Source organism: Caloenas nicobarica, chromosome 3 (assembly GCF_036013445.1).
Source record: "Caloenas nicobarica isolate bCalNic1 chromosome 3, bCalNic1.hap1, whole genome shotgun sequence".
Taxonomy (NCBI): domain Eukaryota; kingdom Metazoa; phylum Chordata; class Aves; order Columbiformes; family Columbidae; genus Caloenas; species Caloenas nicobarica.
This window is the reverse complement of record NC_088247.1, coordinates 46,251,126-46,323,214: the sequence shown is the minus strand read 5'-3', so window position 1 is coordinate 46,323,214 and position 72,089 is coordinate 46,251,126. Positions and strand designations below refer to the sequence as shown.

Here is a 72,089-nt window from a genome sequence, read left to right as displayed (position 1 = left end):
AGGAATCAAGATCAGGGGATTGCAGAAGGGAAGAGAGGATTTCCTCTGATTTGACATCAGGAACAATCAGGATTAGATACAGACATTGGAGCACACAAGTTCTGCAGTTTTAGCATATTCAGAAGTCAGATTTTGCTAAAAAACACATTAAAGAATTTTTAACATATAGACCCATGTGCAAATCTGGCCTTGCATGGGAATAGATGTCTCCTTAATGATCTATTTAAATATTTACATAAGAGCATAATTTGTATGTAAATAGAGAGATATTATTATGCCTGGATTCTGATTCCCTTACTCACAAGGAAGAATATTCTGTTCATTATTCAATGTCCTTGCTATATATAGAAAACTGACAAAAAATATTATTCAACCTGTTCCAGTTTTATTGAGGGTTTTTTTTAAGGACAGAGACAAAAAATAACATCTTTCTTTTGTATATTTATGGCTGCACGTACCTTTGTAGATAAATATGTTTAGATGATAATTTTTGTCACATGATTAATTATTTAGGTATGGTAAGAAAATCAAATTTCAAATTAAAATAGTGATTGTCTGCTTTTATGAACAGTCAGAAACTAGGTCATTGCAAGAACTGAAAACACCCCAGTGGTCTGTCATATTCTATATTTTTATGTGTAGGTAATACAGTATATATGTGAGATCTGGCATATCTTCTTCCAGCACAGCCTAAATTAGGTTGTGTCAGCTGTGAAACTTGCCAAGGGAAGGAGAAGCCAAGCACAGTCTGGGGGTGCTAGGCTGCCTTAGCAATTTTTATGTGACAGCTCAGAAGGCTCTTGACCTCATGCTCTGAACCTCCTTGCATTTGTACATGAAGGTTTCAAAACTCAAGGTTTCTGCTCCGTCCCTCCGGGCGAGCTCCGCAGCACAGGATCCTGGTGCTCCATGCAGCCCTGCAATGCAGCCAGGACAAGTGGCCTGAACATGGGGCTCTGCTGGAAGTGTTTTGTTCATGGGAAACTCATTCCAGTCCCTGGAAGACAGCAGCAGGAAAGAAATTAAACTCCTCTGTAGTACTTATCTCCCTGTAGCCTTCTGCTGCTGCTGTTTCCTGTGCATTCCTGTCTTCTTGTCCCACACAGTCACTAACATCACGGGCAAACCATGCCCTTGCTCTTTGCTGTCAGGTGCCCTCTCTAGCATGCCATGCATATTACAGGCAACAGCTTGCTGGAGAGTGTCATTTTTCCTCGCTTCTGTAACTCAAGTTACAAATAACCAACATATGAGAAAACTTTGCCAACTGGTCTGTGGCTCTGTGCCACTCCTTGGCTATGGCTACATCTTCTAGCACTTTACCATAGCTCCTTTTATCATAGCTTCATTTCCATGGGTTGATCTTTTTTATATATACATTGTCTTTAGAAGAACTGATCTATAAATAGGGAAGGATTTTCCCAAAGTCTACAAAGTAGACCATTCATCTTATTGATTTCTCTTAGGTGGCCCCAAAGAGCCCAAAGAAGGAAATGAGTAACAGCCTAAAATAATAGCTCAGACTGATGCAAAACATTCTGCTTCTTGTCCTGCACAACCCTTCCTCTTTTCCCAGGATCCACACCCCCTCCTTGCTCTGAGGAAGTTAAAGAGATGATGACATAAATAAGTGTGACAAGACTGGGTATTCTATACAGCTATTTTTCCCAACCATATGTATGTTTTAGATGATTAACTCTTCATTTACAAAGTTGTTTTCACTCATGAAGTTGAATCCTTTGGCATAGACACAACCCAACAACAAACCTTTCTGAATAACAATAGGTATTATAAGAAAGAAAAAATACTATAATAAGAAATAATAAAATTACCATTTATTAGCAATATTACTTGTGCTGTAGTGGTCAGGGTTTGTCAGGTGTTTAGATACTAACAGAGAATGAATGACCTTTCTTCTGAAATCTAGATCCTTTGAAATTGGTGCTCGCTCAGCCTCCCTCTGTTCTGTGTTCCCTAGCCATGACACCAAACAATGAGCTACCTCCAGGACATACCCCCAAGCTAACCTGCATCTGTTTTCTGGCTCCAGAGTCCCATAGGCCAGGTGCAGCTCAAAGAGCCACCAGCCAGCTGCATATGGCAAGGAAGACAAGGGAGGTCACAAGGCTCAGGAGCAACCAGTAGCATGTGCTCAAAAACAAACTCCCCAGCTACAGGTTTGCCCTTCAGCGAGTCCCTTGTTGTATGATCCAGAGCTTCAAGGAGGGAGCAAGATAGAGGAGCCTTGTCATGTGTCCAAATTCAGGGAGAAAAAAGTGGATGACGAAGATGTCAGGAGGTCCGAAGAGGTCAAAATCCAATTATGGGTTTCGTGTAGTACAGGAGAACAGAAAAAAAGAAGTCTGGAAAACAGCTTTTTATGTTTTTTGGAAGCTGAAACTAGGATAACACCAAGAATCCTATCCTTCCATGGCCCTGCTGTTAAAAAAAACGCATCACCCCCATTCATCTGGCTAGCTCTTTAGACACACTACAAAACCATATCCTGCCCTCTGGGAAACATTTTAGTGCAAGGAGGAAAACAAGACTGCAACAGAAAATGCAACAGTGCATGTCTCATTGGGCTGGCTTGGTTTGTTTTCTGCCTCTAAGTGCATGTTCTGAAGGCCTGAAGTGACTCTGGAAGCTGATGCAGAGAAGGATAAGGGTAGTGGTTGTGGGTGGGCAAGTTTTTAAGATCAAAATAAAGCGGCAGAATAGGAAGATAAGGAATGTGATTGGTAAGCTTAGGAATGCAGGGCAGGAAATGGATTGTGAATTAGTGTCTTGCCATGGGGGGAATGTATACATCGTCTGTCATCATCATTGTCAGTGGTTAAAACTGAAGTTGAAGGAAACATTGATCTACATGTTAAAACCAGAAAATCACATACTGAGAGCAGGTGAACAAGTGAATAACATTTAGGAAGCTGAGTAAGCATCAGGCAAGGAAAGAAAACTCTCTTTAATGGAAGACAGTAACTCTACTAGCTGTCTTCAACGAAACTTGAGCTCAAGTTGTACTGACTAATGTAAAGTTACCCATGAAAACCAAGTGCTCTAAGAGCTTCTAGTGTAAGAACTGGGGAACTACACTAATCAATTTTGTTACATGAACGCACCCTTTAAATGGCAAATTCTAATAGATTGTGTTTGGAAATGTTGAAAAAATACAAATACAATTAACTGGTCTGAAAATTTGATCTTTTTAGGCTGGAAGCATTGGACTTTCTGTAGAAATTATCTATGTCAGATATATTTTTAGATATGTTCTGGTATTTCATTGTCTTACTGACATTTTGTAGTTCTCCAGTGGTACTCATTACAAAATAATTGATGAGTACTAAATCAATGTATGTTAACTCCTGAGTCTATGATTCTATATCCCTTGTGACTGCAGTAGTGGTCAATATGTCTAGTTCCATTTCAGAGAAGAAAGTACACAGGAAGGAAAAGATTTTGTACCAAAACCCAGACAGATTCCAGACAAAGTACAAGGTAGAACTTGAGAGAAACAACAGCTTTTCATCCTTTACCTTTTTATTTTTAATATTTGCAAAGGATTACTCTAAGGATACTGTCATAGTAAATGATGTATCAGGAAGAAGCTTTAACAGCCCCAAACATTTTCCCTCCTAAATTTTGAAACGTCCTACTATGACGCATTTGTTTTACAAAGCACAGAACAGATCTCGGAAGAACATGAGTCATCTTTCAACCAGACACACAAATAACCTATGTTTGCAGACACACTTGTCCCAGATGGCAGGTGACTTTCAGCCATGGGATGCAGATTCAGACTTCTGGAAGCTCGACACCGGTGCATCTCTCTCCTTGCCCTGTGTGAGTGCATTTTGGCTGTCCCTGCTTGGATGGTAGTATAAGGCAGTTGCAAGGTCATGTCTCTGCTCTCTGTCAGGTTTTCACCACTCAAACCCCTAGAGCTGAGCCTCATAGCATCTTTTATCTGCATATTAGGATGCCTGCTCTCTTCATGAAGCAGAAACAAATGTCCCAAGGGAGACTGGCAACCATCAAACAGTCTGTTATGAAACCTGAAGACACAGCAGGTGAATTAAATTTTAAGGCCAAAGTAACTTTAGTAAAAGTGCTTTCACTTAATACCTGAATGACAAGAGTAGGTCAGCTTCACTTGTAACCACTAGTTTGGTGGTTTATAAGGCTAGAGGATGACAGCTCATGTGAGAACCCTGTAAGATGGGAGCCGAGAGCCTGCCTGACAATATCGAGCTGAGGGCCAGAGAAGGAACTAAAGGTTCGGGGATTGATTTCCTGATAAGTGTTGCGGTGTCTCGGGGTATTTCAGCTACAAGTTGCTGTGTAAGGGTTCTATTTGTGTTCTGGGAAATCTCTCTGTGATTGCCGAGGGAGCAAATGCTGCAGCTTGTCATTGCATATCGAAAGGATGGCACCCAAGGCAAATCTGGGTCAAAGCACCCAGCATGTTTTTTAAAAGCATGGGTAAGATCCTGCTGGGAAATTTGCCCATCGTAGCAAGGTCTCTGTGCAGGTCTTGCGTATTACTTCAACTTTTTAAGCACAACTGGAAGACTGTATGGACTGCAGAAAGGGTTGAGTGGAGACACAGGACCAGTCAGCAGCTTTGCTGCAGAACAGAGCAGAGCAAAGCAGTGCAGCATGAACAACCAGCAGAAACAACAACAGAAGGCTGTGACTGATGGCAAGCTAATGGTAAACCTGGCTAGTGTGAGCAACTGGTATCAAACATGAGATCATTGCTAGTGGGAGTAGTTAGAGGCAAATAAAGCATCCCTCAAAACCAAACCAAACCAAACCAAAAACTCCAAACAACAAACCAAACCAACTGACAGGACAACCCCTTTGTAAGCTTTTGAATGGTGAACTATGGGGAAATGGATTGCGAAGTATTCCAGGAACAACAATCAATATCTGTCACTTCGATGTCTCCAAACCTGGGCTGGAGATGAAAATCGGACTCATTATCTTACAAGCATTCAGAAGTGTAGCATGAGAACATGGTCAAGGATATTAGGAAAATAAAAACAGCTGTACAAGAAGAAGCTGAAAGTCCATTTAGTCTGATACCCCAGCTCTGACAGCAAATGGTTAGAGAAAGAGTGTAAAAACGGGCAAGCAGGGAGTGGCAAATCCCTGCTACATCCTTCCTGTGAGTCTCAAGCAGACAGGTTAAATCTTCAGCTTTTTTCCTAGTGGAAACAAATGTGCACAGGGACGATATTTGGAGCTGATAATTCGTTTTTTCTGAATATGTTTACGACTAGAAATATTATTCTTAGATTACTTTCTCCACAGATTTTCAACATGATAAACAGTTTATCCCTATCTAGTTACTTATCAGGAAGAAGCCAATCGGAATGATATACTGTAATTCATTAAGGCTGACATCTTGTGGTTGCTTTTTGTATGCTGCCTTCTTCTCCAGTTTCTTAGAAAAGACTGAGTTTCTCCCTTGGCTTAAATAGCTATTGTATATCTTCTGTATGATACTGATTGTATATTAGCTATGCGATTCTGAAAATTATTCAGCAACCCCAACTGGGAGTTGAGAAAAGAAGTAATGCTGGTATCACAATTCGCTTCCATTTTTTTTCACAGCTTTATGGTTTTGAATTGCTAATGTACAAAACCGTTCTTAACACTGCAATCACAGCCCACTTTAACATGTCTCTCTTTACATGCTGATATTTATTAACTTAAATATTTTTAAAACTGTTAGTAATCCTACCCTAGAACACTAAACAAACTCAAAGGGAGTATACTTCAGTTTGAAAATCTAATGATGTTATGTCTTTTGTGAGTTAAAAGCTAACAGCATCCAGATGGAGCAGCAGAATGTGTGTAGTGAGGCCTGACACTTGCATATATTTAGTCAAGACGGTTACTGGGACCACTGCTGTGCTGCCCAAGATTTCATCATGTATTTTATTGTGGTGCAAGTGTAAAAGACACACCTCCCATGTCTGCAAAATAGGATCCATTTCAGAGCATGAAATACTGTTATTGCCAATCCGAACAGTAGAGCAATTGCTGCATTATTTTCTTAATCTCAGGGATGTTGTAACAGTATGAGGCTACATCTTCATATTCTTCTGAATTTAAAGGCAGAAGTTTCTTAGACAACAATTTGTAACTTGCCATGTGTTGATACAAAGCTGGAAAGTTAATCTGGATGTTTATCTGAAACTTTCTGCTCTTCTATTACTACTTTCTTACCTTGTTCACAGGCATCAACAACTTCTGCAGCAATACCTTACAGGAGGCTTGGGATAGTAAGGGGAGTCCACCTGTACAGCATCAGCAGCAAGTAGCAGAGAAACAACAGATCAATTGTCTTCAGTTATTATTGTGTTAGGTAAGGACAGATCAACTCAATATTTTCTTATATGTATGTAATTCATTAATTTACTTATCTGCTTGAGAAAGAAAGGAAATTTCCTTCCTTTGAACTTTTCTGAGTGACAGAATGCTCCCTTGTCTCCCAAAAACTAATATTAGCCCAGTTTTAATACACTTTCAAGAAGGAAATTAGTTGACCAGGAACAAATGTATAGATTTTTCTCGTCCTTCAAAATAGAATCTATTCTAGAATGACAGCAAATAGTGTCAGTCTGAATACATTTTTTACAGAGTTAATGAGGGCCTGAAACAGGGATAGATAATGAAAATCTCAGTACACTGTAAACTCTAAATTTGCAGCGAACGCAACAAAATAATCAGTTCCACTGTTCATTTAATAAGTTTGTGTTGTTGTTCCAGACGTGATGTAGTATTTCAGCATTGTTCACCTTGCTAGTTCCCTTGTTGTGACTTCTGCTTGAGTATAATGAATTATAGGACCTTAAGTTATGATTACTATTGCAGAACTGTAAATATGTGAGTTCTGGAAACATGAGAGAATATAAAGAAATTGCCATAATTATCTGGAGGAAAAACCTCTCCCATCTGTAGAGAACTGCAGTTGCACAGAATAAAGTTGAAAGCACAACTATCCAAAGAAGTGGTAGGGAAAACAGGACAGCCAGTAAGAATCTTACAAGAACGGCATCACCAAAGTTAGACAGGCAAGGACAGAATTATTATCGACTTCTTATTGCCCATGCAGATGTTTAAATAGTTGGCTCTTCTTTGATTCCACCTTGACTAATACTGAGATAAGCACAATGATTAGCAGAACAAAGGCTTTTGTCTATGTCTTACCCTTTGATATTTTCTGCTCAAAAATGCTTTATGCAGAAGATGAGGTTTACTAAAAGAAGAGTGATACTGTTCTTTAAATATAGGGCATAGTTGTAAGCTTTTCAAGCTTCAGTAAAGATTTTGCAAAGTTAAGGGCTATGACACTATGAAAATAGTTCAAAGTATCTTCACTCTAATCCTTGAGCACTGTGGATTTGTTTTGAGGCACAGTAAAGCTTACTTTTGAAAAATTAATATAACAGAGATATAGAAAAACCAGAACTGACAGAGTTGCTTCAGACCAGAAGCATGGACGTATCAGACAAAGAGAGAGTTAAAAAATATACCTTCGAGCCTGGATGCTTTCTTACTGAGAAATTTCAGCAACTCAGCTTTAAGAAAATGTGGATATGCGTCAAGTAGCAGTAACTGCTCCACAGAGAATAGAAATGGATGCTGCACAAACTGTAATTGATGGTCCTTTAGTTTAGAAATGTTGTTGAGAGTCAGTGTAAATCATGTGGGTCATAAAACCAGGCAATAACATTTTTAACCTTATGTTAGATTCTAATTAGAATGAAAGCAAATTAGAAAAAGACCTGTACCTCTTTTGCAGCACTGTCATAAGTATCAGAAAGAGAAACCAGGAGTTAGTACAGTTCATATAACAAAGCAGGAAAGAAACAGAAGGAAAGAATTCAATAGTTCAACAATGCGAATAAAATAAAACCAGGAGAAGAGATGGGGAGTTTCTCTGATGTCCTGACCCACAGCTACTTACCTTTCAGAATCAAAGCAACTGCAGTGAAACCTCTTGATTGTAAAACCAAAAGAAACCCAGTCAATTTGTACTTTTCTAGAACATGATTTTCAGCATTATTTAGGGAATTAAGTTTGTCCATTAAAGGAAGGTACTAAAGTGGTTTTAAGAAATCCCATTAAGTGATTATAAAACCAACATCTTTTTACATAGGATAATATTCCTCAAAAATAAGACAGGACACAGAAACAATAGGCCTTTATTATTATTATTATTATTACTACTACTACTACTACTACTATAGCTTCTGTTAGTATTACTTTGGTACCTATAGCACAAATAATGAGGCTCAGAACTCAAATCTGAATACAACCAAGTTAAAATTTCATTTGGCTGTAGAAATAAATGTGGACATAATCTGTATTATTATTATGGCCTTATAAATCCCATTGACAACAAAGTAAGGTTGCATTGATTGTATTTGAGATGGATATGTAAATGAAACAATTGATTTCCAGTCCAGATAATATAAAAAAGTGAAACAGCTTAATGCTACATTTTCTTGCCCTCAATACTATTGATAATAAGGCTAAAGATAGATTTTGGTATCCAAAAAGTGTCTTTAAAAACAGGGATTCACGTATATATGTATAAAGCCTATTCATCCAATGATACACAGCTAATATACCCTGAAAAGGTTACTGTAAGTCTCACTGCAGTAGAATTTTACGTGGTCAGATGTACTAAAATACAGCTGTAAGAATTACTGTATAGGACAGACACACAGCTGTGTTAGTACTGGAATTCACAGAGATACACATAGATCGTTCATCATTGTTTTCACTGGTATGATCCACAGTTCTCCATCTGGAGTGGCTTGATCTGATTTCCTCAGTCCTTAAGAGCATCTATCCAGCAATAAGAGCAGTCCAATGGACAGCACAGGGAAAGCAGCACGGGCTTGTTTGCTGCGTTTTACATTCTCTGATGGTAACACAGGACAGATGAAGGTAGCTGAAGCACGTCTCTGTGAATTAAGTTGACCTCTACTATAATTCTGCAAAGGTCCTCATCTTCAGCACAGGAAAGTTCCTGCACAGAAGATGCAGTTTCCAACCCCAGCCTGCTGGCATGTCCAGAAGAAGCCAGCTCAGCCCACAAGGAGCACGTGGCCGTTGGGATAAATGGCTCCAAGCCACACTCCGAAGATGTGCTGACTCCTAACACTGCAATGCAGTGGAGAAGAAAATCTCTGCTGGTAGACCAGCTTTCAGGAAACACTCAAATTGCATTTGTGAGTCCACTGCTAGGGAAGGGAATCACAGCTAATGGAATTGCAGGGGGAAGCACATTGGATCATGCCTGCCAATCTGGAGTGCCCCATAAAAATATCATACTCTATTAGATTTTTACTTCATTCCTTGATGAACCATGAGCTACCATGCTATCTGCTCCTTCGCTATGAGTGGCAGACAAAAAACCCAACCAACCAAACAACAAAAAAAACCCCAAAACTTTTTTACCTATTTGTAAATATTTAATGATATTTTTCCTTTCTGAAGAGATTTGATTTTTTTTTTTTGAAGTAGTTCTGTCTCATGGTTAGCCAGTAACTGAATGGGGCCTGCTAAAGTGAATCTGAACTTAAGTAGAATCTTTTTTTTTTTTTGATAAAAGGACACAACAGAATATAGCTGAAATGTGCTTTTCCACATGTTGAATTAATTCCTGCATTTTGGCATTCAGTGATGCCCAACAGGTCCAATTTAGGACTGGATGCTTGGGCTCAACACTGTCCAGAGAGGACTCTTTGTGAAGACCTAGCAATCTGATGACAGACAAGATGCAACAAAAGATGAGATCCAAAGTTCACTGAAGATTTCATGCCACAAATTTCTCTGGGGATTTAAAAGCAAAAATATCAATATCAATTTCTCTCTTTCTTCTATGCTGTAGGCTAACAAGCTTAAAGTTCTAATTTTAGAATCATAGAATCATTTTGGTTGGAAAAAACCTTTATGATCACCAAGTCCAACCATTAACCTAGCACCGTCAAGTCCACCTCTAAACCATGTCCCTAAGAATCTCATCTACGTATATCTGTGTGAAGAATGTACAGATGAAAAACAGTGAAAGAGCTGAGGAGTTTTATTTTTGCTTAGTACTGTGTTGCCTTTCTGACAGCAATCTGCATTCCTCCAAATCCTGAAAATAATAAAATTTTTGTCTCTGAAGAAGACTTTCCTCATAGCAAAATGAATGCTATGAACTCCATGGTTTTAATTATTTTGATGGTATTGTCTTTTTGAAAAGAAACACAGTCTATCCCTACTCTCCCCTGAGAATGCTCACAGCAATGAACTTCCTGTAAAATCCAGGGACAGTGTTTCTCTCGCAGGACTGATAATTGATTTGATTCCATTCACTGCGGAAGACCAACTTGACCAACCGCTCTTAGGCAGTTGAACATGACATCTTTAGATATCTGAGTGCAATGGATAGATATATTAGTGACTGCTTATCTCAGCACTGAAGAGAACTCTGCTGACTGCATTCAATGAGCAAATGACTTAAAAGCTGTAAGTGGTGAGCTGGGAATCTTAGTCTTTCCTTGGGATTACATTTTTTTCCTTGAGACCAAGGAAATTAACAAAACTTAGAAGTATAATTGACGATAAGTATCATGGTGTAACTAATTTTGGCTAATTTTACTATTTCCAGCTATTTTTAGTCACTTAAAGGTTTTCAGTTTGAGACCCATCTTACTACAGGCATCTTATAGACACCTTAGAAGGTGTGTCATCCCTGGGTAATACCAATTTCTAAACTAGACAGAATTAACTACCACCTGGTGGTGCCTAATTCTCTATGGCAGTGAATAAAGTCACGGACAGTAGCAATACCACTGGAATTTTCCCAGGACTTACTAACAGCTCATAGGGTTGAGCTAAGGTTTTTTGGATTATAAAGTCCGCTATCAAGTAGCCTGCTAAAAAGAAAGACCCTTAGCCAATTAGTCCACCAGCTGGGTGGACCTGGAGTTTAAGTCAGCTTCTGAAAGTGACACTGAAATTTGTGACTGCTGACACTGACCACTGAGATCGCATTCCCACTCTACCTGGTTTGCTTTTGGGCCTCCACAGGATTTTCCTTCCTTGATTTTTTATACATTCATCAACCACAGGAGCTGTTAGACTTCAAGAAATGCTCTTCCTCGTAGACTTCTTCCCACTACAGTGGAAAGAATAAGGCTTCAAAGCTGCAAATGCCCATCAACATGTCCTATCTGTTTGGGAACATCTTGGCAAGTAGAATGAGTTTATGCAAGAAAATCTGAAATAGGGCCCAAAACTCATGAGAAAAATCAGTCAAGGGACTTGGCCAATGATCTTTCCTCTTGAATCAGGGAAAAGGGGCTTGTTTTTCCTACCCCAATGAAGCCCAAGCTGTTTGGCTGGATAGCAGACCTCATGAGATAGTGAAAGACTCTGTACTTAGGTCGAGGAAGACCTTGTGTTTAAGGTTGGGAGACTATGTAGTTATTATTCCTAGGGAAAGGAGTCAGGTAGGGGTTATCCTCCTTCCCTTCTTTCCTGAGTAACTTGTGACAACATGGAAAGTAACAACCATTGATTCAATCCGTTCTATGTTCCAAGAAGAACTAAGAAAAATCTTAAAAGCACTATAAGCTCAAGCAACTCTGTCTGAAGTAAGAGCAAAATCACTGTCTACCTGCTCTCTAGTAGCATTTCTGCCCTGCTGACTACAGATCACAGTGCACTCAGTGTTTGACTGTAAAGCATTCTCCATTTAAAACAAAATTTAGTATTTTAGGATTTTATATCACTGCTGTAACAATTCTTTAACTTTTGAACATACATCCCTGAATATAGTTTGTATTTAGCACTGAGCTGGATAATAAATACATAAGATTTATAACACTTTGCAAATGATTGCATACCCTTAATGCTTTTGTTGTGTTTCAGCCCTTTATTTTAATGCTCTTAAAAGATGCCACAAAATATGTCCTGTAGCAGTGGTGTGCCCTTAATATATCACTGCACTCACAGAGAATCTCAAAAGACACTAATTTATTATAGAATGGGCATACATTCTCAAGTTTCCTTGCTTTTCTTCACTTTGCTATGATGAGCAAAGGCAAACAATGGCAGTTGTTCACACATGTTGTGGTTCTGCTATGAGGTGTAACAAGAATCATACACATATAAAAGGAAAGGGACCTCAAGAGGTCATTAATCCATCTTCTACCTAGTAACACCATTTAGAAGTCGGAGTAAGCTCTAGTCTTAGCTCCTGAACAACCTTAGTTCCTCGACATTTGGAATAAAAGGAAAAAACTCTGGATATGCTCATGGATCCTCACTGTTTAATAGCACGCTAATATTGTTTGTATCTATTAGCAGCATCAGCAGCCTTTAGCAAAGCTGAATGTGAAGTATTGTCAACTCGCCTAGAGAAGTAAATCTAGGGGAGAATTGCATTGTACTGTTTTTTTTTTTTTTACTTCAATAGAGCACACCTACTAACTTTTCTGAGGAACACTTAAGTATGGAGACATTCTGTAGTTGCTCCTTTTTCTCTCTTGATATCAATGAAATAAGAAATAAAGACAACTATAGAATGTTTTGGACCAGTAGAGGTAGACTGTGACACAGGATGGATTTCAAAACCATGAATAACGTTGTGACGCCTCATTTATATCCTGTTGCTTGTACCATTATCTGCCAGAAGAAACATGATAAACTCAAGCTGAGCTAACATTCTTCTTGAAAGGGCTCCTCTTCTCCATCAAGTATTTGCAGCAAAATAAAGCGCATTTTCACATAGTATTTAATTTTTGTGCTCTCAAAAGCATGTATAAGACCCATTTTTCGTCTTACACCCAAGCCTCCACACGACAAATATTTTATTAATAACCGTTCTTTGCTTCTCATGTCTTACTCTATGTATTATTGCTATTATTAAAATGCTGTTTCGATTTTTTTTTTTTTTTTTTTTAGGTTACAACTCCTAAATCTTCCTTTTCCTATGTTTCTTCTAAAGTGCTAGCAAATCAATCACACTTTTCATCCTTGCTATGTGCTTCCTTCTTCCTCACTTTCAGCAGCCCCTCAGGTGTAAAGCTCCTGGGGCTCCTCTGACCAGCACCGCAGCCTGGCTGCAGTTTCAGGGCAGGGGCTGCAGCAGAGCTGCCCCGTCCCGCCCGGGTGCCGCTGCCGGGCGCCACCACCTCCCGTAGCTCTGAGGACATCTAGCAAGATCACTTACGAGAGGCTTTGTATATATATATATATATATTTTTTTTTTTTTTGTCCAAAAATTGTAACAAGCAGGTGTTTAAATATCCGTACTCCACAGGTTTTGAAAATTTAAGCTCCCCCTTCCATCCCGTTCGTTTTGCCTCTGTAAGACAAAAGTAACCTGAGGTAGCCCCCGCCGCCTCCCTGCCCAGAGGAGGAGGAGTTTAGGACCTGCGCGCCGCTCCCGGCCCGGCCTTCCGCGCAGGCGCGCAGCCGCCCCGGCCTCTGAGCGTGTGCGGCGGGTCGGGGCCCGAGGAGGCTCCGCGCCGGCACCGCCGCCATGGGCTGAGGGCAGCGGCGGCGGCCGGGGGGGTGTCAGCGGCTCCGGGCTGGGCGCCCCGAGGATGGAGAGAGCCATGGAGCAGCTTAACCGGCTGACGAGGTCCCTCCGCCGCGCCCGCACCGTGGAGCTGCCGGACGGTAAGGAGAGAGGCGGCGGGTTCCCTCAGGGCCGCGGCGGCCTCTCCGGCCCGGCGGGGGTGAACTGAGCCGGGGGCCGCTGCCTGGCCTCGCCCGGTGAGGCGGCTCGGGAGGATGGCAGCCTGCTCCCTGCCTCCGCTTCCGAGGAGATTTTTTTTTTTTTTTTTTTATTTTTTTTTTTTTATTTTTAACGGCGATAACAACAACAGCAGCGGCGTCCCTGTGCCCTGCCTGTCCCCGGCGCCGGTCCCGGGGCGCCCCTGCCCGTTGCCGCCGCCCCTGGGCCCGGGCGAGCGGGTGGTCAGGGGTGCTGGACCCGCTTTTAATCCGCTTTTAAATCCTTTGCTGGTGCTTCGTCGACGACACGCTCGTGATGGCAAATCTTTGGCTTCTCTCTGTTTTATTTCTTTTTTTTTTTTTAAAGGTGTTAAGTCACTGTCACTAGTCGCAGCCTAGTTTTTTTGGTTCCAAACTGCTTCTTGTGGGCGCTAGCCACCCGATGTCGGGATGGAGGTGAAGATACAGCTGCAGGCTCTCATGGCACGTAGTTTAGTGTTCCAGCCAGGTCCAACATTTGGGAAGACTACCTCTGCAAAAGATTTTGGATGTGCAAAAGTTTCTGTTCCTGTGAGTCCTGAGCTTTCACATGCCATTGTACTTTCTTCAGGGTTTATTTTTGCAGATGAGTCTTTGGCTGTATGTCTGCCAGCTTTCATCTCCGGTGGTGGAGGAAAATGAGTAATATTCTGTTTTCGCTATGTGTTCCCTGTTGGGACTTCCTGGCTGCTGCATGTGGACTTCCCCCTATGCTGAGCTGCTATACCCTTTCCTTATTGTCACCCGTCAACATTTTTAGTGTCTGCCAGTGCAGTTGTTCATAAATGTCACAAAGTGACAGAGAAGTTTCAGGCAGAGTTTGCTGCTTCTAGTAAGCTCTTAAATAGCAGTAGTGAAAACTGATGTAATACTGTTAATGTAAGCTCAGAAATAATGTACTGGTTTGAGTAATTGAAGATAGTAATATGAATAATGCTTAGCACAACCTATGACAGTTGATGCTGCTTTAAATTTACTCCAGTACTACTCATTCTGAATTTGAGTTCAGCTGGTTTTTTTCCTATCTTGGGCATTGTTATCTTCAGAGGTAATTATGTCTGTGGTAGTGCAAGTTCAAGCTCTGTGACCCCTGGAACAAGTACTTCTCTTGCTTATATTCTCTTAAGAATGACTGAAATAAGGGGATAAATGGTCTTCAGGCACTGCAGTCTCAAATTACATTCCAAGAAAACCTCCATTCAATGGCCATCTAACTTTGGGTACATATTATCTATCTCATTGCATGTCTTCTTTCTTGATCTTGGTGTTCCCTAGGTTCATGTAGGCCTGTCCAGACTCTTCTTGAGAAGCAGGTTAGGGTTGTAGTGTTTTGCTCCAAACATGTACTGACAGGATCAGCTTAGAAAAATACCACCATCAGTCCAGTATGGCATGCGGTTTAGTGATATCTTGAGTGCTGGCCTCTTGAACTATTTTTTTTTTCTCCCACACATACATTTGAATATCTTTAATTTGAAAGATATATAGTTTATCTCTCTATCCTTAAACTAAGAGTTGTAGTACTCTCTTAGGAAATGAAGATGTATATTTGAACTTCCTTATGCTGAAGAAGGCACTAAATCCAGGTATTTCCTTTGCATGTGCTGTAGCCATTAGGATGTTATATGGATGGTGCTCACACTTCTTTAAGATTGTGATTTCTGCCAAATTCAAGTCAATATCTCTTATGAAATAAAATAATGACCGTATCTTGTCAGGGCAGGATTCTAGATGATGAATTTTAAGTGATTTTTTTTTTTTTTTAAAGCAAGCATTAGCACCTGAGTCCAGTGCTAGTGAATATCCTGGGCTGACCTTGCCAATAGGAAATAGCATTGTTTTTTTCATCACTCTTCTGAAGTATCTTTCAGCAAGTGTTTTCTGGGCACTTAAAAGCTTGACATAAATTTCTAGATTCTACTGTTAAGGCTCAGTGCCTGAAAACTAGGTCTTTCAGCCCGAAGCTGTAGGCTTAGGCCCTTTGGCTCTGACTCTACATTTTGCATACTTTTTTGTGTTTGGATATTTATGACTTGAAATACAAGCAAGTTAGATAACAAATAAGTTCTGTAAATGAATTAAGTATATAATGCTTTTTCTCTGCCTCGTGTCATGTGCTTTTACCTTAAGTCAATATGAGTTTGTTTATGAATAGGGATCATATTTACCAAAAATAGGCACAAAAGCTCCTTAGTCTCACACCCTTTTAATTATTTCTGTACAGAAAAACTTGGGGAAAATCTGCATATACTCCGAAATGTAGATTATGTTACTAGGATAGCAAAGGGTTTAGTATTGTAACTATACCGTAAACACCTTTTATGGCCCAGCTACATTCATATTTAACTATTGTCTTTCTCTAGAACACTATACTTGCAATATAGTTAACTGAAATGCTTAATATTGATTCTAATTAAATTTAAGTGTGCTGGTATACTTAAAGCTTTTTTTTTTTTGGTCTCTTTAATAAAGCGTGATTTGGGAAGGATGTCATGCTCAAATTTAGTTGGCATTCTCAAGTTCTGATTTTTGTTTCAGTTGTAGGGCTTTATCTTTCTGCCAAGAGATCTGTGGAGCAGAACTCAGGCAAGAAGTTTTTTTGCATTTATATATACTGGGAGCTAATCATGGATACATTTTTAAAAAGTGATCAAATCTTTTCCACAATTGATATCTTTATTTAGCATCTATTTAATTTTATTTCCAGGACTCTCACTCTGCATGTGTCCTCTCCCTCCCAGCCTCTGCCTCCCCCCTCCGCCCCCAGCAGTCAAATTCCAGTTGTGCATATTGAGGATGGATTTATCTGATGCTCACAGAGCTCTGCCAAAAGGAACATTCTATAGACAGGTCAAACTCTTGAACTTGGTGATGGCTAGAATTACTCTCTGCAGCTTTGAAACATCATTTGGTGTTTTGAGAGGTTTGTGTCTCTTCCACCATATGTTCACTGTAAGCAACTTAAAAACAAAAAAAACACCCACAACAAAAAAACCAGAATTAACGTGATTTGAATTTGGGTATGGCTTCTCTTTTCAGTGTTCAAAGGTAGTAATATGTTAGCATTGCTTCTTTTGTTAGCTACAGGCAGACTGCTTCGAATAGTGGGTAGCAGCACTAATCTTGGAGCACTGTAGAAGAATAATAATGAATAGCATAGCTACAGTGTGATAAGGGCTTCCCTGACTCCACTTGATAACTCTGAAGAATTCTTTGTTTAATATGTGGTAAATGTCAGCTCGCCCATCTAGTGGAAATAGTGAATATGTAGAAGCATGGTATGTAACATATATGAGAAGCTACACTTGTTTGAGTCAGTTTTAATTCTTTCTGTTCTGATTGCTTTGTAACTTTGGTATTTGGATCAATTGAGATGATGAGGAAGAAGTTCAAAATTGAAGTTTTACAAGAACAGTCCTATATTTCCATATCCTGGAACCATATACCTGAGTTCTCAGAAGGTGTAGTCCCTACTGTTATAAGCTGGCATCTGTGGAGATTGTGCTCCCGACAATGGGTAGTTTGCTTTAAGCTAGAAAATAAAATCATTATGCATCAATAATAAAAAATAATGATTATTGTACATTAATAATTGTTAAACATTAAAGCCTTTAAAGTTTTGTCAAATTAATCCTTTTAAAATAATATTTTACTCCAGAAAGTCTGTAAGTGACCAAACAGGCATGTCATACCCAGGCAGTGTGCTGGTATGTGCAGCAGAAGTACTGACAGACAGTATGTAGCTGAATGTCACTCTGTTCCCACCATCGGCTTGGATCTTTGTGTTCTGGCCTTTTTTTTTTCTGGCCTTCAAATGTTCAATATGAAACTGATCATAAATAAAAATGAAATTTATTGCATTCAGGTAGTCAAATTTAGAGATGAAAATGAATGGTTATGGAGTAATGTAGTTTAAAGAACTCACTTTTGGAAACTCATAGGTATCAGGACTCTGGAAGTCACTTTGGAACATGGGACATTTCCTTCTTTTTAAAATAAGCTATGTACTTTTGTTTTTTTGGTTAATGCACATTTCTTAGGCACTTTGACTTACCTAACAGAATTGTCAATTTGAAGAAATTGATGCTCCATTGAAAATTCTGTGATTATTACTTTGTAAAAGAAAAAAAGCTACATTGAAATTTCATATATTGCAATCCTGTTTATCACCTTTTGTATCTAAGTATGGTGGCTTTTTCTTTATAATCGAACTTTAGGTACATATAACTTGTGTAAAAAAGAATGTTCAATTGAACAATGGACACTTTAAAAGCTAAATGAGTGTTGCTAGATGAATTTATTTTACAAAAAAGATTTCTTTAATGGAGTAATTTAATTTCTTCACAGATAATGAAACTGCTGTCTATACACTAATGCCAATGGTTATGGCTGACCAGCATAGGTGAGAGCTTCTTTTAATTTCCTGGTGTGTGTGGGGGGTGTGTGTGTTTGTTTTATTTTTTTTTTAAGTCCCAAAAAAGAGTGTGTTTGCTGGAGCTGTAGCTGCTAGAGCACTCTCAGGAGTTCTGCTGCTGAGTTGCTGAGATCTTCAGTAGCTGAAGTTAGTCACTGACTGTGTGCATCCCAGCATATTCTTACCTGACAAACATGTTTTATACCATAGACCAGAGCTGGGATTTATTCTGTTCATGCACATAGAGAAATTTGTCCTAGGATAAGAACAAAAGCATTGTTTTGTAATTGCATTGTAGCTCTGAGTGTATAATTATTGATGACATGATAGAAGCCCTTAGTCTCATTAGATGAAAGACGTGGAATAGGAGTTGAACAATGAGATTGATACTTCTGGGATTCCTCAGATGAGCAGCCGTTTCTGTTACCCAGTTGCCCTCAAAGTGGTTGGGACCTGGGGGCTGTATAGTGCCAGCTGAGTGGTGCTGCCTTCTGCTGAGTTTTGTAGGCAAGCAGGTAGTAACTCTTACTGAAACTGTTTATCTAATCAGGATAAACATTTGTTCTGCTACATAATATCTTGTTGAGATTGTGTGCAATGGTTTTAAATTATGTGATCAGCTTATTACTGGAGGTTGAAATCAGCAGTTCACTTGCAGTTTTGCCTCTTTTTGAAATATTTTATATTAACTAATATTTTATCTTATTCCTTAGAGCTTGAAGGGTTCTATTTAAATTTCTTATGCTATTGGCATATCATGTGTCCTTCTACTTCATCACAATGATTTTACATGCCAGTCTTCCTTCTGAACTTTGCCTATGTTTGGGAAAGCTGCTGGATATCTAGTTAGGGTGTCTGTGTTGAGATAAGGAAGAAAACGGGAATTTGTAGTTTTTCAAACCAAACTTGTTTTCTGTATTTGTAAATAAGTGATTTGGCCATCTGGTCTAATTCTTACTAGTTTATGTTTGAAACGGTTGCCCGGTGTCACAGTTTATTTTTTATGTACAAATAAGAAGTGAAAAAGTACTGTTAATATGGAGTTGCTTGGAAGCTGTTGGATCTCTTGTTTAGTAATTAGTTGGAGGGAAAAGAAATAGTGATCAAGTAAGAAACAGAGTACTTGTGTACAAGTTACAGTAAATACTTAGCTTGGATATTGTGAGATATTTTTAAATTGAATTTATATTTCTTTTTGAAGGTCTGTCTCAGAACTGCTATCAAATTCAAAATTTGATGTGAATTATGCGTTTGGACGTGTGAAGAGAAGTTTGCTTCATATTGCAGCAAAGTAAGACTTACTTGAGTCCAGTCCAGAAGTTAACAATGAAAGTATTACCACAAATCTAAGGCACCAATGTAAGCTGGAAAACTCTGTAGTATCAGTTAACATTCTGTTTTTACACTTCCTTTTTGTATTTCGTTTGTTCTTTTAGCAGTGTGCCTGTCTTCTTGAGAGGACAGGTTTTAGACATGATACCAAATGGCTTTCCAAATTCTAGTGAAGGAAGTCTTGGTCGATAATTCTTTTCCTTTCTGTGAAACCTCAAACTGTGAAGAAATGTAGCCATTATGTGTATACTGTATAGCTGAGTTACTCTTGCCTTTGTAGATTTAGAGAAACCTTGTTTGCAGGTGCTGCTTTTTAAAAAAATATTCTAAAGCAGTGGGAAGCACTTGGATGTTTGTTGGGAAGCAGCTGTTCCGAAGTACTTCAGGTGACCACAACTGAAGGGGTATAAGTTGGCCACTCACTTCTAATAAATTTTTGTATCCTAGGTAAAGGACTCAAGTGCAAATTTCAAATCTGTGACCTAGATTATTTATTATTTATATAGCTCTCCAATGGGCACAAATCTGTATGGCCAAGAAACAGCCAGACTACCACCTCAACAAAAATGAACCAGATAGTTTAAAGTTTAGTTTCCTGAGAAGCTTTTTCAAAAACTAATGAATAAAGCTCTATATTTGGGTCCCATGTTAAAGAAATATGTCTCCAAACATTCTCTCTCAGAATTACATGCTGCTTACATGATGAAATTTACATTAAGAAAATACTTAAAAAAAATGCAAGCAAATTTTTAGTATACATTTTAGAAGTATCTTTGAAAAGCTGTATTTATTGATCATAAAACACAATAAATTGTGTCACTCTTAGTTTCTGGATTCTCTTTTATCTTGTGTAGTTGTTGTGTCATTAAGAACTCATCGAGATGCTGGTTTTGCAACTCATTTACATCTGGTCTTCAGTTGCTTTAGGCTGTTGTGTAGCAGTTCTGTCATTGGGAAGGCTAGTAACAATAGGTAAGCTGGTCGTGATGGATACAAAAATACTATATTTATCCTCCCAATGAGCTCTTTCTCTTGAACAATTCAGGAGTAAGATAAACATATGCAAAGTTTCTGTGTTCTTGGTGACATTGATTATCCTGAAAAGCTGCTGTTTTATGGAAAGTAAAAGGGACTTACAGATTCAAAACAAATAGCAAAGAAATATTTGTATGAGTTTTAGATTTTTTCTCATATTTAAACTTTTAAATGTAACTTCCAGACACTGAAGTGTTAACTAAAAAAAAAAGTGGTATTGGAATTTTTATTTTATGGAAAATTTAGTCCTGTGAATAGATAAAAGATCACGTAGAAGGCTAGTATCTATTCATTAGTACAAATTATTAATATGGTCAGTCAGTTCTCACTGCATTTAACTGTCTTTCCTTTAGCTTTGTGTAACTTGAACCATGAAGGTGTAAAAACAGTTTTATGTTAAGATTTTCTGCTGAATGTAATCTGTACATAGTATTGCTGTTGTCTTTATGTCAATGTAGATTTGCTTTGTAAATATCCTTGTTACAGTTTTTCCCTTCCTTATTTTGTTCTTAGCTGTGGATCAGTCGAATGCCTTGTTCTATTGTTAAAAAAAGGAGCTAATCCAAACTATCAGGACATTTCAGGATGCACACCTCTCCATTTAGCAGCAAGGAATGGGTAAGAAAAAAGTTTTAAAAACTCTTAAAAAGGTTTTGTACGTAATGCACTTGAGCTGACATATTCTGTAATATCTTTGCATAGTTCAAAGAAGATACTTTGGCTTTTGCTTTTGAAAATAGGGATAGCACACTTACACGGAACATGGAGGTTGAAATCCATACTTTGAATATTCAGAAAATAATTTTATATTAATAAGAAGTTATGTCTGAAGTGCCAGTTTCAGTGCCAGTTATTTCAGTGTTTTCTGTTAACCAGGAGCTTAATGATTCTTACAATAGTGATCAAACAAGGGCTGCATTTACCTTCCAGTTAGCTGAGTAAAAAGATTTCAAAGAGGACACTGAAGGGTTTGGAAGGGTTCAGAGATTTCAGATTTTTCTCGGATAGTGTCTCTGAGAAAATTTTTAGTACAAGGAAAGGAATATAAAGTTTGCCTGCATAATATCAGGGGTGGGGGCAAAACGGGGAGCAAGCACCTTTTTAAGATCTTTTAAGATCTTATTTCTTGAACTGTAGTATGTGGAAGCACACAGCTGATAATTGTAACGTTATCTTTTTATTTTTAGACCATGTATATGTTACAGTAGCTGAATTGCGTTATGGCTGATACTTCAAATGGAGTGTTTAGTGGCTTTTAGGTATGTGGGAGGAGTATTTGTAGGAGAATGGGGAGAAAGAAACAGTCAAGTGGTACATGATGAAATGCAGAAATATACACAGGAGACAGTTATGTGGAAAGGAGGCATGAGAAGGGTCTGAGAGGTACCAAATAAAAAAGAAAATGTAAGAATAAACTCTTAAGGGTAAAGCACTTATATCATTAGAGAGCATTAAAAGACCAAACAAAAAGCGAAGCAGGAAAAACACTCCTACTTTCATTAAGATTTACATACAGTTACAGTGAGTCTCACTAAATAATGATTTAGTGATGTACTGTGAATGTGTTCACTGAAGTGTACAAATGATGATGAACTTCACGGATTTCCATTAGCTGAACTCTGGCTTCTTGTCTTGAGAGTGTAGTTCACGCTGAGCTGAGCTGTTAGAATGATGGTTAAGTACTTATACACAACTATGTTTTTAGCCCCATGCTGTCATGTGCTGCATTTGCTCTGGTGCTACTGATGATCACTTTTTCACATGCTCCTTATAAAGTAAAACTACCTGCTATGGTTTGTACAATGGTGAATTAGAGTGAGTGGAGCTCTGAGAAGATACTTGGTATTCATAAATTATTTTCCCTGACTGAGCTTTAATGTATTCTTTTGTTTATAGCCAGAAGAAATGTATGAGCAGGCTGCTGGAATACAGTGCAGATGTCAACATTTGTAATAATGAAGGCTTGACTGCAGTAAGTGCTACTGATTCTCATGGTGCTCTTAAAATGAATGAAAACCACTTTGTGTCCAGCGCCCTTAAGAATTAAAAGATGTAATCGAAGTACCTAAGCATATGATAGCGTTGTTCAAAGCTTCTGTTTGTGAAAATGTTGACAGTGGTACAGTCAGGTTTAAAATAGTATTTATGAAATATTTATATCATTGCTAAAGGAAACATATACATCATTTTGTACATAGATTCATTGGTTGGCTGTCAATGGACGAACAGAATTGCTTCATGATCTTGTTCAGCATGTCAATAATGTAGATGTTGAAGATGCAATGGGACAGACAGCCCTTCATGTAGCTTGTCAAAACGGACACAAGACAGTAAGTTTCTAAATTTTATTAACACATTGAATTTGTGAAGAATTGAGTAGTGCCTCAGTATTGTTGTGTGTGTTTTTTTATAAACTTCAGGCTACTCATGCGCATGATAATGGTTAGAAGTGTGAAGAACTTGTATTGTTTGTCTTAGTATTGACTGCACACGCTTCCATGGGAACAACTGATTTATTCTTGTGGAGATGACTGATCTCAGTGTTTATGGGAGTTTGAGTGATTTACTGTATACTTTTCAGCTGTTCTGTAATACTATTATTGCCTTGTTGATTGCAGGTTTTGATGTAATTTTAAACATTTGAATATGCTCTTGCTTTTTAGAATGTATTTGATTCATAATTGTACCAGCTATTATGTGCTTTTGAAATCTGAAATGATCTTAATTTACTGTGGATAAAGAATGAACACAGAGTTGGTCAGTTAGACATTTAACATTAGAAGTAAACAAGTTCACATAGATGACTCTTCCGTTGATCTGTGTGAATAATTTTTAGGCCTGGCCTTGCATTAGGGCTGACTATTTACTCGTAGAGTCTGGATGCTTTACTTGAACTGCATTACAGCCATGTGGAGTAATGATCTTGAATTATACAGATTGTCTCCAGGACTATTTATTGTTCAAAAAAAGAGATCATTCTACCCAGATCCTTTCTGTTGTCATTTCTGAGAAACTGTTTTCTATAGACTTATCTCCTTCATGTGACTGGAATATTAGAAAAGTTGTATGAGAGTCTGCTCAATATTTTAATGTTTTAGAATTTGCTTGCTTATTTCTTCCATTCTAGTGTGTGTTTAAAGCTTCAGCTGCTGATAACACTGTTTATGGCTGTCACTAACTTGAGATTTAGTTCTCTAAAAAATTTTGTTTTCCTTTCTAAACAGCTTGTAGTTCCAGGGGTCTTTGGGATTAGCCGAAGTTCAATAAAAGGCATTGTTGTTTAAACGGGAAGTGGAAAGGAAGCCTTATGAGCTCTGACAGCCATGATTTTCCATATAATGTTTAGGAATTTTAGGTTCGAGATTCATTATCGAAAATTCTTCAGTGTAATTAGACATGCGTGACACTAAATAGTTGCGAGCCAATAGACTTTTCTGTTGCTCTTTTTCTAATGCTGGTATTTTCTTCTTCTGTTCTAGACGGTGCAGTGTTTGCTAGACAGTGGTGCAGATATAAACAGGCCGAATGTGTCAGGGGCAACTCCGCTCTATTTTGCTTGCAGGTATATATTTTAAGCTTTTCAATACTGTGCTAAAATAGATTTTTTTTTTTTTTTTTTTTTTTTTTTGTCCCTGCTGCAATAGCAATGGTTAGGAAGCATTAAAGCTGACTGGTATTTAATTTCGCCTCATGTTTGAATGTAGTTTGGTGTCTCATCTAAATGCTTATCTTAGTACTGCAGGCTTATATACCTCTATCTAAGAGACATGTTAAACACATAGCTGTGTGTGTTCTAGTGTGAGTCATAAATCAACGACTGCTGAACTTTTATTTGAAAAAATGAGATCTACCAACTTAGATTATTTTGAGTAAACTAAAAATTCTTCCTTTTTACAAGGCAAGTTTGAATATTTTTTAATGTACACTATGGTATTACAATGTACATGGAATGCGCATATATGCCTTAGAGTTACAATGTTGAGTTGAAATTATGTCGTTGCTTTGATCAGTTCTGTTTTCTTCACAGTGTAGTTTTATTTCAAAACTAATCACATATGATAAATGGCCTTTGTTTTAATTGGAGCATTTCTGCTATTTGTTAGAACATTTACAATTTTATAATCTCTGTGCTTTGGTTACAAGTTAAATAGTTCACCTCTGATTAAATGTTAATATAAACAAAAGGAGAAATGGACTGACCTGGGGGCCTGCCAAGAGTTGTGTTGTGGGAGCCCTGGTCTCTGGAGCTCTGGGGCTGGTGTGTGCTGACTCTTGACAGCTGAGAAGAAGGGGAGTGGAGAATAAATAGCCATTAGCTAATTGAATGCCTCAGTGCTGGATTTAGGGACTGGTATTAGCATCCACTTTAAAAGAAGAAAGCAACTTGCCTCTGCTTGGATGTTTTCATGAGAAGGGAATGTTTTACAAGTCCAGTGGTGATGTTCATTTAGAAATTAACAACTGGAGCAGCTGGCAGGGTAGAGTGAACAGGGTGCACAGCAGAAGTCAACATCTTGTCAGAGGTGCCAATGGATGGTGCTGCCACTCAAGAGAAAGATCATAGGTCCCTGATGACAGGGGAGAGCAGGATGCAGTAGCGGTGGCTGGTGTTGGATGGAGAAAGGATATCTGTGCTCAAAGTCTGACTCTGAAACTCCTGTTTTTTAAAAGGTGTTGGGTTGTGCACTTATTCTAGAGAATTACAGTGAAGAAGTGCTCTTCCCCCCCTGGCCCCTCAGAAAATGCAAGTCAAATATTTATGAGTCTAGGCTAAGATGAATCATATCTGAATGATCAGAGTGACTCTGGCTTCATAAATGGGCCATACCTAATTTTGTTATATTCTTCTGCAGTGGCCTTGAAAGGTAGTAGACTATAAGTGGCGTTATCTTCCATTCTGTGTTTCTGCTTAGTTTCTTGTTTTCTCCTAGGTTATGTTGGTTTTGTTTATCACTCATAGTACAGCGCAACTGTTGTGTTAACTCTCTCCTCTGTGTTTTTTTTTTTTTGAGTAGCCATGGTCAGAGAGACACTGCACAAATTCTTCTGATGAGAGGAGCCAAATATTTACCAGATAAAAATGGTATTACTCCACTGGATCTCTGTGTGCAGGTATTGAGTTAGCAACAGTCTTTTTGATCAGTGTTTATCTTTTTTATTTTTAAGGCCTATGAAAGATGGTAGTCCTTTGGTGAAACAGATATGCAAAAATAACGTTTTTGCAATTAAATTGATTCTACAGACAGGTTCCCAATTTGTACCCTTCACAAAAGTCTTCAACGTCTTTAAAGACTTTGCAAGATTGGAGCTTATGAGAAACAAAAAGTTTGCAGAACTCCGTTTGCCTAGAAAGTTTGGGAATCTTTGGTATAATGATAATAGACTCTGTTTAGGTGCTTCACTCTTAAAAAGTAAGAAGTAAAGGTATGCCGAAAGGTGTGTGGTGGTTTTTTTTTGGTGGTGTGTTGTTGTGGTGTGTGTTTTTTTTTTTTTTTTTTTTTTAATCTCAACTAGTATATTTTCATTTCTCTTGAAGAGATATTACTAATAAAAGCAAACAAAACTTGCATGGTGCTGACTCTCTTGCTTTTCAGAGGTATTCCAAATACTGTATCTGGATGAGCAACAAAAGTCATATTGTGCAAAACACACTCTTTCTAGTTTGATACCAAATATTGCTTGTACTGCTTGCTAGAGTGTCTTTTCTTGATTTGTGAACACTTACACTTTTTTTCTGTAGGATCAAATTAAGGTCAGTGTGTAAATAACACGTAATGAATGGAAGCTTTTGAACTTTTGCTAGTAATTAGCAGACTAGAAAGCTCTGAAGAGGAGGCTCAAAAAAAAGTCACTGCACTTAGTAGATGTTACATTACCTTGGTGCATGTCATTAGTTTGTCAGGATAAATCTGAAATGTTCAGATCTTTTGCTGTACAAGCAGATTATTTTAATCTCAAGTTATTTAATTTCTGAAGACTCTTCATGCATCTAAAACCTGCAGTCGAAGTAGCTATGTGTGTGTGGTAGAGCCTGCTGTCTCCAGTACCTATGGGATATTTTTGGAAGGTTTAACTCTGAAAAAATTATTTCATAGACTACCTTTGAAAGGTCTTGGTCAAGTTAGGTTACCTACAGAATTTCTTTTTGGGTATAAGAAATCCTAATAAGTCCTCAGCTCTGGTCACTCAGAAGTGCGAGGTCACTATGCTGTCTCACTACTCAAATGTGAAGGTCAATTAAGTCGTGGGTGTGGTTTTTTTGTTTGTGTGGGTAGTTGTGTTTTTTTTTGTTTTTTTGGTTTGTTTGGTTTTTTTTTTTGATGGCAGAATGATTTACCATTACCATAAAAACACATGAAGTCTAGTCAATTTTGAGGATTTCTGCAACTGCAGACCTATAAGAGAGTATACCAGTGTGTACTTGATGATACTGAGTTTTTATGATTAGTGTTTTGAGTGTTTGCTTTAGTCTCCAGTTTTACTGTCCCTAGGGCACCACTTTATAAATCAAAATTCTGTCAACTTTTTTTAGGTCTGAGTAGTGACACCTAGTGTTTGGTGTTTTGTAGTGATGATCTTACTGTGTTTGAGATTGTCTAGTTTACAAATTCATGATCCTGAAGTAAAAAAGGAAAAAAAACCCAACCACAAATATTTTCTTTCTTTTTACATCAAGGGTTTTATTCTTTGCTTGCAGGTTTGCTTTTCAGAGTAGATAAATTTTATTTTTTTTAGAAGACTGAAATGATAGGTTCATATACTTCTTGCCAACATGGTATTACCTTGATTTTTGAAGATCTGACCTTCATTAACTCTTGTCGATTCTGGGTGGTTTTAAATTTAATACTTAATTTCTTGGCACCAGGAACAATTGAATGAATCTGTTTAATGAATCTGTTATCACTGAAGCAAGTTATACACTGTCACACAAAGAGAAGGAGCCTCTGGATTTGCAGCATTTAATACATTACATGGTCATCTTTCCAATATAGAATTTGATCTGTATTCAGTTGTTGGGTGCCTGCTTAAAAATGCAACTGTGTTAAATAAGAATTGATACCAATAAGCCACAAATTCAAGTTCTATTCTTTCCAAAAAACATTTTGCTCAAAAGACTGTGAAATTAGTTGATCTAAGGCACAAGTGGTATATTGATTTTAAAGTTAAATAACCCTTTAGTGGCTTTATCCTATTTCTTCCTTTAACAAGTCAGATTTGTACCTTATGAACCTTTAGGAAAACATTTGTTTTGAAGGATTGGATTCTGGGTGTAATTAAGTTGACATGTCATCCATCAGCAATGGGAAGAAAAGCTAAATATTGCACTGGTTTTAATCTCTGGTAAATTGTTAGGTGACATGTTGTTCAAATGTAACTTTAGCTTTCTAAGTAGGAAACTTTCAAAAAACAGAAGAAAGGGAGTGGATATACATGAGCTGATACAATGAAAGACTTTGATTCCTCTTTTTTCAGATGTTTTGTGATATCTGACTTTGATACACTACTGAATTTCAGTTTATTTTAGGATTGGGTTTCTCCATTCAGCATTAAAAATATTGTAATCCTCAGTAAGTTTTAGTGCCTATAACAGTATAAACCCCAATTCTAATGTTTCTTTTGATTAAAATGGTTTTTGAACTATTGCTTTTTAGGGTGGGTATGGAGAGACTTGTGAAGTCTTAATACAATACCATCCTCGACTTTTCCAGACAATAATTCAAATGACACAGAATGAAGATCTACGGGAAAACATGGTAAATGCAGTATTAATAGCTACTGATCTGTCTGTGTTGTGGAGATCTAATTGCTTAATATGAGTGTCCTGATCAGAAGATACCACCAGCAGCTGACTATTGATGCCACAGTAGTTGACCACCCTGTACTTTCCCCCGCCATGGAAAACGTACAGTCTTCATATAGTTTTAAACACAAGAATTTGGGCTTAAATATAGGATCTGCATTAATTTAGTGTTCTAATTTTGCATATTTGCCATAGGGGTCTAGACAGGGTAAGAACCAAAAGAGCAGACTAGTTGCAAGCTTCAATACAAAGGTACTGGTAGAGCATTCCGTGTATGCACTTTGTGTAACAGGGCCTGTTTTCTTTCATTTAGTGGTTTTCTGCAGATACCCATCCTATGATGTGGCTCGAGGTTTGAATCATCTAGAATGAACTTGAACATTCAGAGTATGAATGTTCATCTGGGTGAAGCTGATTGTACAATTAAAGTGTAAAAGACTACAGCTGCAATTTCATTTTGTTATCGTTGCTGTAGATGAAACTGTTCTTTTCCTATTTTGGTGTTGCTTCTATACCTTGTTTATTTTATTATTGTGGGGTAGTACAATCTAAAGCAAAGAAAAAGCAAGGAAAAGAAGTTTTGTTTTGTTTTGTGTAGGGGGAGGGAAGCATGGGATGCTTTTTTCCTCTTCCAAATTTAGCCAGCTGTGGGTTGTTAATATATTGTTTGCTCGAAAGTAACTGCAAACAGTTTTACAGGCTGTAAGTTTTTTTTTAAAAAGAAAAAATAGATTTAGTAAGATATTGGCTTCCATTTCACTGAGCTTGGTTTGCTGGATTTTTGAAATTTTTACTGTTCTCTGTAATCCCGTTACTTCCACTACAAGATGGAAGATTTATAAGTCTGCATAGAAACTGTGTTTGAATTTCTGAGACAGGGTTGAGTTCTACAAAGTAAAATGACAGAGAGGTGAGGATTCTCAAAGTGTATAATAGAAACATGGGGAGATAGTGTAGATGTTTGCAAATAAAAGAGAAAGTTAAAGGACTAAAACCGTGAAACAAAAAAGACCTTCTACAGAAAGGTAAATGGCAAAGCATACTATCATATTGTAGGAGCAAAGACAACAAGAAAAAGTAATGTTTTGTTTGTCTGAGTAACGGTGGGAGGTGTGTGCAAAACCAAGATCTGAATGAGAGGGTATGCAAAATATATTAGATAATACATGGTATAGTTATGCTTCATTGCCAGAATGAAAGCATATTTTAAGTATGGATTTTCTATGGCCAAGTCTGACCTCTTCTGCCCAGATTCTTTGATAGTAATTCATATTATCTGAAAGTGATGACATGAAGAGACTGGTTGTGTATTATAAGTCAGGACTCCAATTTTAAATGTTCTTGACAAACTGGAAAGATTAATGATGGACTGTAGAGAGAAGGATGTTGCCTTAGACATTTGTAGCTAGAAATTCAACTGAACCCTGAGGAAAAACTTTCACATGGTCAAGGACAGTGAAGTATTAGAAGAGATCACTTAGTGAAGCTGCAGGGCTTCCAGAGGAGAAAACATCTAAAAACCAGGCAGGCAAATTGGACAAACCAGTTAGGATTGCAGATAAAAGTGCTCCTGCCTTGGGGCAGAGTTTTTGTGGGATTGCTTTTCATTCCACCTTTCTACGGTTTTATGAGAAGGGTTACCAAACTTCCTGAAAGTGAGAACCGAGTAAATGAGGATACAGCAGGAATGCATGAAGAGCAGTTGCACTGAAGAGTTAATTTATCTGCAAAAAAATGTCTAGGCTACAGAACAGTGTAGAACCAAAGGAGCTGAAGACAGCACAGTGTCTTTAAGAGGCAAGTGATGCTATTAGCAAAAAAAAAAAGGCAGTTTTGAGAAGATAGTAGTCATAACTGTTACTGATGAGCAGAGTATGACTTCTTATCCAAGGAAGGACATTCAGTATCTTGAGCAAAAATGAAGGTAGCAAGAGCAGACTCCAGGATCCAGAGTTCATTTACACTATGTTGTAAACTAACTGAGGAGTGAACTGGGGAGACAGGTGAATTACGAATTATGAAACTCAAAATATGCTCTTGGCTTTCAGAAGTTGAAAGTGTATCCCACTCGTTTTTTCAGATGACTATGAGTTGTTCTTATGAATTATTAATACACGGTTAAGCATTCAGTCTTCATAGCATTCTGTAATATTACATAGAATATAGTACATACATTGACACTAGAATGTATATCTTTTCAGTAATCTTTGTAAATCATAATGAAATGTTAATTGAGGTCAGATTAGATGTTGGACAGTACAGACCTACATTCATATTGCTAGATGCTAATGCTTGGGTGATAATGTTCTAAATTAAGTGTTGATCTGACTCTCCATGACACTGTGCAATTTCTTTTGTTTTAATCTATCAGTTACGACAAGTTCTGGAACACTTGTCTCAGCAGAGCGAAAGCCAGTATCTTAAAATCCTAACAAGTCTTGCTGAAGTTGCTACAACAAATGGTCACAAACTGCTTAGGTAAGTATGAGAGAATCATGAATAGGTTGATAAGCTATCTGGTAGTTAGTGCTACTTAATAGTTTTAATAATCTAAACTATCTGATGCTGGGCACATGCTGGAGTAGATGGATCTCATCTGATTCTGTATGACTGTGCCTGTTTAGATAGATCACTGTATTCATGAGGACTTCAAGAGCAAAAGTTGGTGTCCTTGTATAGCTGCTGGCACCTAGAAGCTTGAATTGCAGAGAAGTGTATTTTTTGTTCAGTTAGTTTGGCTATGTGAGCTCTAGGAAGAGAAACTTTCTAGCCAAATATCAATCATTCCTTTTGTTTCACGCTCTCCTTTTTTCTTCCTTTCCACATCTTTTCTTTTCTGCATGCTTTCTTAGTGTTGTTGAGGAGAGTTTTGTTACTTCAGGCCCTTGTGTCATGTTTGCTGGCTCTGATTGCCTTCCATGGCTACTAATGTATGAAACCAAAAATTTAATCTAGCAGTGTGCTGTCTCACCAGTGCAAGAAGCAGTTACTTGGGGAAACAAATAAAATGGGCTAGCATATTTTCCTAGTGTGCTTTCCTAGTTGTTGTGGCATCTATTTGAGGGAGTTTGTGCAAAAAGCCTCATCTGTAATCTGCTGGAACACCAGTAACATTCTCCTGTTTTCAAAAGCTAGCAAAATTTACTCTGACCTCTATACTTTACTAGAAGCCAAGAAAGTCTTTACTGAAAGAGATCGAGAGCCTGGAAGCATGAGTGAAAGTTCCTTACTAACATGTTCTGAATAGCTTTTTGGAAAAGAGAGGTTTAAGAGTGTTCTGTAACCAGAGAAGCCTATCAGCCCAGGTTGTAGAGCAGTAAGACTTTGAATGCATCTTTTCATCTGGGGCCGGGGCCTAGGGAACTCATCAGTTAGATGGACACTAAATAATATATTCTTAGTTTTGGTGCTTTATTTTTTTCTTCCCCATCAGTCATGTTAAATTTGGATGGAGCTTGTAGATGGCAGATCAGAACTCCTAGACAATACTGGGAAATTCATGGCACCATTAATCACAGTCTCGTTCTGGTGGGTGTTCGCCTTGATGAATGAGCATAAAAGACTTAAACCCCTCAAACATTTGGGGTTAAAGTGCATAGACATATTAATGGCATTTTGTTGCTGCAAAGATAACTTCTTGAAGAACTTTAGCTGTTGTTGGGCTTCAGTATAATCAGCTTAACTTGTAACATGTTCCTTTTGTCTACAGACCTCTTTAGAGCCAACTCCCAGAAATAAACTGTGATGAAGTATAAAACTGTTCTGCAGGAAAGAGTTTCTTGCTTTGTATGAAGAGATTATTAGAAGTTGTGATAGCTGCCTCATATGAGACAGTATTTGTTTCTATTTCTGTATCTTCAGAGATAAATTGAACTGATTGTGTGTTCAGATTTGATTTCTTACTGTGACTGTTCCTCTGTATTGAGCAATGCTCCCTCAGTATGGCTCTAGAAATAGTATTATGTGCTGTACTGTCTCTGAATTTGAGCTGGTAGGTACTCCTGTCCTGCTGCATATGAGTTGACTAGCAGAGGCTGAAGACAAATTGGAAGCTTTGCATCACGTTGGATGAGCAGGCATTTCCAGAGGTGCCTGTACTTAGGGTGTCCTGTGGACTCCTCTTTGGTACTTTGTAATATGTCACAAGGGAAATGGAATTGTTTTCTTTTTCTATTACAAGATAAGTTTCACAAAAAATGTATCTCTGTTCTCTCCAATTCTATTCCCTCTCAGAGGCTTCAGTCTTTACTTCACTACTTATTTCTCCGTTGCTTTATTATTAACATAATGAGGATGAAGGTAGTATTTGGTGAATACAGACCTTTGAACTTGAGGCTCTTTCTGCTCTCTCCTTCCAACAAATAGTATGTGAAATGCACTCTGTATGTGAAAATGTCAAATAATGATACTCTTGCATGGCTGAACTAGTATTATCACTCTTAATTTCTTGGGTGCTAACCTGTGGCCTGTTGCTGTTGGGTTTGTTGTTTAGTTCAGAAGTGTCTAAAGTTGTTTTCTGTAATATTTCTAGCAGGTAGCCAGGGGTGCCACCAGCCTTCTGCCTGAAGACTTCTGCCTTGAATACCAGGAAGGAGCATGTTTAAATAGCTTTACCTCCTTCGCCTCTTTCCTCTTTCCAAGAAATAATTGTAGTGTGACATGATTTGGTCTTGCTGGTGCAGATTTGGCCTAGCTGAATGTTTACAAACATGCTAGTAAAAGCTTCAGTAAACTATTAAAAGCACTTTAAGGTTTTCCTATATTTGTGGGTCCTCTTCCTGGCGACCAGGAGATTTAAACAGAAATTTCACCAGGGAACACTGCTGCTGAGGGATGATAAACCTCAGTCATAATGTTGTTGGTTTTTTTTTCCAATATTTAAGTTAGCTTCTTGGGTTCATAGATACTTCTGGTATATAAGCAAAATTCTTACAAATGCTAATTTGTGGCTGTGACCAATGCTTCTGCTCATATAATTACAGCTTGCTAGACAGGGGATTTTCTTTACCTTGTTATAAACTTAACATTCTTACTGTTGCACTGTCTACTCTTTGTGTTCCTTTCTTAGCTTGATTTACTGAAAACTACTCTGTTGAAAGTCTAGATTGTGACAAGAAAGTTGTACCTTGTATATAAGTTTGGTAAAATTCTTAGTGTGTGGCTTTTTAATATTAACACCTCACTGGCAGTCATTAGAATGTAGTGCTGAAAACAAATAGGTCTCTTGCTTTTACCATGTCATAGTGGGAGTGAAGTCGTGATAAAGGTACTGTGATGTTACAACTAGCTGTGTTTCACATTTGTGAATTAACAGATTATTAATTGCAATCAGAGGTTTACAGCATCCCCTAAGGTGTCAGTTTTCTGCTGTGTACTGATCTTACAGTTAGAAAGCACACTTTTAAGATGAAAGTACTTTAAGGATAGAGTTGAATATGTGCTCACTTACATAGCGTTTATAAGTGAGTAGAGTTCAGCAGAAAAAGTTTTAATTTCTTTCAGTTTTTGTTATGTTTTCAAGACAGAAGATCTCTTATAGTTAGGGTTTAAGGAAGGAAAACCAAGTTGAGTTTGGAGAATGTTCTGCTTGTGCATGAATTCCGGAGTATCTCGTATTCTACACTGTATTGGTACGGAGTTCAATGTTTGCCAGTTCATTTAAGACGACACAAAACTTTTAATAAATTTATTGGATAAATAACATAGTAGTGCTTTTATGTAGTATCTTTTAGATTATGTTTCTCTTGAGTAGAAATAGTGTCATCTTTACCATCCTGATCCCTTGTCTGATTGAGGGAGATAATGAGAATCTAGGATCATAGTTAGGTGAGGATGGGCTGTGGCAGCATATGTAATTTGTCAGTACACGTTTACCATTGGATGCTGTCTTTTCTGGTTTGAAAAACACTTTCATCTGGATATTCCGGTTAGTTTCATATGTTGAGATCCTTCCTGTAGTAAGTCGAATTTCTTACAGCAGTTCATAAGAAGGGTACATGTGCCTAAAAACAAATGAAGTATTTTGCAAGATCTAGAATTTGCTGTTCTTATTTCACTTCTAGTTAAAATTATGAGTACACATTAGTAAAGTTACAGTGCTTACATTTGACTTTTGGGGCTGGTGCAGGAAATGAAAGTTAAAACTCACTAGGGTTTAAAGCCTAGGGTTTTTTTCACCATGTGTGTCAGACCCTACCATTAGACTGCTTACTCCTTAATATATGAAATTGTTATCTAGGAAGAGAAACTTAAATATTCCATTTTTTCCCCCAGCTTGTCAAGTAATTATGAAGCTCAAATGAAGAGTCTCTTAAGGATCGTGAGGATATTTTGCCATGTCTTTCGCATTGGCCCATCCTCTCCCAGTAATGGAAATGACATGGGCTACAATGGAAATAAAACTCCAAGAAGTCAGGTGTTCAAGGTCAGAAAAGTATATGATGTTGTTAGGAAGATAGACGTTAAAGAGATGAATTTCACAAAGCATGCATTCATTAATCAGACATCTCATGAACAGGAAGTAAGTTTGGTTGATGTCCCTATCCCTTCTTAAGTTAAGCCTACCTCTTTCTTTCTCCTTAATTATATTTTTTTCCATTGGATTCATTTAACCACTGATGCACATCTCATCTTATGATTTCTGTTTTTTTCTTATTTAATATATTGTTTGTTAGATGTTGAAGGTTGAGTTACCCAGTTGATTTTAGTAAAAGTTGTTTTTATTTCTATTATTATGAAAGAGTGTAGTTATCTCAAGATGTGGTGATATTAATATAACAGATTGTATTAATATAATTTCAAAATTATATTGGGAGGTGCATTGGGAGTTCTGATCATTCAGTTTTATCTAGCTTCACAAGATAAATGGAAATAATTGAATTCTTACTGTTCATTGTTTTCACTGTGACCATGAAGTTCTTTCCCGAGTTGTTCTTTATTTCATTATTACATGCTTTGAAATATACCGGCTCTTACTACTACCCTCACAGGGTTATTGATTTATAGCTGTTTTCAAACACTTGATTTAGGTGCTTGCCATTTAGATGTTTAATTTCTGAAGGCTTTTTTTATACTTGTTGGTTGAAGAATCCCTCTGTAGGAAATCATAGCTTGCCTTTCTGTAAAGCAGTCCTGGTTTCCTGCGTGCCACTCAATCTGCCTTGGGTATATAACTGACATACTGTTCAGAGCATCTAAATAACAAGAACTGAAAGGTAGTCTCTTTTTACCCTTTTCTTCCTCCGTACATGGCATAGTTCATATCACCCAATTTAGATGCCAGTGATTACATGAGAATTTTCCTTAACCTATACATTTCTTCCAGGGTGTTGTGAAAGTGATATTTTGAAATTACTGCACTTATTTGATGATATGTGTTTATCAGGTTACTGCTAATGACTTTTAAGACAGCTCTATTGATAAGGTCATGAAAGATGATACTGTAATTCCAGCTATACTTAACTAAGTAGCTAAGTTTTTATTTAAATTTCTTCTCTTAGAAAGAATGAAAGCATTAGACTATTTAGAAAACAAGCACAAATGTTTGTTTTTCTGATAGCAGAATAGTTTTAATAAAGAACTGACTTATATAATGAAAATAGAACTAGTGCTTGAGTATGAAAAGTACTGTGTGCAAAATATAAGGCATTGTACAGTGTGCAATGTAATGATTGTCCTTTAGAACTGTTCACTAAAAGATCTTGAGCTAGACTGGCATATTGTGAGTTAACCAGATTTCCATTTTCAAAAAACAAAGCCCTACCCAAATGAAAAGAATAATTGTATTAAAGACAGCATTTTCTAACAGTTTTAATGAAAATTGGTTTAAATATACCAGATTAAATAACAAGCAGATGCTAAATGTGCTTAAAACAGGAACTATCTGCAGTGAGATATTACGTTACTTTTCTGTGTAGGTATTCTGCTACCTTTTTTTCTTCAAAAAGGGGAAAAAAGATTTCATGCTTTTCAACTCCAGATCATTTCAGAACTCACTGTAAACCAAACAAAAACATTCAATTGTGATTTACAAAGGAAATTGTATTTCAGCAGAATCACTTCTCTGTGTGCCCAAACTATTTTGTATGCTGAAAGAATTGTTTCTCAATTTAGTATGGAGTTAAGTCTTGTGCAGTAGACTTACATTATGCAACTGTCACAGTTATCCCAGGAAATATCAGTAATTCTTAATTCTGTAAAAACAACGTTTATGTTTTTAATAAATGAGCGAAATATATACTACTGTTGCACTAGCTAAGAAACTAAAAAAATCAGGATTATTTTAATATTATTATTGCTATTATTTTAATTTATTTATTTTGGAAGTATTAAAACTGAGGCAGACCTGCATTAGTGCCACTGTTGTCTCTGTGATTTTTTTTTTTTTTTAAGGTTGATTTAAATTTCGAACTCAAAAATACGAAACTGCTGATGAAAACTTATTCTTGTTTGGGAATGTGGCACACAGGTCTGGCAACGCTCAGTTAATCTCCAGTTGTGGTTGGATTAGCCTGTTCTTCCCCAAATTTACAGTAACTGGGTAGTGGGAGATTAGACATCGTGCTGACTCCACTGGGTGACTCCTGTTCTCTCTTACTCCAGCCTTCCCTTTCCTTTCCTTTTTCTTTTTTGTCCTTTTCTTGAAAACCTGGTTGTGATGGTCCCTTTCACCTTTTGGGAGGAGGGAAAAAAATCCCACTATATCTCTTGATTATTACAATGGTATGGAGGCTAGTTGAAGACCTGGCAATTGTTATGTCTTCATTGACACCAGTAATTGCATGTGGGACATGCAGGTCAGTGACAAGAACTCCTTTTCTGGTTTTTGCTTTATTTGAGATTTCTTGAATATAGGTTGTGTAACTGTTTAGTACAGAGTATTAAGGAAACCACAGAGATTGCTGCTCCAAAACAGGAGTTAAATCCATATTCAAAAAGTCAACATGGAACTTAAAGATGTACTTTGTAACTCCTTTTCAAAAGCTGATGCCAAAACATACTTTAGCCAGTATAAGAAATGAAGAAAAATTTTCTTCTGAAATTTCTCTTAATGCTGATTGAATATATTTTCAAGAGTTGTCACTGTAATCTAGCTTGGAAGTGGTTGAATGTGTGAATGTATCTTAACCTGAGGCTACTGAGGAATGTTAGTGCTTCACAAGGACAAGAAAATCACAGGACTATCTTTGCTTTATGGAAGTTCCCTCTATGCAACTAGGTCAGTTCACGCCTATCCAGATGCTCTAAAGTGGAAACACATGCTTCGTAAGGCACGTTATTGTACTGATCTTGGAAGAAACAGAATAGTCATTGAATTTTGATACCCAATCTCGAAATAAGCTACTGCTAGCTCAAATGAGATCCTACCAGTGAGAAACTTTATGAATAGTAATTTTAACCAGGTTTACACGTATTACTTCTTTATGTATCGCTTTTCTAGTTGCCGTTCAGTATGATCACATTTTAGGGGAACTTGCTGCAAAATCTCCTTGTCTAGTTGAACAAAGTTTGGAAGCCCATAGCATTTTCCCCCTTATTTCACATACTATTCTTTTCTAGAATTGAACTGACTTCTCTACTGTGACACAGTCACTTCACCTGCTCCCTGTGTCTTAAAAGACTCTGTCGCCTGGCAAAATATTTTGCTCCAATGTTGCAGTTTCAATATGGGTTTGATTTCTAGTGTCTTGCTTTGTAGATGGGTAAAGAGGGAGGCATTGCATAACTAAATCCTTGCATTTGAGGGATGAAGGGTGCAGCTGTAAAAGCTTGGTACTTGGTCAGACTCAGTTCTATAATTCCAAAGAAACTTTTCTGAAATGTGAGATGGGAAAACTGAAGGTTGACTGGAGGTTTGTGTTTGAAGTATCGTTCATGGTAAGAATCGACAGAAAAATGATGACTTGTAGTTTTGAAAAAGTGTTACTAATGATTTGATTATGTCCGTATTATACTTCAAAAGGTCTGATCATGGATGCTAACATAAAATGTGGACAGTCATGGATATGGAGGTCGTGGCCAATATTTAGAGAAGTACTTTATATCCTGCAGTTAGTCTAGAAAAAAAGAATGAAATGTTGAAGTTGCTATGCTTGACTACACTTTTGAATGCGTTTATGATCAGAATCTGTGAAAAGCTAGCTTTGGAAAAACAAATTAGTTGTAAGAGTTCTGAAAGGCACACTAAGTCTGTGGGAAATAAAAGATAAAACACAAGATATCAGTGGAAAAACGGTGTCTGACAGGCTAAGCATTGCAAAGTTTGAGAGAAGAAAACTACATATTAGTATTCTAGTAAATACCTAGTTTCTTGTAAGTTACATGTTAAGAACGCAGATGCATTTTAATTCTTCCATATATTCAATTAACCCTATTTTCCATTAGAAAGCTATTCTGCATTTTTGTTTTTGTGGTGAAGATCTGCCAGGCAGGCCCTGGAAAGAATCTAGCTTGATCCTGTGTGGGAGACATTTTGTAGAAAATGGTACCTCCGCTGGAGGTAATTCACATCACCATCTGGAGAAATCTGTGGTCACCAGGAGTACAAGGGTTGAATGAGCGTCATACAATTTGTCAAGTAAAGCCTACCATTTTAGAGATCAGGCTGGCTTTCCCCAAAATTTCTATTGGGAAAAATGGAAGCATAACAGTAAATTCTTAATAATAAACTTCAAACCCAGAATTTTTTAATACACAGCTTTTATGAGAAGTAATTTATTGTGTATTAAATGCATGCTGCTGTTAGGTGTACTGACAGTGCTCCATGTAGTGTAGACTTCTGGTACAGTGTGCTGTGAATAGCTCTTAATTTTCAGAGGCAAGTTTAGAAGATAACATAATTTTCAGTACCTGCTAAGTCTTTGAATGCTTTAATTAGTGAATAATGTTGACGCAACAGTAATATATGGAAAAAATAGTGTATTTAGAAATTCACTCTTACTTCAGGAATGATACGAAACACTCGAGTCAGAATTGCTTTCCTGTAGGATGCGCACCCCTGTGCCCACTGGACAGGCACCAGTACAGGTTAGGGGTGGACCTGCTGGAAAGCAGCACTGCAGAGAAGGACTTGGGGGTTCTGGTTGACAACAGGTTGACCATGAGTCAACAATGTGCCCTTGTGGCCAAGAAGGCCAATGATATCCTGGGGTGCATTAGAAAAAGTGTGACCAGCAGGTCAAGGGAGGTTATTCTCCCCGTCTACTCTGCCCTGGTGAGGCCACATCTGGAGTACTGTGTCCAGTTCTGGGCTCCCCAGTTTATGAAGGACAAGGAATTACTGCAGGGAGTCCAGCAGCAGGCTATGAAGATGATTATGGGCCTAGAGCATCTTTCTTATGAGGAGAGACTGAGAGAGCTGGGCCTATTCAGCCTGGAGAAGAGAAAGCTGAGAGGGGATCTCAATGTTTATAAATATCTCAAGGGTGGATGTCATGAGGATGCAACCAGACTCCTTTCAGTGGTGCCCAACGATAGGATGAGGGGCAACGGGCACAGACTAAAGCACAGGAGGTTCCATCTGAATACAAGGAAAAGCTTCTTTACTTTGAGGGTGCCAGAGCACTGGAACAGGCTGCCCAGAGAGATTGTGGAGTCTCCTTCTCTGGAGACATTCAAAACCTACCTGGACATGTTCCTGTGTGATCTGCTCTGGGTGAACCTGCTTTAGCAGGTAGGTTGGACTAGATGATCTCCAGAGGTCCCTTCCAACCCCAACTGTTCTGTGATTCTGTATGCTTGTGAAATGTCCCTGTAAGCACCATTAAGGGACAACACAGCCCTCATGGTTTTTGAAATACTCATGAGAAATACACAGGTCTCTCAGCCTTTTCTCTCCTCTGTAGAAGGCCTGCACCTCAGACCAAATGTGCAATGTTGGAATTGTGTCAGGTTTCAATTATGTTGGTTTTAAGCTGGTGGTAGTGAATGAGGAGTGACTTCGTTACAATAAAATAAAACATATTTCTTCAAAAATTGATATGTGATTCTGCTGATACTTTGTTTTATTTCATAAAGCTGGGTATAAGTGACCCTTATTTTGAGACATCTGGGGTACTATCAGAATGAGCCGTATGAGCTCACGCTGTGCATAAAGCACATCTTGCTAGGTATATGCATGCGTCTGAATCTCAGTGGTGTTGTCTGGGTTTCACTTCATCCACCTGGTAGAGGAAGTTTCTTTGACCAGGGCCTTAAAAAAGAACTGACACTCTTATTCTGGAAATTCAACGTGTGTATTATTTGACTGCAGCAGTCAGGCAGTGACATAACAACCATGTGGCCAAACTCTGTTAAATAGTTCAGTGTTTCACTCTTTCTAAATTTTTTTATCTTTATTCCATCTGCTGCTTGATTATTTTCCTTCTATATGAAATTTTCTCTTTGTGCTCTATAGATACAAGCACAGAATTTGAGTATTTGTCTCACAACTTCTAAAGGATCATTTAAAGCTTTTAAATGTGCATGATATTTATTTGCCTTAAGAGGATTATTACATCATTAATATTATCTAATGTCAACATGTTCCTTTTTTATCTGTTTTTTGCATATGTTTATTGCAGCCGCTGGAACTGCTCTGGCATTCTCTAGATGAATGGCTCGTTCTTATAGCCACCGAGCTGATGAAAAACAAAAGAGACTCTGCCAACATTACTTCTATTTTACTGAAGCAAAAAGGACCAGATCACCAGGATGCTACTCCTATGCCTTCCTTTGCCACTGCAGGAACTGAGGGCAGAACAGAACTATCCACTGATGCTGGCAAGTCGAAAACATATGATGTTTCTGGGAAGCAGGAAGCTTGTACTGATTGCCAGGATGTTATCTCCATGACAGCAAACAGGCTAAGTGCTGTCATTCAAGCATTTTATATGTGCTGCTCCTGTCAGATGCCTCAAGGGTAAGGAAAGGATCATGTTTGTTACCTACACTGTTACCATTTTAACATCATATATACTTTCTTGGAAGAATGTTGGTGCTGACCAGATATTAGTGAAAGGCAAGGGTATACTTTTTTAATGCTTTCACTAGTTCAATTATTTGAATGCTTTTTTTTCCCCAGCTTTAATGGCACCAAACAGCACAGCAAATTTTCTGTAGTGCTGCTGCCTATGGCCATAGCTGCATTGTGGCAGATTTCATATTGAATGTCTAATGGCTCTTTGTAATCACATGTGATACTTGCAGGTAATGTAACTTTAACCTCCTGAAATTTACCAGTTATTGCTGTTGGTTCTTAATGTGAAATTATCCCTGAGTGATTAACGTGATTATCCAACAAGAACCATAAGCTCAGAAAAAAAAGTGAAGTATCTTTTTGTATGAAAATGCCAGCTGGGGTAAAACTTCTTTGGCTACACTGTAGAAGCTTATAACAAGGACAGCTGAATCTCACCATAACACTCACTTGGAATCCTGTCCCTGGCTGGCACAAACATGGTTTTATGTGGAACAGGCGCTACAACTTAGGTAAATTTAATACCATCAGTGTCTGGTTTAAAAAGAAAAAAAGTGTGTCCACTGTAACTGTGGTCTTAGTCTGTCCAAGATTGTTATAGATTATATTTGTGAACTTGCAAGGAAAGGATCATTTGACCCTCTTGAGTGGAGGATTAGGCAAGTATGGTGATATTACAAGCTCACCAAGGAGTCTGGAAGCGAGGTTGCCAGTACATGATGACTCTTGGTTCTTCCCAGCCACTGGAAGGGTTTTTCTTTCTCTGCCAAACCTGGTGGAATTAAAGTTTTCAAGTTGATGAGTACCATTTGTCTGGGGCACACTCCTCTGTGGATATTCTGGAAGATGATCTGAGGATCAGCACATTCCACAAGCACCTCAGTACGTTCACATTCCCTTGAAATCTCCATCAAACCTTACTAAGATAAAATGCCAGAAAAGTATTATTTACAGCAGACAGATAAAAAGCAGAAAAGATTATAGAATTATAGAATCCTGGAATGTCCTGAGTTGGAATGGACCCACAAGGATTGAGTCCAACTCCTGTCCCTGCATATGACAACCCCACAGTTCACACTATGTGTCTGAGGGGGTTGTCTAGTCTCTTCTTGAACACTGTCATGCTTGGAGCCATGACTATGTGATTAAGTACATTTCCCCCTGCCCCGCACTTTTATCTTTTTATACCAAGATTCGATTGGCGAGGTGACTGTCTCCATGTGTCTAGGGGGCTTACTGATGGGTCTTGCCTGATGGATCTGTCCCTCTGCATAATCTACACTTCAGGTTAGGGAGAGGCCCCTTGGATACTTTGTAAGTTTAATTGGGATTTGTTATCATTTGTTATTACTCTTCTCTTTAGTGACCAATGACAGAACCTGAGGGAATGGCAGGAAGATGTGCCAGGGGAGGTTTAGGTTGGACATTAGGAAAAGGTTCTTCACCCAGGGGGTGGTGGAGCACTGGAACAGGCTCCCCAGGGAGATGTCACGGCCCCAAGCCTGACAGTGTTCAAGAAGAGACTGGACAACACCCTCGGACACATGGGGTGAACTGTGGGGTTGTCATATGCAGGGACAGGAGTTGGACTCGATGATCCTTGTGGGTCCCTTCCCACTCAGGACATTCTATGATTCTATGATCATAGAAATTGGGAGACTACGAACTGTTTCAGTGACAACTGGGAGAACTCCCTGGGATGCAGGAAAGTAAGGCAGAGCACACCTGAGTTCTGTGTTGCTTTAGGGCTTTTCAGAACTACGTAGAGAAGTACAAAGATCTGAGACTTACTCTGTTTTACTGAAGTTTTCACATTAATAGGAGTAAATGGCACAATGGTGTACCTCAGTACTGCTACCATCTTCAAATAACATTTGAAATTATAACCAATTACATTTTCAGACAAAATACATTAAAATAGCTTTAATTTTAGATTTGAATATGTTTAATGGAGGAGAGTAGAGAGAGCTCGTTGTTTTCTGTTGTTCCTAATATTCGTAAAATAAAGCTGGCATTTCATGCCTAAATAAAAAATTAGCTAGTTAACATTTGAAATACTGATGTTTTTTTCTTTTTACTTGCCATGATAGCTTTTCTTCTGCAAATGCTGTTATTGAATTTAGGTATTCTTTGTTAATATACTGAAACACAATGTTCCAAGTTTTCAGCATGAAAACTGACAAGTGTGTTCTAAGTTTTGTTCTTCTTCTCTGTATACTGCATCTTACAAGCTTCTGTGGCAATCTACAGGGAGAAAAAGTTCATTTCCTTTCAGAGAGCTCTCTTTTAGTTGTTTAATACTTCCAGACCATCTGTCAGACCAGAAGTGTGTTTAAAATGTGTATATTTGGTCTTTGGAAGATTTTATTTTCTTGTAATGTTATTTCTTCCTGATCATTTTCCTTACCACAGTTTACAGGGTACATGGTGGGAGTTTTATGCAATGAACAAAAATATAGAACAATATGCATATCATGTACATTGTGCATATAATATCAGTCCTTCCAAATATGTGCTTCCATTGTTGTATTGAAAGCTAGGAGGATTCAACAGAAAAATGTGTATTTCTATTAGTTTGAGCTCTTTTTTTATTCATATTGTTAATAACAGTGGTCAGGTTGCTTGACCGTCTTGATTATTGGCATTTTTGCCTCTTCTGTTATTTTTATTATGAAATCTTAATGCTGCTGAGTATTTAATTTCATGATTGACTAGTTAAAAACCATCAGTTTCTATTCACATAGTATTTTATTAAAAAAATAAAATGCAACAATTTATGTAAAAGCATGTTATGATTTTCTTTGAACAGGATGACATCACCTCGCTTTATAGAATTTGTTTGTAAACATGATGATGTCCTTAAGTGTTTTGTTAACCGGTAAGCTTCAAGATTTTTTTTTCCCCCAAATAATTTAAACTCATATATTTTTCTTCTTACTGTGTTGTATTTTTAGGGTATTGTTGTGACATATGTGCCATATGCACTTCAATGGTCCTGCAGAATTCAAGGGAATGTATATTAATGATTAAGAGCTCAGGCTTAAATGAGCTTTTGTGCGTGTAAGTGATTCTTTTGTAAGATCCTGTGAGATTTCATGAACAAAATATTTTTCACAGAGCAACGGAATAATTTTCTTAACAAATTCTTTCCTCATCTTTGTTCAAGATAAAGCCTTCCCATTTGAGGCAGAAAAAAATTTTCATTCTTCCTGCAATGTGTTATACTTAGTGACTTCTTAAAGGAGTCTGAACCATCTTTGTACACGTAGCTGTTTCCAGTTTTTCTGGAACTGCCCAGTTTATAACCTTGCTTCTGTCTGGAGAGCTGCTTGTAATCCTTCATGTTCAGAGCATAAGGTAGTATAAGTCGTTTGGAAACAAGAGTTAGGAAAACATTTCAAAATAGAAGAGACTGTTGGAGCTTTTCTGCATGACTAATTGCATTTTCTCTTTATGTAGACTTCTTGTATCATGAAGCATTATTTTAAATCTCTGACTAACGGGCTTCTGACCTATATTTGTTTCAGAAATCCCAAAATAATTTTTGATCACTTTCATTTTCTTCTTGAGTGTCCTGAACTAATGTCCAGGTTTATGCACATCATAAAAGCTCAGGTAAGTGTCAGGAGATGCTAAGTTACAACTTCTATGAATATAAAGAGCGTGTTCTGTTTAAAAAGAATAATATTAGAAAAAAATCCGTTTGGGGAGGATAGAAGAACTAAGTGTGGCCTCCAGTGTTTCTGAATCTGGGATGTTAAAAGATTAAACAGACATTGCAGACAGATTTCTGTACTTCTAAAGTCTTCAAAATTTATGTGTAAGTCCATTTGAGGTGACCTATGTTAAACATCTTACAAGTCCAACTTTCAGTTAAACAGGCGTAACTTTCTATTATCAAATCTATTTGTGCACATCTGATAGATTAACCTTTAAAATGCTGTGCTTTTTCCTTAATTGGCTTACATTTTGAGATAAACCAGAGGATAAATACAGCACTTTTAGTTGATTTGGCCATAGCTTTGGCCATAGCAAGTTGTCTTATTACTCTTTGCACTGTTCCCTACCGTGGTGGTGGTGATGTTTTTTTGGGTGTGTGTTTTTGTTTTTTTTTTTTTTTTTGTTTGTTTGTTTGTTTGTTTTGTTTTTTTTTTTGTGGTTGGTTGTTGTGTGTTTTGTTTTTTGTGGTGTTTTTTTTTTTTTTTTTTTAGTAAAATCCTGATGTCTTCCATACCCTAAACTCACTTTTCGATTTCACTGAACAGTTATTCTGTAATTGTTATTCTAGGGAAACTAATGTAGTTAAGTGGGAAAATTAGTGAGCAAACCTCTGTATGGAAGTCTGCTGCTTTACATAACATTGTAGTGTTAAGCATCTGCCGCATTTTCACTGACCGTTAAAAAAAATTCTGGTTGCCTACATGCAGCTCAGAGGCGGAACTGTCTATTTTTTCTGTTACAAATGAGGATCATCTTTGGGCGATAATACGTTCTTCTGGAACTCCTTCATTTAGCACACACTGTTATACTTTTGCTTTGTTCTCTAATAGAAAGGTTCCTTCCATTAAAATATTTTGGTCAAAGACAGAAATTGCTGAAAACAAAGGTGAAAGTCCTCTAACCAACCACTTCCCACCCCCAGAATGTTGTAGGGTGTGTTCCAAAAGCTTTCTTTCTGTCGTTGTGAACAGTACTATATCTTTATTTTTAGATATACATTGGTTTTGGTAATCCCATTTCATTTTTAGGACATGGTGTAGGTGTATTGTTAAATCATTCTTTGGTTGAAATGTGTGTTTTTGAAATTCATTACCGATGAATAATGAAGAGACCTTCAGAACTGATACCGTGTTTGTTAGATCAAACACGCGTACGTGCTGTGAATCGTGATAGATGAGAGAGGCTGTACTTGTGTCATATCTGTCTCAGAACTGCAAAATGTCGGTCTAAATACTGAGTCAAGCAAGCCAGGACCTTCTCACCTAGGAATTGCTCTGGAAGGTTCCTGGTTCCTTTGGGCTGTTTTTTTTATTGCCAATGAACTTTAGTACAGATATGAGTAGTTTGTATTGTGCTTCTGTGCTCAGCTGTGGTTGATAATCAGTAATGTGAAAGAAGCCAGGGACTGCCTTCTTGTCTAGATTCCTTCCTTCCCTGCCCTGGAAGAACTTTTGTTGTATTTTTCTCCTGTGTGATGAGCTCCAATAGCTATTTCTGCGTGACTGATGGTCCAGCATTTCTGCATACCAGACTTCAGCAAGCACTGAAGGGCATGTCTAGTTCTTTCCTTTTCCCAAAATACCGTATATCCTGTTGAGGTTGCACTGAGTAACTCTTTGCCCATCTCAAAAGTGAATTGAGAAGTATGCGTAACTATTTTCCAGTCATGCTTATGAGACACAAATTATTCAGTTGAATGCATCTATATAATGTGGTTTACCTCTTGTTTTGTAGCCATTTAAAGATCGCTGTGAATGGTTCTATGAACATCTGCATGCTGGGCAGCCAGATTCGGACATGGTGCACAGGCCTGTAAATGAAAATGACATCCTTTTGGTTCACAGAGGTATTGTGTTACAAATGGAATTAGTATATCATTGAAATATAATGAATTATAACAAATTAATTGTTGCTTTGTATTTAGATTCCATTTTTAGGAGTAGCTGTGAAGTTGTGTCTAAAGCAAATTGTGCAAAACTAAAGCAAGGGATTGCTGTGAGATTTCATGGAGAAGAAGGCATGGTGGGTAAAACGGCATGGTTTTCCTTTATGGTATTTATATATGAATATTAATTCTCTTTCACAAGTATTGTTTTGAACTAAATCCTAATTTAAAATAACTTTTATACTTTATTAAAAAATGTGTGGTTATCCAGCGTAACTTTGTGCAGTGAAAGTTCTGTGTACTAATGTGTTTTATTCTTTTGACATCCAGGGACAGGGTGTGGTGCGTGAGTGGTTTGATATCTTATCCAGTGAAATAGTTAACCCAGATTATGCCTTATTTACCCAGTCAGCTGATGGTATGTTTCTGCCATTTTTTTTCCTAATTTTAGGGTGTTGTCTTTTATAAAAGCATTTTTATAATTCAAGAAAAAAGTTACTGGTTTCAGAATATAAGATTGTTACTCTTTAAAGGCAATACTGACAGAATTGATCTCATATACAGATCTCATATACAGTGATTTTTGTACATTTTTATAACTACAGATGAAATATTTTTCATAATTTGAAGTTTCCTTGATTTTTGGCCTCTCTTTTGGAAGAGGAGAGTGAGTTGTTAGTTTTAAGGAGTCCATGCTATTTTTGCCTGGTAGTAGAAGGACTTAACACTTTGAGAGCAATATAGAGAGTGTTTTCCTTTCTTCTGCATCTGCAAGAGAACTGTGGAGGTATTCCTTTATTTTCTTTTAGAAATCCAGAATTTCAGTCACTTAATTTTGTGGTAAAACCAGATGCTGATCTCCACAGGTCTACCTTGTATTTGACTTTTTGTCTTTTGGATGCTTCATATGAAGCAAATCTTTATGAATAAAAAATTTTACATCATCATCAGTGATAAATGTTTTGCTTTCTACCTTACAAAGTCTTGTGAAGTGGCAAGAAATTCAGACAACAGTAGAGGCATAGAAGAGTTCCTGAAAGTTAAAAGTTCAGGAATGTCTGTTTGAGGTGGTCTTTTCCAAGGAGACCAAGACTGGACTGTCTTCATCTGGCTGGAGCCAGGTGGAAGGAAGTAGATGGATACTGATATTTCTGCTGAGCATGGTCACAAGTTGATAGAATCATGGCCCATTATAGTGAGCAAAAAATGCACATAGCAATATAGCAAGATGGAGGACCCAATTTAGCAGATCATGGAGGACCCAATTTAGCAGATCATGATTACCCTTATGTTGATGATAATCATTTCAGAGTGGTGCCTTGGAGAGTGGCTAAGCAGTATCATTGTAATAATAATAGGATGTCATTACATTCTGATACATTTCTTTCTAACATCTTTTTGGTGTAAACAAAAAACCTCAATCAATCTTCCAGAACCCCAAAATAAAACTCTTTCAGTGGTTTCAGATGCTTAGTGTATTTGATAAATGCGAACTTCATTTAAAAAAAACCCAAACAAGTAAGTCACATGAAAATCTTTTTATTTTATAGGAACTACTTTCCAGCCCAACAGCAACTCTTCTGTAAATCCAGATCATTTGAACTACTTCCGTTTCGCAGGCCAGATCCTGGGACTAGCTCTGAATCACAGGCAGTTGGTGAACATCTACTTCACGAGGTCATTCTACAAACACATTCTTGGTATGTTTTCATTAAAATCCTGTTTATTAGTCGTAACAGTTGTCTGAGCAGTAAAACTTTTCCTTTTGTACTTGTATGTGTGTTAAAAGTGAAAAAGTCTTGGAAATGAATGTCTTGCTCATCTTTTATGTACAACAGCATCACAACATAATACGGCAATAATGACTATTCCAGCCTGAGCATCTCTTAGGAACCGTTATAGTTGCAAAATATAGAAATATATTAGCAAAACTGTGGGAATTTCGTGCAGTTAGCAACTTTTAATAAGATAGCTAATCTTTCAATTTATATTTGAATATGAATCTAAAATTAAAAACAAGGAAGGCATAATTAATCTGTCTAAAGCATAATCATATAATTTAGTTGCCTTTAATGTTGCTGACTCGGAATGCCTGAAAGGCAGACTAGTGCAGGCAATTGTTTTTATGGTGCATGCAATTCTTTGCATCACAGTTGTGAAATTTATCTGTCCTGCCATGTAATGTCATTCTTGAGAAATGAAAATAATCATTCTTTAGTTAACTCAGGACAGACTTACAAAGTTGATAATGTTTAGGAACTCTGGCAAAAATTTGTCGGACATTCTTTATTATGCCTGCAGTTTTTCAGTCATGTAATGTTTAACGAGATGAATGCATTCTGTTGCGAACCTCCTCGTCTACCCACTCCAACAAATACTACTTATTTCCTGAAACAGTGTTTCAGAACCAGCGCAGGTTCATCCTGTCTCCTTCCTGAGGAAAGTTAATTCATACACTTACTGTAGCATTCAAGAGCATTGGTCAGAAGTCTTTATAAAAATGTAACTTTTTGATAGAGAAGGACCAGTGTTAAGTAGCGGTATCTGTGGTCTAGGGCTCTTCTCTACTCTTCTTTGAGAACCTTTGTGCCTCTTGATTTTGTCGAACATGATGCTCCTGTTTTGCATTGTCATGAAAAGATTTTCCTCTTGCATGAAGATGTGCTGGAAAGGTAAATTCCCTTTGCGTTCCTGTTACTCCTCTAAGTACATAAATTCCTTTGCAGCTGCGTGCACAATTTCCTTGGTGTTTAAGCACCATTCTTTAATATTCTTTGAAAGTATAAGATTGCTTGGTTTTGGAAGTTTTACTTTTCCTTGAGAACCACTCTTTACTTTAAGACCTAGCAAGATTTTCAAGGGATTGTTTGCATCTCATTCTGTTTCTGTGTTCTCATTCTGTCTACCTACCATCTTCCTGTAGTGTTTTCTGAGTCCAGGACAAATCAACTCTCAACTTCAGATTCAGTGTTTCTCTTCCCTGCAAGTGTAAGGAAACACTGTTGCAGTTTGTTGCAGGCACAGTCATCTTCGTCAACATCTTGACAAAAAGTTGCATTTTACTTTTCTCTCTCAGTACCGCTTTCTGCTGCGGGAGAGTGATTGTGCAGTGGACAGGAGACAGTGGAGAACAACCGATCCGAAGCAGCACCATGTTGGCAATGCCTCATTGAGCTTCCCTAATCATTGATATTCACAGAGGAAAGCAGTTCCAAAGTGGACATATCTTTGTGTGGCACAATTTGACACTGACTTAAGGATTGGCCTCTGACATCAAGAGATTTCTCTGTGTGAGCAGAAGAATGGTGCTCACAGGCTAATCAACATGTGATGTATTCACAAATTATAAAAACATATTTTTCTGCTGTTCAGTGACACCTGAAGAATAGTCAATTGTTGCTCTCATCATGTCTTTTGCAAATGGCTACTCATGAATTTGGGTTCTTTTCTAGTTTGAGTCATGATTATATACTGGATTTGTTGGTTTCTGAATTGACAAGATGAACTATTGTTTACTTTTTGTTTGTTTTTCTTTTTTCATTTTGCTAGAGTTACTATTGCAAACCAAACAGTAATGAGTAGTCTCTGTTAAGATCTCACCAGTCTCTCTTAGTAAAGTCTTGTCATTCTGTTGAACAGGCATCCTGGGACTCTCTAGAGGTTTGTGCACATTCAGCTTCTTTAAGTTCAAAAGGTTCACAGGTTATCACTACTTGTTACTTATCAGACACAGAGTAGTTACTTATTCTGCTGCAATCACAGTGGTTTATTTAAACCCTTCCAAAGCTTTTTCCCTCAGCTTTGTGCATCTCCTCTCTTCTTGCTTAACGAAACCAAGTTGCACAGCAGCAGATGCTCCTGAGGAGTCTTTGTTTTATTTTTGTTTCAGGTTTAGCTATGGGTTATGCTAACTGTTGTTCATACCAGATGCCAGTTACCAGGTTACAGACACAGAGACTCCCTTCAGCAACTCATCAGGCCTGAAGTAATGGAGTAATAAATCCTTTGAAGCCCAAGACCATCTCCATTCCTTTGGTTTCTCACCTTGCACTGAGATCCTTGTTTTCTGTAGCTTTTCCTGTTGGTGGCACTGGATCCACCAGTTGCGTGGTAAGACCTCCTGTATCTGAGGAACAGTGTGAATCCCTTTCAAATGAACTATTCTCTTTAGTCAACAGACATGATGTTGGCAGTGCCTTAATTAGAAGCTGAAACCTGTGTGAACAAATGTGGCTACTTTTCTGAGACTCGGGTAGGTGCATCACCTTTTTTCACTGTGTTGAACTGAGATCTTTCTGCAACAGTGTCTGGTACACAAGGAAAGATCACCAAGTTAAGTGATGACCCAGCTAAAACACAACTAATGTGCTTTGTAAGATGTTAGATATATAGCTTGCATGATTTTTTTGTGTGCTGTGAAATCAAACATTATTCCATAGGTCTTCAGGTTTATTAGGGCTGCACTCTGTTACAGATGTAGAGCTGAGGCAGAAATATAGTCAGAAATTAATAAGGCCTCTTAGGTTTTTCTTAAACTGCCTGTCTGCCTTCTGCTTTAACAGAGGAGGAGAAGATAGTTTCACTAGTGCTTTTGTCCAGTTACTTTGTATTTTTTCTAAGGAGCCAGTTGCTTTTCTGTTTTGGAATGGAAACTTCTACCTCCAACCAGCAAAGGCACATAGCATATAAATTCCGAACTGTGCTATCTGCTGTTGGACTTAAGTTCCCTCTTTCACAGTATGATAGAAAATAGTTCCTGACATGGCATGAACAAAAGCAAAAATTAATTTCTGGGTCAGTGTATTTTGAGCTGGAGGCCTTAAATCTTCGAATACTTACTAACTTGTCTTAGAGCTTACCTGTAGCATCTCTTTGAAGTTCTGTATCACACAGAAGTACCTGTTGATCACAATTATGCTAAGATAGATTTCTCTTATTCAAACTACAGGTGCCTTAAGAGTATAGCAAGAGAAGGATAAATAGTATTTCATGGGATTCAAATTTTGTCATGATAAATCTGATGGAGTTTCTTTCTTAACTGCCTGGCTGGAGTCTATTGCTTGGTAAAATATCTCCCAAGTAAATGAGTGAGCTTAGTGCTTTGGTCTCACAATATGCTGGCTGTGAGTATAGTTTCATCGTAATGCTCGGTTCAGTTCCTTCTGTAAAAGCCTGATTCCTACCTTTCAGTCTCCTTTCCAACCTATTTTGCTTATATCCCTCAGAGACATCATTATTTCCACATTTCATATATGAAATGCTCACATGCTCACTAGTTGGCAAAAGCGAAAGTCTTCTAGAAACTACTACACAGATGTTAGATTTTTTTTTTGAGAGAGATATGACCATGAAAATTCATTAGTAAATTATCTATCCCACTCTTAAACTGGAGCATTGCTTGATTGTATTAGAAAAACAACGCCTTAGAGCTTGTTTACACACCATTTCAACACTAGTCAGTCAGCTCTTTCAAGGAAATACTATAACAGTTTTTGCACTGACGTGTTTACACCAGCTGCTAGCCTTTGAGATCTGCGTAACTCTCTGGGGTGCTGCTTCTGCAGTCCACAGCGTGCTGCAACTTCTCCTCATGGGCACCCTTGTGACACTGCACAATGCGCAGAAGATGGTGAAGCAAAGAGACTGCTTCCCAACAACTTGCTTTTTTTCTAAACCTACTACCACCCTCATCCCCTGCCCCTTTTCCCCAGATATTTATCTGACTTGGTAGAGTTCAAGTATCTATTGTGACAGAGCTAAAGTAATTGGAGTTTGTTTTATTGTGTACTGAAGAAGGTCGTTTTCTTGTGCAAACTCAGAATCACCTTGTTCTGGGCATGTTTGTTCAACTTTGCCTGAGTGCCGTATCTGCAAATAGGCAGTTTTTATACTTGGATAAAAATCAAACTTCTAGCAACTCTCCTCTTAATGCTTCTAAATGACTTGCAAGTTCAATTTGAAAATATAAAGTTCCTATAAACAATATATTATAAATATATAATAATATAATGTTCCTATAAATGTAAGTTCCTATACATAATTAATTAAAAATAGTAAATAATTAAATAATGTATTATATATATAATATTCTGGTATATAGCTGTATAGTAGGTCTCATAGGAAAACATTATTAAAAAGAAGAAAACTGAAGAGCAAAAGAATTTTCTAAGTACAGAAAGAAAGGTTATCCTCCTCCCCCAGTTCTAAATGATTTTCTGGGGGAAAAGGTATTATATAGAGAAATATGATATTTTGGTTTCTAAATGCTATGTAGAAATCTTAAAGATTTTTTAGGAAACAAATTTAGCATGTGTTCTGTATGGTTAGATGCTTTTACTGAAATCCATTAGCAAGCTAAAATTGTGCAAATTATTGTTGCTCAGGTGGCATGCCATTTGCTTCAATGGGAAGAAAAACATAAGGAGGAAACTTGATGCTTTAATACTTTTAAAATGAATTATGTACAGTAGTGCTGTAGTTAGTAATGGTGAATCCCTTTTTGCCTTTTCCTATTATTGCATTATTCTGATTTCTCTCTAGAGGGCAATCTTCTACCATATATTGTTAAAACCCTTTTTGCTTTATCCTATTTATTTGAGGTGTTCTGTCTCTTTGTTGTTTTTCTAGGTATACCTGTAAATTATCAGGATGTAGCATCTATTGATCCAGAGTATGCAAAGAACTTGCAGTGGATTTTAGATAATGATATCAGTGATCTGGGTTTAGAGCTGACCTTCTCTGTTGAGACTGATGTCTTTGGAGCAATGGAAGAAGTGCCATTGAAGCCGGGGGGTGCAAGTATTCTTGTTACACAGGAAAACAAGGTGAGTATACAGGTTTATTCAGAAGTTGATAGTATATGAAAACCAGTTGGACTGACTTTATAAATAACTAGAAATATAAAAGGTATATCTGTTTTGAAGGAAATATACAAAATAAAAAAGTTGTCAACACTCTTCCCCTTTTTTCTAGCTTAGCATGTTATAGAAATAGTAGTATTTAAAATCTCTATAAGTGTTCAGGTTTGAGGTTCTTCTTTCTGACAGAACTTTTTGGAAGGGAAATAGGATCAACTTTAAAGGAAGGGTTTATTTTAACTTCAGGAATATTTGTAACTTTTAAGTCATGGGTGTATGTATCAGGAAGGTAAAACAATAGTAATTGCTGAAAGTAAAATTGTAGGTATGTTTCAACATGTGCTGCCTGCTAGGGCATTTGGTGGCCCTAGATTGCTCTGCAGTAACATACAGATAACTGGCAGAGTAAAAGACTGCAGGAAGATTTTTTTTCAGCCATTTGCAAGTCAGTGTGTATGGCAGTAATCTACCTCTTTAATTTACATTAATAGTAACAGTTTGGAAAGTCCCTGAGTTCTCTGCAGCATTAGCTCAAAAATGAATATGGAAAAACACAGCCAGATTTTGAAAATCATCTAGAAATTTAGATAGGCATCAGTCTAATTGAATTCTGCAGTTACCCACAGATAGTTTGGAGTAACTGCAGGAGTGTCCTGGGTAGACCTGCAATTTTTTGTACCACTGACCCTTTTTGTCCTTACGTCTGCTTTGTGTTTTGGTTTTCATTTGTGCTGAGCTAACCCACTCTGTGTACACTGTATTCACTCAGCACTGCATCGTGTAGACAGCTGCTGTATTGGTAAATAGCCACTTGGTGTCAGCATTTGTTCTAACAAAATTTTAGCTTGTCTTGGGGGAATTGGCACTGGATTCTTGTATGTTTAATCCTCGTTTTCATGAAGGCAGAGTGTCATTCCAATAACAGGAATACATATTATTAGCCTGATTCTACACTGTTTCCTACAATATAGTCATTCATGACAAAATACAGATGGTAAAACAAGTCTAATTGTGATGGCAGTGGATGATTAATTTCTTTATTACCTATCAGAGAAAAGAAGAATGTTGATTCTTGTTTCTGGGCAGTCCTAGCTTCTCAGTGTATAAAATAGATGTACTTGCCACAAATTGTGGTTTCATAACAGCTATTTAAAACCAGTTACCAGTTAACATGAAGTTAGAAATTTGCACACGTGAGGATACCCTCAGTCATTAGCAGCTTGCTTTGTTCTGTTAGCTTCTGACTTGGGGCACAGACTAAAATGGGTGTTGGAAGGTGTGCAGAGCAGATGGATCCATTCTAGCGCATCAGCCTTCCTCAGCTGCGGCACGAGGGGATGGGAGTTTGTGTAGCTTTTATGTGAAAGGTGGTAAGAAACAGATGACTGTTGTGGTAGCTTTGAAACTGTTAATATTAATTGATTTCTGAATTTGAAGATGCAAAATGTGAAGTCAACAAACATCTGTAAGATGGCACTGTTTCCTTTTCACTGATTTTGACAGTGGTGAACCAAATTGTTGAAAATTATAGATCTGTGTTTTAGTGGCATTTGGGGATTTTTTCTAATTAATGTGACGTGGTTTTGCAGTATGTTTTAGCTTAGCAGTTCTAACAGGTTAAACAGGAAAGTGTCTACTTCATAAAACACCTCTTTTACTGCAAGAAAGATCTATCTTTTACCTTTACCAGAGGAATAAAAGATCACCGTTTAAAACTCATTGTATTTGCTGTACCTCAGGGAGAAGATGATTCAGCTTCTAAAGGAATTTGGCGTGTATGCGCACCAGCAGATTACCTGTTCAAAGGACAGCATTTTTAAAAGTAAAATTGAGTGATTCTTTATTCCTTAAAAAACAAACAAAAGAAAAGAAAACAAAACAAAACCCAAACAAAACCAACAAACCCACAAAAAAACCTCCTATGCCAAAACCAAAACAAGACCCACAGAAACCACCCAAACAATCCATCTCCCTCTTACTGAAAACCAAAATAAAAGAGAGTAAGTGCCCCATTGAAGAGCGGCAGTAGTAGCTGTTTGTAAAAATTTGTTTTCTTTGAACCAGGGAATTTTATTTTTTTACATCAACTGCATAGTAGGTCAATGGTTGTGAGACCATATGAATCAAATGTTCCAGTCTTCTAGTTGGAACCTCCATGTAGCTCCAACTGAAGCATCAGCTATGGTAGTGGCTCAGCTGCCTTTTGTCATGGTAACGGGGAGACTTCAAAGGAAAAAGTCAGGCTTTGCCCAGTGTCTGTCCTATGCATTTCTTTGTTCTTTGCTGTGTATATCTTTGTATCTTTCTATTACTTTTCAGGAAAAAATTAAAATTAGAGCTAGTAGAAGTTTGGCCATGTGCTATTTTAAAAATGGTGCAAATCTTCACAGTCCAATGGCTTTCTCTGCCCTCCCAGGACTTGTCTGTGAGCTGTGCTGTTTGGCAGTAAAAAATTACGTATTTTTTTCAAACAGCTTTGGAATGGAGCTGCTCTCTGAATCTGAACATCATGATGAATATTGATTCTTGTCTCACAGTATATGGGTTGTGAAATCGGGGAAGCATGATCTCTGCTTGATTTACCTCAAAGGAAAATAAAAAAACAACGCCTCATCCAAACTAGACTTTGTCATCGTATTTGTGATGCTCGTCTCATGTGTGTTCAATCAAATGTCCCCTCTTAAAAGAAGGCTGGATTATACCTTTTATGCACTATGTAGGAATGCATATGTAAATATTTCTATTTTGTAATGTACTCCTAAGGCTTCTGAGAGGGAATAAAATGTAAATGAAAATGAAGTGAACAGAGGGAAAAACAAATTGACCTTTTATATTTTTTTTTTTTAGTGGTGTACATTATGGGAATTCGGTGATACGGGTCTTTCAGTGTGTGCCAGTGCTGATAGTCAGAATGCTTGGCTGTTCCAGGCTATTTAAGACATTTTTTTGTTACATCTAAAGCACAACAACTGTTTTCTGTCATAATGAAAGTGTTCAATGTAAATATTTTTGAAATGCAGAAAATAAGTTTTTGTCCTATTTTTTTCTAATGGATTTTTTAAAAAAATAAGGTTGTGATTTTTTTCTTTCTACAACTCTGTTTTCTGAATAGCCCAATTTATGTAACAGCAACTAAAGAAATGTAAAAAAAGTATTTCCGATCACTGAAGAGCAGTGTTAACACTACTTGTAGTCCTCATACTGCTAAAGTTTCTGCTCTCTTCCTATAGCTCCTAATATGTATTCACAGAGCCTGCTTTTGTCTAGTGCGATTAATCTCCTTTGGCTTTCTCTCTAATTGTTTAGACAAGGGAGGTGTCCTCGGTGCCACTGACAGTAGAAGCAACCTAGGGAGATTCCTAGATTGAAACTTGATTTTTGGGAACAATTCTGCAGTTGAAGATATCATTGTATAATGTTTCTCTTCTTCAGAGCACTTTACAAATTAATTGTCTTCTCACTCTAATAAAATGGTGGTAATGCATTTAAAAATATCTTCCAATGCAAAGCAAATGAGAACCCCTCTATACTTCTGTGAATGTCAGGAATTGCCTTTGAAAAATATTCTTCTGGTTTGAAATGTTTCATACTTCATTCTGTTTTTCTGAAAGGGAGGAAAAAAAGAATGCTTGGCTGCTTTTGTGTAGGTTCAGAACCTAAAAATTTAGGTTAATGTTTTTTAAAATTAAAAATCAGAGTAGTATTTTTATAAGATTATTGTCTTGAAGGAAGGTGATAGTTAGGATGATTTGTTTTGTGTTTTATTAAAAATCATGATCAGAGAGGTGAAGCATTACTTTGAAACTGAATACCTTAAATAATCTAGGAATAAATTTTGTTCTCAAGTAGAAGTCTCTTTTCCTGAGTAAAGAAACTTTATTAGACTTGCATAGTTTTGTCAGGGTAAATGAGACATTTTTATAGAGTTGTAATGTAGGCAATGTCTGTCTCATCCTGAAAACCTTCCTTCATTACCTGCCTCCTAGGCTTTTGTCTTTTCAACAAAAGCAAAGTTCCGGTGGATTCCTTTTTTAACTGGCATTTTTTAAAGGTGACAGAGCCCCCAAATCTCTAAAGCAGGCAAACTATGTTATCATCCATTCACATGGTTATGGTAGAAATGCTTTTTTGCGGTGTGTGTGTTTTTTTTTTTTTTTTTTTTTTCTTTTTTAAAAACTGAGAATATTTCCAAGACTTTCTTAAAAGAGTTGTAATTGTTATTATGACAACAAAGCTTGCAGGAGTAAGTTAGTTTTGTCAGTTTGCTTAATAGAATATTTTTCTTTACAGACAATACCTTGTTCATGTGTTCAGACGATCACAATGGTGGTTGTATTAGATGCAGGCACGGCAAACTAAGTGTTATTCACTTCTTTTATTTTAGCCCAAGTCCCTGTTTTTTGACTGATTTGTCTTAGAATTAGAACACTTATGTTTGGGAATTGTCTTTGGAAGGAAGGAAGGGGGAAGACCAGAAGGGGCTCTAAACTCGGAGAGGTTTTGAATTATTTTGGGTTGGTTCCATTGTCAAAAGTGCATAGGGACTCCTTAATATCTTACAGTAGATGAGATTTGTAAAGTATTGAGGACTGCGTGTGTGTGTGAGTTTGCGTGAGCGAGCACTATGTATTTTTGCTATTATATATCTTAATGTTGTTTTCATTGCAGGCTGAGTATGTCCAGCTTGTCACAGAGCTTAGAATGACAAGAGCCATTCAACCTCAGATAAATGCCTTTTTACAAGGCTTCCATATGTTCATTCCACCATCTTTGATCCAGCTTTTTGATGAATACGAACTGGTAAGCACAAATACGTATACTTTTTAAAAATACTTTGTTCAGCATACTTCGTTAGTAGTGTAGTGACATAGAAGTAAAGCTCAGCATGAACAAAATAATGATTTTGTATCTTTCACTTTAGTTTTGCTTATCGGGCGTCTATCAGTGAGGATCTCAATATGTGTATTCTTGCTTATCCTAGTTGCTTAGAATGACATTTTGGAACGTGATAACTTTGTGTACCAGTGATACATGCCTTAAACTGTAGTTTCAAAATGGGATCAGCATGTTGTGGCCTTTGAATGTTGTAATGTTTTCCTTCGAGAGTGCAGAAGTTCTTTAAAAGTAAGGAGATGCTGTCTGTTGTCTTTTTCTGAGTCACAAAATCAAATTCCAGTAAGTTCTGTAGTGATCTGATCTTCTGTAACTGAGACATCTCAAGTTTTGCTTCCAGTCGTGCCAAAACTTAGAGCTTTTTTTTTTCTTAGGTTCTTTGGCAATAATTTCTACCTCTTGATACCCTATGCTTAAATTTAAACTGATCATGTGAAGTTACCTGAATTCAAGGATCTTCTTTTATTAAAATTTAGTTGTAGGTTCCATAAGGTTGCAACTAAATAGAAAAAAAACCACTGCAATTTTAATGTTTCTTAAAGCATTGCTTTTTAAAATAGCATAAACACTTGAAATTAATGGTCACAATCTGTGTACTTCTTCTGAAGGAGCTTTTGCTGTCTGGTATGCCAGAAATTGACGTGAATGATTGGTTAAACAATACAGAATACACCAGTGGCTATGAGAGAGGAGACCAAGTTATACAGGTAAAATTACTTTTTTTTTTTTTAGATAATGTAGACTGCTGCATTTTAATCCAGAAAAAAGAGATACTACTTTTTGTTGTTGTCATTTTCTCTATGTGTTTATGGAAGCTATTTTGGCTGAAATTTGTGGAGTTTTTTTATACTATGTTCCTGTATTAAGGGACTTAATGATATATGAATTTCATGTGACAATTTCCATCATTTGAGTAAGAAACACGAATATTCCATTTATTGTTTTACCATTTTATTTTCAAGTACTGCAAGTATTTAACAGAAAATACAAACTAACTTATTTTTCATTTAGTGGTTCTGGGATGTTGTGGAAGAGCTAACTCAGGAAGAGAGAATATTGCTGTTACAGTTTGTTACTGGCAGGTGAGAAACTTTTCTGTAGCAACAAATACATTGTCTGGATGCTCTGAAATACATCAAGAGACTTCAGATTACCATACAAGATCACCTAACTAGAAACTGTTTTGCATACTTCAGTGTTCCATATGTTGATCAAAGTAGACAAAATGTGTGTTAATACTTTTGCTGCTTGTATTGCCAGCAAAATGATTGATTGGTTCGTTATTATACTTGACTACTTTGCAAGAGGCCTTTGTATAGTTAAGTTGCTGTCCCAGGCAATTTTTAACAAGGCAATAGTGAATTTAACTGCTCTTTATGTTGTTCTTCCTGCTGCATATTTATGTGGCTCCCGGCTTCTCCAGTAATCAATATAGGCTTTAATATATGAGATAACAAGGTATCACTTCAGTCAGTGTAAACAGAACATCCTTCTCCTAAAGCTGAGTTGAATTTAACATTAGTGCAGTGTGTCAAGATCAAGTGAAGATGTAACCTTATGCAAGACTGTGTTTGCTTTATATAGGATTTCTGTTCTAAATTCTAGTTGTTCTGCAGGGAAAGCCACTTTTATTTTTTTTTATGGTTTTGGGGGCAGTGGGGGAAGGTTTTGAGCAATAAATGCCCCTGTGAACTGGGTGAGTTGCTGAGTTTGTGTACACAGACATTTTGCAAAGTGGATCCATATATATATGGCACCTGAGCTGTGTAATTCATGTTTTCTTCTGGTGGCAGGTAGAGGTGGCACCATCTTCTAATTTGATACTCCTTTCATAGGCTAGGATTTGTACAGTAGTTGACCTTTTGAAGTTTTGTGGTTAAGCAATGGTAAAATACAGATTAAGAGTATCAAACCTTTTATACCAAGGAATTTCAGAGTCACGGATGTATCATGAAATGGCACAGTTTTCTAATTCTAGTAGTTTCACTTGATTTATTATGAATTTCATTGTTTTTAGGGATCACAGACAATTTAAGAAGCTGTTTCTGTGCACATCAATCTTTTTGTCCTCTGCAGAAATGATTCCTGCAGTTCTAACTGCACAACTGTTGCATGCCAGCTGCTGGTCTGTCATTTTTAGTGGACTAGTCTGTTTCTAAATCTAGGTGGCAAATAAGGGTCTTTAGAATGTAAGGTCATGTTTCAAATGCTTCTTAAAACATTCCAAATGATACTCAAGTGGCATTCACTATTTGGATGGCATTTGGGCTAATCTACTGGATTCTAAGGGACGCTTTCTATCAAGTAAACAATTATGTTGTCTGATGAATACGTGCTTGAGCACCATTCATTTTGGTCACAAATCACTGACTTGTTCTTACCCATTTCTTGTTAGTAGGAAGGAAATTTTTGGTATCTCTTTTAAGAACTCTGGGCTGAAATTTAAAACCAAATTGCTTCGTATTTTTTCCGTATCAGCTAGTAGGAACCCATTTTGTTTTTTCTTCAGTTATTGAAATACAACAGGTATGTTTTTCCATAAAAATTGAACTTGTGAAAGTTACCTCTAATAGTGGTATGCAGTTGGCATTTTTGCACACAAATCCCCAGACATTCCTAGTTTCTGGTCATGGAAGATTTAGATGCTGAGTCGTCTGAGTTGTCTAACACCAGTTAGTTTAGCACAGGCCAGTATATTAAGTAAGTTTGTACACTAAATGAATACCTGATTTCAAACTGATCTTTTTCTGGGATTGCATTTCCTTAGTGAAGAATTTGTTTCTGTATGTGCTGGTTGGCAGGCTCATTCAAATTTTTCATTGTTATTTCCATATCCCTTTAATCTCTTCTGCATATTCTCTTACTTGATTTTTGGGTGTGTGGGTGTGAAGTGGTACTATTCTTTCTTTCCAGTCAAAGACTACAAAATTGATTTAGTGAAATTATATTTAGTGAATTATATTTATGATTATGTCTTCAGTGTTTTGCTGACATCTCTAAATGTTTGTAAACTTTGACTTTTGTCTTCTTCCCCCATTCTTACCCTTTTTGTCTTCAATGTAATGAAGTCTTGCTTTGGTAATTTCAGTGGAGATACCATTGCGTTCATCATTAATGCCAATTTTGAGACATCTTTTAACAGTAATCATCATGAGCAATGTTTGAATAGCAGATTCTGTGTGCTTGGAGGTCTTGGCACATTCAAGAAAAAGCCTGAATATTCTTGTACCTTGTGTTGGGGATCTGAAAATTAACTTATGTACCACCTACTTTTTCTCTGCTGACAGCTGCTTGAGATCATATTGCCAGTGCCACATGCTTTTACTTTTTTTCCCTCTCTTGATCTGTTTGGTGTTTGTAATAGTATTTGGCTAAATTATTGTTAATTATCCATTGGCAACTTTTGATCAGGTTTTTAGTTAACAGTTGGAGGGATATGTTGACAGTTTATGATAAATTCTACTTTATTGGTATTTTGCAGGTATCAGGATTGCTATTTAACGTCTTAGGAGACTGTAGTTTCTGTTGCTGTTTTAAGGGAAATTCAGCATATTTGATAAATGTGTTAGATATATATGACTACTTTTAAAAAGTAAAAAAAAAAGAGAACTGCCTTAAAGTATCACTTCTACTTTGTTTTCATTTTAAGTAAATGTATGCAAAATCTATAAGTGGGAGAATAGGTGGAAAAGCTAGGATTCAGATGTAAACTTAGACATTTTAATAGTGTTGAAGTTTCCAAAGCTATGAAATTGTATTGTTGCTCTTGCTGAAGGCTATTTGCACATGCAGTAAGAGAGGTAAGATCTTGAGGCGTTATTTGCACATATTTGAAAGGCTTCCTTTACTATATTGGCAGTGTTTTGCTTGGAAAGAAAACTCATTCTTGGAGGCATAAGTTGGCAGCTGTTACTTTCATACTGTATAATTTTGGCCTGTTGTATGAAAGACATGGTAATAAGTTAAATTATAAAAACTTTTATCTAATAGTGGGCTTGCTGATTTGAATGCGGAATTCTCTTGTTTCATCAAAGGAGAAAAAAAAAAAGTCACTGTAGGGGAGGCAGCACTGTATTAGAAATGCGAGCCAAACCCACGATATAAAAGAGTACCGGCTGTAAAATCTTTACAACTGTTCCAAACTGTGGCTGTGAGCACAATTCTGTTCGTATGTCAGAAATAGCGTGCTGCAAATAATCAGTCCTTCCCCCGTAGCGGTTGCCTTATATACCAGTGCCCAGAACTATATGGCCAGCATTGCAGTTATTAAGCTAGGTGATACAGATTTATGTGTTGGATACTATAGCTAGCTCTTAAAAGTATGTTTAAAAAGTATTACTGCGAGCTCTGTCCTAGCTCCTTAACATGTGGCAGTAGCAACCCTTGCTCTCTTGCATTTTTGCCAAGTAGTTTTACTGTGAGTGGAAATATTACTTCATTCATCTTTTCCATTCTTACTCCTGGTTTTTACAGTCACTGTGGTTTTGTGAATATGGAAGTATTGTTTTTAATATAAGTACCTGTAATCCAAAATTCTAACAGCTGTTATATATTCTATGGAACAGTTATTTTGTTTTATCAGATTCTTTCCTTGCTAGCTACAAAATTGCAGAATAGTTGAGGTTGGAAGGGACCTCTGGCAATTATCTGGTCCAGCCGCATACTCAGAGCAGGGTCGACTAGAGCTGAGTGCTCAAGGTCTTGTCCAGTCAGGTTTTGACTGTTTCCAGTGGCACTGACCCCTCAGCTTTTCTGGGCAACTTGTTCCAGTGTTTGACCACCTCGCAATAAAAAAGTGGTGTGTTTTTTTTTTTTTTCCTCATGTTTAAATGGAATTTCCTGGATTTCAATTTGTGCCTGTTGCCTCCTGCTCTATCACTGGGCACCACTGGGTGCTCCATCTTGAGACTTGTGCTCTGTCTTATTTATTCCTTCCTTCAGGTATTTATGTCCATTGATCAGATTCCCCTGAGCCTTGTCTTCTCCAGGCTGAACAGTCCCAGCTCGCTCTCCTCCTGTGTTGGGTGCTCCAGGCCCTTCCCATCTTTGTGGCTCTTGGCTCAACTTGCTGCAGGATGTTCCTGTCCCTCCTGTAGTGGGGAGCTTGGAGCTGCACTCCAGGTGTTCCTCACTGAGTACAGGGAAAGGATCACCTCCCTCAACCTGCTGGTGACATTATTCCTGATGCAGCCCAAAAGGCTGCTGGATACAGGGATGCATTGCGGGTTCACAGTCGACTTCTTTTAGTCCTTATCCTTTCGTTATAGTGGTGTGGGCTGGCGGGGTTTTTTTTGTGTGTGTGTGAGGGCTGTGCTAATGTTACCTTGTAATGCATACCAACTGAAGTTGATGTTATACAAATACCTGAATTTTATTCTGTTTGCCTCTATTAGTTTAAAATTATAGGAAGGGACTGTGAAGACTCCATGGCTATTGTCCATTTACACCCTGAATAATCCTTAGATAATATATAAGTAAAAAGAAAAAAACCTGAGTAATATGATTGAGAATGCATTCCGGAAGATGCTAGTGATTTCCGCCCCCCCGCCCCTCCAACCCCCGTGAGTTCTGGTTTTGCCACAGGTTGTCACCGGGTGATAATGTGACTGATGTAATGCTTTTATTAGTTACTTGAAATACGTGGTCTGAAGTAGTAAATGAGAAGGCATGTCAAGGGCACTGGTCAGTTGTCCCACAGGTAGTAATTGGAGAATAAACTGTTTTATGATGCAGTATTTATTACTGTAAATATACATAACCATAGATGTTTGCCTGAACTCTGAGGTAATGATGTGTTATAAAAACTAGTTGTACAAATGGTTCCTCTCTGCAAACGGAATTCTCCTAAATGTCATTCAGACAATTTGATGCCTAGTGTAAATAGACAAATGCGTTATTCAATATTGTAATTAAAAGCATTTAGACAAAGAGAACTTCAATATGGGTAAGAAATGGGGAAGCTTGATGAAATTATTAGTAACAAGTCACATGTAGCAATAAGAGGTATTTGCAGTGTAAAGATTATATTTTTTTGGCTTATAACATTCTTGTAATGGTCTAATTTCTGTGAATTTTCTCAGTTCCAGGGTGCCTCATGGTGGCTTTGCCCACATAATGGGTGGCAGTGGATTGCAAAATTTTACAATTGCTGCTGTGCCGTATACTGCAAATCTTTTACCAACGTCAAGCACATGGTATGTTAACTAGTCTCATTGAGATACCTTAAAAATGGGGCTTTTCCATGTCAGTCTCAGTCAAAAGTATAGTTATTTTGAACAGTTTAACTAAAAGGCCAAAAAAAGTTTAGATGGTTTGTAGAATTTTCCCTATCCAGCATAGAATTGATGCAGTTTAACCAAGATTATGTTACATTGTTTGCTCATTGTTTACTGCTTCATTTTGCTTAACTAAAGGCAGTGGGATCAATAAGGGAATACTCAAGTTAAATTGTTGTATTACAATTTACTGAAGTGAAAAAACCCCTTTATGTCCTGCAATATATTTGAATGCTCGATGATACTGTAATGCGGCACATGTTTGTTTTCTTTCATAAATGTGACATCTTCAGGGTTTTCAATCAGAAAACGTTACTCTTGGATTTCTTGCTGAACCGTGATGTGGTTTTCTTCTTTTCTTTTCAGTATCAATATGCTCAAGTTACCTGAATACCCAAGTAAAGAAATCCTCAAGGACAGGCTTCTTGTGGCATTGCACTGTGGAAGCTATGGTTACACAATGGCATAATGAGGTCTGGAAAACTCATCTGACCGTTGATATGCAATTCCGAGTGGCAGAAGTAATTTTGGAAACTGTCAATAGAAAAGCAGCCAAGATGCTGTAGCCCATGGGCAGGGCTGGGCTTCAGAATTCGTGCAGGATCATCAACTTTTCCTCCATTATATGTTGTCAAAGTAGTTTTGATACTGTCATGACAAACCTCTCAGTATGCTGTACTTTCATTTTTTAAAATGACAGATCTGTATGGAAATCAGTTTACATGCTTTTCATTTTTACTTCAGTCTGGATCAAAAAGTTTGTCAGAACCTCTTTCCATGGTTTACTTTTTGATTTTTTTCAACTATGTGGTTGAATGACATTTGCGTTTTAGTTTACTTTGCACTCACTTGGCATACTACTAATGGACAGACTTGTACTTTATGCCTTGTTGCATGTGAAAGTGCCATTTATTTTTGCAGAGAACACTATAGAAAGTTCAATTTGGATATTGTACAGTAAGACAGATCTGATGTATTTTCCATTTCTTTGCATAGTAACAGAAACAAAATTTTATAACTTTTTAGTATTTTAATGTATATGGTATGTAAAGATTAGACTGTTATCACTGGAAAAATAACAGATGAAGTTAATATCTAATTTATATTAGAATTTACACTATATTCTACTAAATATTTAAAGTATTTGTGACTTTATAGTCAACTTGCAGTTTAGAATTTGTAAATATTATTTAAGATCTATATCCACATGTTTGAATGCCTTTACTCTTCCCTTGACATAATGGTATGTTCAAAAGGTATTATTAAATTTTAATATTTTTACCAGAATCTGAATATGACATGTTTGTGTGTCTTTGTGGGTGGTTTATTCTTTTTTTCTCCAGGATTTTATTCGTCTTCCTATAATTTAAATTGTCATGGAAGTAGCATTTGAGAAGGCATTGCAAAAGGGTATGGATGGATATAAGCAAATGCACAAGGAAGCTTATTGAGGTTAATGGGCAAGACTATAATAATTAGAATCTCATGTCAAAATTTATATAAGATTAGAATTTACTAAATAATACATGGAAAGACACAGCAGTGGCTCATCAGCATTTGTTTTTGATGATAAGTAGCTGCATGTGTTGGGGTAGCTGATGCACTTGCGTAAGTGCTTTTTAAGGACCAGAGGGTAGGTCTGCATTATTGTTTTGATTCAGGCCTGGCGTGGGTTTTTGGTTTTGTTTGGGGTATTTTGTAATTAATCTGGTCATCCCTACTTGTCATGCTTTTGTTTTAGAGAATGCAAACTGGATTCTTGCCAGGTGAAACTAAACAGAAAAACATGATCCAAAAGTGTCCCAGATGCTAATGGATGAACATCTGGTTATGTTTGCAAGACCTGACTGACCTGAAGAGGCGATCTGAAGAGCTAGTAAATGAGTTCAGGCATAGGGAACCGCCCAGACACATAATTTTAAGATTCAGGTTCTCAGTACAAACTGTTTGCTACTGATCTATTCGTGTTTTCCTACACCAAGTGCTAATATATATGTAGCCTGTGTTCACCAGCTGATCTGTCTAGGCTGCTTGCTTGGTGCTTTTTTTTTTTCCTTCAGATTATACTTATTTTAATCTAAAGCATACATAACCTCTCTGGGGGTGAGGGAGAAATCGGTGGACCATCTGATTCAGTGGTGCCACGGTAGTTTTTCTTTAAGCAAAGCTTTACACATAGACTTATTAGCTTTATTCCCTTTCAGTTCTGTATGTACTCATAAATGCTGGTTTAAATTCCTATGCAATATTTGTGGCTGCAACTTAAGGAGAAAACTGCTTTTAGTCAGCCGAAAGAGCAGACTTTTCCAGCAGAGCAATCCGGTGAGAGCTGGTTAGCTCCAGTCAGTGGAGAGATGCTGTTTGTCTCTGGCACGCTCTAGGAAGCTTAGACTATTTAGACAGGTCAGATGTGTGAAGCCATGGAGGGGTGTTTAGTGTTAAATCTCAGTTATCTTGGATCTTTCAGTTAGCAAAAATACTTTGCTTTTCTGCACAGTTGGGTGGTGCTCAGTTCCCTGGCTATAGAGGTTATTTCTTTGTGTGCCTCTGCAAGGTAGATTGATGGCAGGACAGTGTTTTGAGCAAGACAAGGTATTTGGTGGGAATTATGTATTTCTGTTTTCTTTATATAAATTGGGATTTTTATCTTTATCTGAGGGTTTTACTGTAAATACTGTTGTTTGTTAATGATGCAATCTGTGGGAGGTTTTTTGTTTGTCTTTTGTTTTGTTGTTTGTTTGTTTGTTTTTCCTTTCACATGTTCTCCTTCATTGTAATATGCAGTGGTTTGCAGGAAATTGAAACCTTGCTTACTGTCCAAAACATGTTATTACATGAGGCTGAGTGAAAGGAGAAAAAAGAATCAAATTATTTTTCTTTTGCACTTTTGTATTATGCTGTAGGTGACATAGGTATCAACAAGCTGAATTTGCTCGCAAACAGTATTCCTGAAATGCTTGGCAACTGGTTTTGAAATGTAATGGTGCGGAGTTCTAATGTTCTCACTGGTTCCCTATGAGAGATCTCCCTGATGCAGCCTCACGAATGGTTCAGGAGCCGATCAATTCTTCCTCCCCTGTACTGACGTCAGTCATGTCCCATATGAAGTATCTTGTAGTATTTCTTGTAATATTTGTACCAAATACTCCCTTGATAGGTCAGAATGAAATTTTGTTAAAATACTCCTGTAATAAAAAAGCACGATGAAAAGACATAGAAAATGAGAATAGAGCTCTTGATACTGGGCTCTTGGTATAACAGCAACCATGTTATTGCTTGTTTTGAACAGATTTTTTGCCTGCTGAAACGCTAAACAGTGCTGTCTGCTGCGGTTGACCACGTGAAGACAGCAGGATTTAATTATTGCATTGAAAGGCTGTTTTTAGGACACTTGTGCCCCATTAGCAACGGGGTATGAAAAGCCTGTTGAGAAACTATAACTTAATATAGCTTTATAGTTTAGAATGATTAATTAGTTTATATTTGTTCTCTCCCACTGTGCCAGAACAAGGCAGGGTGAGTGTTCTGTCTCGGAAAGAACAGAACAGATGTCTTGTCAGATCATAGATCAGGAGTGCTCATTAACTTTTATTATCTTTATGAAATGTTAGATAGCAAAGCCTAGTTTTTGATGCTTGAAAATGTTGTGCATCTAATGTTGCAAAACCATTAAAACCATAAACTGTGAAATGTAGCTTAATGACTTCTACTGTATGTTCCGTAGTCAATAAGATTGAAAATGAAATGAGAGGGAGAAGGTGGTAGGCCTGAATTTTCCAGAGACTTGGAGACTTCCACAGGTACAGCAGGAAAAATACTGGGACCACCTCCGCTTTGGAGGCGTGTGAACTCTTTATTTGGGAGTATAAACCCAAATTTGTAGTTTTATTTGGACTGTTCTTGAAGTCTAATGAGCTGGTGCAGCTTGGTAAGTACAGCTTAGTAGTGCCTCAGAAAAGCCTCACTCTTCCCCTTGCAGACCTGAGCAGGGGTAGAAGCTCTTCCTAACGTCTGCCTGGATATATGGGGTGTAGAGCAAGGAAGAGGGACAAGATTGCTCAGACTGTTTTTCTAAACCTTTTGAATAAATAAAAAACCCCTTATTTGTCCCTCATGATACACAAGCAAGCAATACTCCAGAGGTGTTCCTCCAAGTCTTGACGTGTAGGGGATTTTCCAGTAAGAGTTCTATGAGGCTGCACAGAAATTGCGTGTAGGAATTGAACCAAGCGATTGTCATTCCATTTGTACACGTAGTGGATTGATCTTTCACTCTGAAGGAAATCTTCTTTTTGCAGTTCTGCCCCCTGGACACCAGAGGCCCTTTGCTCAGGCAGTGGAAGTCTTTTGCTTCCATTCCTCCCAGTGCCCTCTGCCAGCCAGGCGTCTCTGGCTGAAAAGCAGAATCCGGAGTTCCCTCAATGATCAAGGCGTAATTTTTTTAAATTGATTGAATCTAAAGAATACAGCTGCTGAATGCTCCCAACAGGATTAACTGCTTTTGTAATAATGTTATTTTACTACTTTGTGTGAGTTATTCTTGTTATTATTCAAATACAGTTGCTCAGTTCTGGATTCTTGGTCCAGTAAAGACCCTGGGTTTGGTTATGTTTGGTTGTTATTTAGAGTAACCTTGAATTCCTTGTAGTATACCATTGCTGATTATGTGTCAGCAAATCTTGACAAAAGGTAAATTTCTCAATTGATACATTTTTCATCTTCTAGAATTAAAAAAAAAGCCCATCATAATCAGAAGTCTCACTAAGAGCACCCAGTCACCATTTTAACAACCTTGTAAATAACTGTTTATTATAAAATATTCTATTAAATACATGTTTAAAGCAATTTTTAAAACACCAAAGGATACTGAAAAAGTACTCTAGCATATCCCACTTTATAACACAACTTTTGTGTTGATGATTTTAAAAAGTCCAGTGAATTCATGAAGGAAATATTTTTTAAGCACCTTTTATAAAGAAGAAAGACAGCTAGTGAATTAAGGAATGCCTTTTCTTAATAGTGTGTTCCTGATGTAACATCACCACAGTCTCCAGAGTGGAGACAATCTTTACCTTAAATGACTTATAATCTGTAAAAAATAAGGATGTTTTCCTGTGATTCTCTTATCCCTTCCTAAGTTGCCATTTTGTGTCTGTATTTTGGCTTTTGGGAAGTGCTTGTCACCTGGTGGGAAAGGTAGAAGAGTGGGAGTGCTGCCTGGCCTGGTCAGGGGAGAAGCTGAGGAGAAAGGTGAGATCAAATACAGTAATGCTGGTGGTTTAAGAAAGGAGTTCCCATGAGATCAGATGTTTGCCTAACTCTGGCGGGCCACAATGGAAAGCAGGACTTCCAGGTTTGTTTTCTCTCTTTTTTTCCCCATGTTACATACTTTTTATGTGCATTAAAGAGAAGTTGTTGGTTCATGATTGAGGTCAACCTCAAGTCTCTTGATTAATCAAAAGAGATGTGAGGAGGAAAGATGACGGGATGGCTTTTAGAAGAAATCTGAGATGGTGTCAGTCTATAATGCACAAAAATGGCTGTTTGCCTGGGGACCTTCAAAATAGTCAATCCCAACTTCTGATAGAAGGTTATTTTCTAGAAGCCTCTCTTTCTATGGAAAGTCTGTCTGGAGTGGGTACTTTAGGAAGCCAGATAGCTGCAGTGTTAAATTGAACATATTGCTTTATTGACTGCCACTCTGCTATCTGCTATTGCAGGTAACCAGTTCCCTTTGCAGAAGTCAGGACACAAAGATGATACTATCTCAAGGGGACTTTTCCTTGCATGTTAGAAAGAATGCTTGAAGAAAACCAGCTGATTAATTAACAGACTGATAAATATGAACTGTGGTAAGAGGAAATGGATGACCCTGTCCTAATTCTTACCAGGCAGGCATAGTCATCTATGCTTAGCACCTTGTACCTCCACCACAGCCTTTTGGAAAGTGATGCAGATGTTGAAGAATAGAGAATAAGAAGGTTTTTTCCCTAGACAGCTTTTCAGATTTTTAAGGCTGGTTTCTTTATAGTTTCTATGCTATATTATACATATATTAAAAATAATAAATATTTAAATAAATATGAAGCGACAATGCGTATTAAATAAATCAATTACATAAACCCAAAGAACTTTAAGTATGTTTTAAATATATGTATGACATTATTAGTACTACTACAGTAAAATGCTACATACCAGAGTACTTTAGGCTGCAGAGATTTTGTTTTCCTCTATTAATGCTACAAACTGGGTGATTTTTGTGTAGATTAAATAAAGTACGCTTTCAATTTTAGTCTTGTAATTAAGGGGTTTGGATGTATGTTTGTGTTTTCCTTACCTTTGTTTTGAAATAGTGGTGGGTTTTCAATCAAGCTGTTGAAATTATGGGCAAATCAGTATTTTCTGTACGCAGCTGTTCTTAGTAAGAATTTTTAGCATGTCCATAGAAGACTATTTTTCCAGTTAAGAAATAAAATTGGTCAACTACTAAATTGATGCTAAGAATCAAAGCTTTAAATCCACAAGATTAAACTTCCTCAGGGATTCTTGAGTTGGAAAATAAGTGCTTTTCAAGTCAAAACATCTGTTTATACCCAGACTGACTATAGATAATCATACAGCTGATAGACTAGAGACTGTGATATATGTTTAATAGACATGCTTGTCAGTTCAACATTTTTTTACTCTCTAAGGACAAGAGCAGAGTTAATATACTTCCACGGGACTAGCTGTAGCTTAGAGGCAATAGGAATCAAACCACGTAAGGAAACCTAGGATAAGGTGACTGGCTTACTCTTGTACTCAGTTTCATTTGAACATAGCTCTGTGCAGTTATGTAGATTGAAAGATTTGTAGTTATGCATATAAAGCTGTATTTCTAGCTGCAATTGTAAAAATCTGCATGTAATCCAAGCTAATAGAATAAATTAATACAATTTGAATTAAACTATAATAGGTTTCCTATGCACCTTCAGTTTGGGTTAAAACAAATGGCATTATTGCATGTCTGTCCATACACGGTATATAATTTAGTTGGTGTACATTATTTTTAAGACGCTCACTTAGTATGTTTGAAATGTTACAGATAGGCTGAAAACACCAATGAGAAGGGCTGCAAAGGTCCAA

At 37.4% G+C, this 72,089-nt stretch overlaps 1 protein-coding gene across 6 annotated transcripts; it reads left to right on the top strand.

The window, feature by feature from the left end:
• Positions 1 to 13,524: 13,524 nt before the first annotated feature.
• HACE1 (HECT domain and ankyrin repeat containing E3 ubiquitin protein ligase 1) lies at positions 13,525 to 66,079 on the top strand. 6 transcript variants are annotated; one of them, XM_065630557.1, is made up of 25 exons: positions 13,636 to 13,701; positions 16,539 to 16,720; positions 18,145 to 18,199; positions 19,413 to 19,502; positions 21,092 to 21,196; positions 22,475 to 22,550; positions 22,777 to 22,908; positions 24,058 to 24,140; positions 25,594 to 25,690; positions 28,231 to 28,332; positions 30,751 to 30,857; positions 34,653 to 34,803; positions 40,940 to 41,277; positions 44,144 to 44,212; positions 44,862 to 44,949; positions 46,789 to 46,900; positions 46,979 to 47,076; positions 47,270 to 47,357; positions 48,490 to 48,639; positions 53,567 to 53,763; positions 58,465 to 58,596; positions 59,298 to 59,396; positions 59,701 to 59,771; positions 64,770 to 64,883; positions 65,331 to 66,077. In XM_065630557.1, exons 2-25 carry the CDS (start codon positions 16,594 to 16,596, stop codon positions 65,431 to 65,433), a joined length of 2,784 nt encoding a protein of 927 aa, XP_065486629.1. In that variant the 5' UTR covers positions 13,636 to 13,701; positions 16,539 to 16,593; the 3' UTR covers positions 65,434 to 66,077. The 6 variants fall into 6 exon arrangements, with proteins under 6 accessions (XP_065486633.1, XP_065486631.1, XP_065486632.1 ...); XM_065630555.1 differs by having other exon boundaries at positions 34,653 to 34,899; XM_065630561.1 differs by lacking the exon at positions 16,539 to 16,720 and having other exon boundaries at positions 13,525 to 13,701; positions 34,653 to 34,899.
• Positions 66,080 to 72,089: the final 6,010 nt, after the last annotated feature.

Bases quoted from the DNA above. Each gene is read 5' to 3' on its own strand.
- HACE1 (XM_065630555.1), top strand. From the start codon at position 16,594: ATGGATTTATCTGATGCTCACAGAGCTCTGCCAAAAGGAACATTCTAT. The intron at 16,721-18,144 runs GTTTGTGTCTCT...ATTTCTTCACAG, and splicing joins ATCATTTGGTGTTTTGAGAG to ATAATGAAACTGCTGTCTAT. The intron at 47,077-47,269 runs GTGGGTAAAACG...TTTGACATCCAG, and splicing joins TTCATGGAGAAGAAGGCATG to GGACAGGGTGTGGTGCGTGA.